General features: G+C 43.7%; 1 protein-coding gene across 3 annotated transcripts; it reads right to left on the bottom strand.

The window, feature by feature from the left end:
* Positions 1-18,341: 18,341 nt before the first annotated feature.
* Positions 18,342-36,697, bottom strand: COPS8 (COP9 signalosome subunit 8). 3 transcript variants are annotated; one of them, XM_005311497.4, is made up of 8 exons: positions 36,436-36,697; positions 33,987-34,057; positions 31,962-32,010; positions 29,639-29,771; positions 27,113-27,220; positions 25,464-25,526; positions 22,069-22,110; positions 18,342-20,009 (listed from the first exon to the last, which is right to left on the bottom strand). In XM_005311497.4, exons 1-8 carry the CDS (start codon positions 36,511-36,513, stop codon positions 19,930-19,932), a joined length of 624 nt encoding a protein of 207 aa, XP_005311554.1. In that variant the 5' UTR covers positions 36,514-36,697; the 3' UTR covers positions 18,342-19,929. The 3 variants fall into 3 exon arrangements, with proteins under 3 accessions (XP_005311554.1, XP_065418235.1, XP_042710458.1); XM_065562163.1 differs by having other exon boundaries at positions 33,987-35,087; positions 36,436-36,610; XM_042854524.2 differs by lacking the exon at positions 27,113-27,220 and having other exon boundaries at positions 36,436-36,634.
* Positions 36,698-72,089: the final 35,392 nt, after the last annotated feature.

Here is a 72,089-nt window from a genome sequence, read left to right as displayed (position 1 = left end):
CATTTAGGCAGTTTTAGGCAACTCAGCAGAACATCTGCTTGTACTTACTGTTTTCCATTCCTTCTGACACAGTCAGACCATGAAATATACTGAATTGTAACAAAAACAAATTATATGAATTTCTATTTTTACTTTCAAAAGCTATTCCCTGGAGAAAGCGTCTAAGTTGTTTACTGTAATAATATATGAAAAGGTTTCCAGTTCAGATACACTGTATTTAAATATTCAGGGTAACTCGGAATATGTCACTGTGGCACCCAAGCTGGACCTGAATGCTGGTTTGTAGAAAGCTCAAGAAGAGTATTATTGTGGACTGATGCAATGGCTAAAAGCTGTAGGTTTTGTGGGGCTGCCCCTACACAAGTGCGGGGTCCTCACTATTCTTCCCAGTAGGTTTTGGCAGTTAGTTGGGTAAGTTTGGGAGTGATCATTACTGACATGGGGTAACCTGTTGATGCCTTTCCTTATCAAGATTGGTGTGTCCTTTCTCCAACCATCTGCTGGCAGATCTTCTCACCAAAAATCACAATCCTTCCCCAGCTCCTCCCTACTTTACAGCATGTGGCTCCAACGTATCTTTACATAGGTAGTCTATCTTCCTGCTCATGGTCCCACAATGAGTTCATGGATTGTGGGCTATTTTCTGCTGACTGGCAAATCTTCATCTTCACCTTAGAGGAGGTCCCAGCGTACAAGTATTTTGTTTCTGAAGAAAGTTTCTTCTGTCCTGCTACTCACCTAGGCATGGGGTCTTGTCTCATCTTTGACACATTCAGCTGTGGTAAAGCTCACAGAGGAAGTTGAGGGTGGTTGAATGTGATTCCAAAAACACGAGGCCTCTTTTAGACTCACATAGCGCAGGGCCTGGGCCTGCTTTGTCATGGTTAGCAATCATTGGATGAAAGCTAAACTGTGATTTAGGGCTTCCTTTTAAATTGTATACGACATAGAAATTAGTCCAGATCATTTTAAAATTCCTCTACTCTAAAGGGAGCTTTTCCAATACTCACGAATGGAAGAGACCAATATTGCACTAGTGCTAGTGATATAATACGTGCTTCTGGTGAGCACTGCTGGGGAAACTTTTATTGGCAGGAATCATGGCATTCAGTTCTGAGCTGTGGTCCTTGCAGTTTCAGAATTAGACAAATATCTGCTAATCAGGTCAAGTTCTCCTCTATTATGTGTAGAGTTTAAGAGATGAACCTGACCAAACAAGTTTAGATCCAGATTTGTACATTAAAACTTCTCTCTCTCTTTTGTAGCTGAGATGATGTAAAACATCCCTTAATGGTGAGATTTATACCATTAGACACGTTGGGCCAAGTGAAGCCCTGGTGTAAGCAGAGCTCTACAGGAAGACCTTTCCTGTACCCACCCATCTTTTCTAGTCCCACAGATTGAAGACAAATAATAATTTTTAATATAAATAATTATAATTGGCATCCTTTCGTCTGTGAGAGATGGTGGGAATTGCAGCCTATGATGTAGATGTTTTGCAATGTCTCGTGACTGAATAGTCCAACCCGAGATTTGCATGATCTTTGGCAGTTGTTGCAAATGTCTGTATCTTGGTTGGGAGCTGCTTACTTCCTACTGGTTCTTTTCTCTTCACGCTGTAGGAGCCAGCTCCTGTCATGGACTTTTCCAGTCCCACAAATTGAAGACAACACTTTCACAAAGCAGGTTCGAGCTGCAGTTAAATGACCAGCATTAACCTATAGCTTGTAACATGCTCTGTACTATGCAGAAAAACTGTACGTTTAATTGCATGTGGGATGTGGAGAAAGAAATGGAAAACAACCTCCAATGGATTTTTTTTTTTTTCAAATCCTGCAAGTATCTTTCTGTTCCCAACCAAATTCTTAGTGGTTTCTTAATACAAAAAGCCTCCCACTTCAGAGTTCCAGCTCTGAGGTCTGCAGAGAAAATGCTTTGTTTGGAAGAACTCCAACCCCCACATTTCCTGCTTCAATTAAACAGTAAATAAAATTAGCAAATGTTGTTTTTCCTTTTCTCAGTGCAGAGCTGAAGGCACAGGGGTAAGCGCATCGAAAGCCTGTCTAGGGAGGCATTTAAGTGGCAGCAGATTCCACTTCAGGAAAGAATTAATCTGCCTACGTTTTTCACCAAGGCAGAGTTTTGTTTTGAAGAGGGAAACATAAAGCTGTGTCCGACTAACACGAGCACTGGAAACAAATGTTAAGTGCAGTATGTGAACAGAAACCAATCTGATGTTCATTTTAAGTGAATAATAGACTAGGGCTGCCATTCAACAGCAACTAGCTAAAAGTTTGTTTTCTCTTCATTATTCAGCCCTTAGGGATGGGCCTGTTACTCTGCCAAGCTTCTGACTTTTCTTGCCCAGAGTCTCCATCTTCCGAACCAAGGAGAGCTAATACATTACCCCACCAAAATCTCTTGAGGACAGAAGAATGAAATAGATAGCCGACAGAAAAAAACTTCAGTATATTGGATAGTTGATTCTGACTTTAGGAATAATGTTTGGGTAATTAAACTGTACTTTAATTAGATTTCACTATGAAACAATGTTTATACTCAAAAGCAAAATAAAATTACCCTCACATTCAAAGGAATTATTTAAATCCCACACTCATTAAAAAAGTCATCTAAAATATGGGATATACTTGAGTTTTGTTTCCTTTAGGCCAGCCTAGGTGATTATCTCATATCTTCAGAGATGGCTATCGAATCTACCCTGGAGATATTGGATAGTCTAGACATGACATCCACCCCAAAAAGATGAATGGCTTAGTTATAATGAAGTCAATACCGCCATAACACAAGAGGGACAGACTAGAGGAGCTACTGAAATTCCCCAATTAAACCCAAATGATTCTGTGAAAGGGAGCTTTTCCAATTTCTTATTAGCAATATTAATTCAGTGACAATATGTATGGATATTATTTCTCCCTGTAATATTGAATATGATTTGTCATGGCCAACCATCTGGACATCCGATAAAACACATTTAATAGATTATTGCCAGAAGATCTTAGTTGCTTACAACATACACACATCTGAAGAAGAGCTCTGTGGGGCTCAAAAACTTGTCTCTCTCACCAAAAGAAGATCGTCCGATAAAAGATACGACCCCTGTGACGGTGCCACCCATAAGGCTTTATGGAAATATGCTTATATATAACATAACTAGAATGTGTTTTATGCTACATATGCTATGGAACATATTTTTGTAAAGGTTATGATTTACTAAATTTATTAAAAAGAACAGGAGTACTTGTGGCACCTTAGAGTAACAAATTTATTTGAGCATAAGCTTTCGTGGGCTAAAACCCACTTCATCAGATGCATGCAGTGGAAAATACAGTAGGAAGATATATATAGATATAGATACACACACACACACACACACACACACACACACACACACACACACACACACAGAGAGAGAACATGAAACAATGGGTGTTACCATACACACTATAACAAGAGTGATCTGTTAAGGTGAGCTATTACCAGCAGGAGAGAGAAAAAACTTTTTGTAGTGGTAATCAAAATGGCCCATTTCCAGCAGTTGACAAGAAGCTGTGAGGAGCAGTAGGGGGGAAAAAAGCATGGGAAAATAGCTTTACTTTGTGTAATGACCCATCCACTCCCAGTCTTTATTCAAGCCTAATTTAATGGTGTCCAGTTTGCAAATTAATTCCAATTCAGCAGTCGCTCATTGGAGTCTGTTTTTGAAGTTTTTGTTGTTGTAATATTGCAACTTTTAGGTCTGTAATCGAATGACCAGGGAGACTGAAGTGTTTGCCACTCTTTGGCCACCCAGCTCTGAAGGCAGCAGCAGAGAAGTAAGGATGGCATGGTATGGTATTGCCACCCGTACTTCTGCACTGCTGCTGGCGGGGCGTTGACTTCAGAGCTGGGCGCCTGGCCAACCGCCGCTGCTCTCTGGCTGCCCAGGTCTGAAAACAGTGCAGATGTAAGGGTGGCAGTACCGTGACCCCCTTAAAATAACTCCGTGACCCCCCCCTGCAACTCCCTTTTGGGTCACAACCCCAAAATTGAGAAATGCTGGTCTCCCCTGTGAAATCTGTACAGTATAGGGTAAAAGCACACAAAAGCCCACATTTCATGGGGGGAGACCAGATTTCACGGGGTCTGTGATGCATTTTTCATGGCCATGAATTTGGTAGGGCCCGACCTATTGCCCTTTCTACCTAAGTATTTCAAAGCAGTACAAAAGAATGAAATTGTATTTGATACTTAAAAATATCACTACTCCAGTTTGAATTCATGTCAAAAGTGGCACTATTGTTCCCATGTGGCTTTGTATCATGCAGTTTCCCATGCATAGAAAAGAACATCCTAACATCAAGGACATTTTGATGGGATAGATGTAAATTTTTTCACAGATGGACAAGGGCAGATTCCAGTATTCCTGGCAGTGTGGCTTCAGACATATACCATGGCATAGTACATAAAGGGTTAAATCAGGAGTTACTCTTTAGTTAGTTATCTTTATCAGCAGATACACAAAGTCTGCATGAGATTTCTACACATTTTACAGATTTAGAATCACCTCATCCACTAATTATCTGCAGAACTTATGAAAAAAAAAATCTAGCCTCCCCGTTGAAGAGAACAATCTACATATGAGCGAATCCAGTTTTGACTGCAGAGACAATAGTTTACAGAAATGGTAATTATCTTCATCACTGATGTTAATTCAGAGTTCTAATGATAATTTATATGTGACCACTGATAGTTTAATCTTATTTATCAAATAGCTATTTCATTGCATTTAACTAAAAATAGTTTTGTGTGTAACTGCACAGACGTTTCTTTCCACATTTAGTGTAATGACACCACCAGCAATAGTTAAAGGACAAACTATAAGTTTATATATGGAGATATACCTATCTCATAGAACTGGAAGGGACCTTGAAAGGTCATCAAGTCCAGTCCCCTGCCTTCACTAGCAGGACCAAGTACTGATTTTGCCCCAGATCCCTAAATGGCCCCCTCAAGGATTGGGAACAAAACTTGCACCCACAGCTATTCAAATGAACAGCTTTCGCAATGGGCGGGTACAGTATCTGAAACTACTGAACTCATATTGAAATTGAAGAGATATCAAGAATAACCAATGAAACATCAATAGACCACAACAGTCAAGCGAGTTAGAATCACACCGATGGATGCCTACGTTCTTTCTTTCCTCAATGTAATACCACTTAAGAACTACAGATGGCTATTCCCAATCAAGTCTGATCTTCACTGTCCCAAGCAGCACCTGTTCAGTGTGCCACAAGAAAAAGATTTGCAGATCACATAACGATGTCTAATCACATATGCAACAAGAGGATTTTCCCACGCACACATCTTCAAACTTGGAAAAGAGGAGACTAAGGGGGGATATGATAGAGGTATATAAAATCATGAGTGATGTGGAGAAAGTGAATAAGGAAAAATTATTTGCTTGTTCCTATAATATAAGAACTAGGGGCCACCAAATGAAATTAATGGGCAGCAGGTTTAAAACAAATAAAAGGAAGTTCTTCTTCACACAGCGCACAGTCAAGCTGTGGAACTCCTTGCCTGAGGAGGTTGTGAAGGCTAGGACTATAACAGGGTTTAAAAAAGAACTGGATAAATTCATGGTGGTTAAGTCCATTAATGGCTATTAGCCAGGACGGGTAAGGAATGGTGTCCCTAGCCTCTGTCTGTCAGAGGATGGAGATGGATGGCAGGAGAGAGATCACTCGATCATTACCTGTTAGGTTCACTCCCTCTGGGGCACCTGGCATTGGCCACTGTCGGCAGACAGGATACTGGGCTGGATGGACCTTTGGTCTGACCCAGTACGGCCATTCTTATGTTATGTTCTTAAACTCATCATGTTCTTGGTGTGCCTTGTAAAATATTTACTAGAACTAGAAATGCTAGTGAACAGTCACAATTACAACATAATCGGCAGAGACCTGGTGGGATAATACACAACTGGAATATTGATATAGAAGGGTACAGCAGGTTCAGGAAGGATAGGCAGGGAAGAAAGGGTGGAAGTGTTGCCTTGTATATCAAAGATGCACACACTTGCACTAAGGTAGATATAGCAGTGAGAGGCAGACCTGTTGAAAGTCTCTGGGTAAGGATAAACGGGATAAAAAACAAGGGTGATGTCACGATAGAGGTCTACTGTAGACCAGTGGTTCTCAGCTGCTCCAGACTACTTTCAGGAGACTGATTTGTCTTGCATACCCCAAGATTCACCTCATTCAAAAACTACTTGCTTACAAAATCAAATGTAAAAATACAAAAATGTCACAGCACATTCTTACTGAAAAATTGCTGATTTTCTCATTTTTACAATATTTATAAATCAATTAGAATATAAATATTGTACTTACATTTCAGTGTATAGTATACAGAGCAGTATAAACAAGTCATTGTCTGTATGAAATTTTAGTCTGTACTGACTTCGCTGGTGCTTTTTACATAGCCTGTTGTAAAACTAGAAAACTCTCTAGATGAGTTGATGTACTCCCTGGAAGACTTCTATGTACCCCTGGTTGAGAACCACTGCTGTAGACCATCTAACTAGGGAGAGGAGGTGTATGAGGCTATTTTTAAACAACTAACAATCATGCAAAGCTCAGACTTGATGGTGACGGGGGACTTCAACTACCCAGACATCTTTTGGGAGTATAATACAGCAGGGCACAGATTACCCAGCAAGTTCTTGGAATGAATTGGAGACAACCTTTAATTACAGAAGGTGGAGAAAGCGACTGGGGAGAGGCTATTCTAGATTTGATTCTGACAAACAGGGTGGAATTGGTTGAGAATTTGAAGGTGGAAGGCAGCTTGGGTGAAAGTGATCATGAAATAGTAAGAGCTCATGATTCTAAGGAAGTTTAGGAGGGAAAACGGAAGAATAAAGACAATTCAAGAAGGCAGGCTTTAACTAACTCAGAATTGGTAGGTAAGATCAGGGCTGGCTCCAGGCACCAGCTTACCAAGCAGATGCTTGGGGCAGCGCATCCAGCTATTTGGCAGCAATTTGGCGGACGGTCCCTCACTCCAGCTTGGAGCGAAGGACCTCCCACCGAATTGCCACTGCAGATCGCAATCACGGCTTTTTTCTTTTCTTTTGGTTTGGCTGCTTGGGGCGGCCAAAACCCTGGATCCGGCCCTGGGTAAGATCCCATGGGAAGCAAGTCTAAGAAGGCCATGTCTACACTACAAAATTATATTGATCTAGGTTACATCAGCATACAGCCGCTGCAGTTATTACATCACTTGTGCGGGTCTCCACTTTGCTCCTGGTGTCAGGGGTGGGCGTCCTCACCAGAAGCGCTTGTATCGATGCAGAGTGCAGTGTACCATGGGTAGGTATCCCACTATACAACTTGCTACCACCCAGTTAAGGGTATTTTGGGAAGTCTTTGCAATGCCTGACAGGACCAAAATGAGCTGTGCAGGGGTGACTGGGAGAATGAGCTCAACTTCCCATAATGCAGTATTCTCCATCCTATCATTTCATCTGCATCCCATAATATTTTGCACCTTCTTTTCAAAATCCACACAAACCCACGCATCCCTCATTGTCCGTCATCTCTGACAGAAGCCGGGAGCCTGCACAACTCTGCACTATTCTCAAGAGCATTGCCAATACAGGGCACATGATCCTCCCGTATTTGTGGAGGCGCAGGGAGCATGACGATTCCTAGGAGGCTAGACTGCTGTGGGACATAGAAAGAAACAATTCAAGGTTGTTGGCAATATTCACGGAGCAGCTGGAGGTGGTGGAGTGCTGGTTCTGGGCCCGAGAAGTAAGCACTGATTGGTGGGTCTGCATCGTCATGCAGGTTTGGGATGATGAGCAGTGGCTGCAGAACTGTCAAATACACAAGGTCCCATTTCTGGATTTGTCTGTGCCGCACTCACACCAGTCCTCCAGTGCAAAGACACCAAAATGAGAGCTGCACTGATAGTCGAGAAGTGAGTGGCAACCACACTGTGGAAACTTGCAATGCCAGATTGCTACCCGTCAGTCAGAATCGCTTTGAAACCAGGAAGTCCACTGCAGGGCCTGTTGTCATATAAGTGTGCAGGGCCACTAGTCACGCAGGACTGTGACTCTGGGCAATGTGTAGGACACAGTGGATGGCTTTGCAGCAACGGGCTTCCTGAAATGTGGTGGGGCAATAGCTGGCACACACAGCCCTGTTTTAGCACCAGACCACCTTGCCACATCACAGAAAGGGCTACTTTTCTATGGCAACACAAGCATTGGTGGATCACAAGGGATACTTTACCAACATCAGAGCTGGTCAGGGAAGGTGCATGATGGGCATATCTTTAAGAACACAGGACTGTTCAGAAAGCTTCAAGTAGGGACTTTCTTTCCCAACTGGTGGATTATCATTGGGAATGTTGAATGCCAATAGCGATCCTGGGAGATTCAGCCTCCTCTTTAATCCCATGGCTCATGAAGCTGTACACCGGCCATCTCGAAAGCACCAAAAAGCGCTTCAACTGCAGGTTCAGCAGGTGCAGAATGACAGTTGAATGCGTCTTTGGGCATTTGAAGGGTCACTGGCATTGTTTACTTACAAGATTAAACCTCAGTGAGAAAAATATCCCAATGATTATAGCTGCCTGCTGTGTCCTGCATAATATCTGTGACACAAAGGGGGGAAAGTTTCTGCCAGGGTGGACGTGTAGTGGCTATCTGTTGAATTTGAACAGTCAGATACAAGGGCTAGTAGTAGAGCTCAACACGGAGCTATACAGCTCAGAGAGGTTTTGAAAGACCATTTTAATAGTGAGCCACAGTAGTGTGTGTTGCTGTAGTGTGCTCCACCTGGCATTGCTCTTTTGCAGCTTGGTATGAATCTTGTAGTGATTACCCCGTATGCAGGAAGTTAACACTGTCAATGCACCTGTTAATATTGTCTATGAATGATGTTATGGGTTCTGTGACACAGTGAAGTAACAGGAAATTGGTGGTCAGACCTGCTCAGCAATGGACAGCATATGCTGCGAACTAATAAAGACTAATTTTGTTCCAAAAAATATAATTTTATTCTGTAACATAAACCAGGCAATTAAAAAAACATTTAAAACTTAATAAGTTAAGGAAACAGAACTTACAAAAGGGGAAAGAACATTCCATTCCAGGAACACATATACCAACCGTGTATGTGAAGCTGTGATTGTCTTTAACGTCCCCCCAGATGGAGTGGTACAGTGTATTGCACCCATCCTTGAGGACATCTGGAATTTTTCTGGGGGGGAGGGAGGATAGGGAGGTCCTGATTCGGAGTTCTTTATGAAGGTGAATGAAGGCACATCCACATCTAAGTCAATGTAAGCTGCCTTGCATCGACCTAACTGTGTAGTGCAGACCAGGCCTAGGGAAAAAAAGAGTTCAGGAGAGTTTGCAGTTTTTTAAAGACCCATTATTAAGGGCACAAGATCAAAACTATCCCAAATGTGTATGAAAGATAGGAAGTATGGTAAGAGACCAGCCTGGCTTAACCAGGAGATTTTCAGTGACCCGAAACTCTAAAAAGAATCATGCAAGAAGTGGAAACTAGGTCAATTATGAATGATGAATATTTAAAAAATCTACACAAACATGTAGGGGCAAAACTAGACAGGCCAAGGAACAAAATGAGATTAAATTAGTTAGGGACATAAAGGGTAACATTTTACAAATACATTAGAAGTAAGAGGAAGACCAAAGACAGAGGAGAGTCAATGAGGAGACCAAAAATAACAGAAAACACAACAATGGCACAAATGTTTCAGTTTTTACCAAAAAGGTTAGCAGTGCTCAGATGACTAACATAGCAAACATCAATGTAAATTGGGTAGGATCTGAAACTCATATGGGGAAAGAACAAGTAAAGAATTTTTTTGACAAGTTAGATGTCTTCAAGGGCCTGATGAAATACATCTTAGAATACTTAAGGAATTGGCTGAAGAGATCTCTGAACCATTAGTGATTATCTTTGAGAACCCATGGAGGAAGAAAGAGGGAAGAAAGAACACGATAAATGGGAGACATTTGCCATGCTCTTCCTCTGTCTTCTACCTCCATCTACAGACATCACCACCAAGGGACTGAAGTGCTGATCAAAGGGGAGAGCCTGCCTGAAGGGCAACCAGCCAGCCTGCGGTGAGAAGCATCCAAGTTTGTAAGGGCACTAAAAGTGTTAAGGTTAGCTTAGAATGCAATTTGCTTTTATTTCATTTGACCAAATCTGATTTATGTTTTGACTTATAATCACGTAAAATCTATCTTTGTCGTTAATAAATCCATTTAATTCTACCTGAAGCAGTGTGTTTGGTTTGAAGCATGTCAGAGACTCCCCTTGGGATAACAAGCCTGGTTCATATCAATTTATTTGTTAAACTGACAAACTCATATAAGCTTCCAGTGTCCAGCGGGCATAACTGGACACTGCAAGTCGGAGGTTCATAGGGTTGTGTCTGGGACCAGAGATAGTGGCTAGTGTCATTCGGTTGCACAATGCAAGGAGCAGCTTACATGCTAGATGCTGTGCATAAACAGCCCAGGAGTGGGTGTTCTCACAGCAGAGCAGGGTAAGGTTGGCTCCCAGAATCAAGGATTAGAGTGACCTAGCAGCTCACTGGTCCAGACAACACCAAGGGAACGCCACACAGGGAATTAAGCACTGGAACAAATTGCCTAGGAAGGTTATAGAATCTCTGTCACTGGAGGTTTCTAAAAGCAGGTTAGACAAACACTTGTCAAGGATTCTCTAGATCAGGGGTCCTCAATGCGGTGCCCGCGGGCGCCATGGTGCCCACTAGGGCATCTAAGTGCAGCCGCATACTGGCCAACGGTGGCATTTCGGTGGATGCTCAGCTGAGAAGCAGCGTCATCCAGAGGCGCTTCATGACGGCATTTCGGCGGCAACACCTATTGACGTTGCCGCTTGTCGGCGGCATTTCGGCAGATGCTCATCTGCCGCCACGGTCCTCCGTGGATCATCGTCTGGTGCATCGTATGGTGATGAAAAAGGTTGGGAACCACTGCTCTAGATGATACCTAGTCCTTCCTCAGTGCAGGGGACTGGACCAGATGTCCTATTGAGGTCCCTTTCAATCCCACATTTCTATGATTTAAAGGGTAGGTCTACACTTACCGCCGGACCCGGAAGTAAGCAATCGATCCCAGAAGTGCTCGCCGTCGACACCGGTACTCCAGCTCGGCGAGAGGAGTACGCGGCATCGACAGGGGAGCCTGCCTGCCGCGTCTGGACCCACGGTAAGTTCGAACTAAGTTGCGTACCTTAGTTCGAAGTGGGGGGTTAGTGTGGAGCAGGCCAAAGACTCAAACTGTCTCTATATGAAAAAAAAAAAAGGTTACTTACCTGTAACCAAGGTTCTTCAACATACGCTCTGCATATTCACACTCATGGGATGCTCTGATCTTGAACGCTGCAGCCTTAAGGGTAGAATTCTAGCGAGCAGTCACTGCTGGAGTGCTCACATGCCTTCCTCACCACTTCCGTCAGTGACCCTTGAGCATTCCAGGACAAGGGTATAAAACGGGTGTGGCGCTCCATTTGCCTCAGCCCCTTCCTCCTCGACGTTAAGCACTTTTGGTAAGTACGACTCTGAGGTAGTGGAGAATCTTGGAGAGGCCATCTCAGAGAACCTTGTTTACTGGTAAGTAATATTAATTTAGCCTTCAAATGTCCTCTGCATATTCCCACTCATGGCATAGATTAATAAGCAGTAGACTCACCCTGGATAGTCAGACCATAGAGCTCTAATTCAATAAGGACTGCAGAATTGCTTTGCCAAATCTTGCATCAGATCTAGATTCTAAATCTAAGGAGTAGTCTTTACTAATGCATGAACAGAATTCCTTGTTGCAGCTCTACTTTTTTCTACTAGAGGACTGTGTTTAGAAAAAGAAAAAAGCCACAGAAGCTGCTTTCCACCTAGTAGAATGTGTTCTAACTCCCTGGGGAAGGAACAATCCTTCCAATTCATAAACTATTTGAATATACAATTGTACAGAAATAGCTTTTCCATGGTTCTTTCTTTCATAAGCAATAAACAATTTGTCTAAATTGTTTAGTCCTGTCTAAACATCCAGGGTATGTTACATAGCTTTGCCCTCACGAGTATGGGCCTGAGGGGAAAAGCCCGGTAAAATTATAGATTAGTTTATATGAGGTTTTGTAAAATCTTTGGGTGTGTATGGGGAACTATCCTGTCTTTATGAAAAACAGTAAATGACAGATCAGTCATTAACAAATGTAGTTAACTTACATATCTTGCAGAGATAATGGCTATTAAAAGTGTTTTTAATAGACAAATTAAATAAATTACAGTTTCCTGAAGGCTCAAAGGGACGTCTTATCAATTGTGAGAGCACTATGTTTAAATCCCAAGATGGCATATTGTATCTTATTGGAGAGTATAAATTATTTTGACCTTTAACGAACCTTGTAACTGCATCATTAGTGAACAATGATTCCCCCCCCCCCCCCCCCCCCACAGGTACATGATATGCTGACATAACAGAGATGAACCTTTACTGAAGATAGTGAAAGATCTACTTTTTCAGGTACATGACTAATTGGTGCTGTGTATTTCATAGAATCGTAGAATATCAGGGTTGGAAGGGACCCTCAGGAGGTCATCTAGTCCAACCCCCTGCTCAAAGCAGGACCAATTCCCAACTAAATCATCCCAGCCAGGGCTTTGTCAAGCCGGGCCTTAAAAACCTCCAAGGAAGGAGATTCCACCACATCCCTAGGTAACCCATTCTAGTGCTTCACCGCCCTCCTAGTGAAACAGTGTTTCCTAATATCCAACCTAGACCTCCCCCACTGCAACTTGAGACCATTGCTCCTTGTTCTGTCATCTACCACCACTGAGAACAGCCGAGCTCCATCCTCTTTGGAACCCCCTTTCAGGTAGTTAAAAGCAGCTATCAAATCCCCACTCATTCTTCTCTTCTGGAGACTAAACAATCCCAGTTCCCTCAGCCTCTCCTCATAAGTCATGTGCTTCAGACCCTTAATCATTTTTGTTGCCCTCCGCTGGACTCTTTCCAATTTTTCCATATCCTTCTTGTAGTGTGCGGCCCAAAACTGGACACAGTACTCCAGATATCATATCATACATGGAAATTCACAATAATTTTTTTTCCACATATGGCTATAACCATCCCGTAGACTCTTTCCTGCAATACAATACATTCTGCACCTCCAATGCCCAACTTTTTTGTAACATCCTCAGACATGCCGCTAGATGGAGAGACTGATGATCCAGGTGATAAACTATCTCGTGTTGTAACAACATTTCTAGGGGGGAGGGATAGCTCAGTGGTTTGAGCATTGGCCTGCTAAACCCAGGGTTGTGAGCTCAATCCTTGAGGGGGCCACTTGGGGATCTGGGGCAAAATCAGTACTTGGTCCTGCTAGTGAAGGCAGGGGGCTGGACTCGATGACCTTTCAAGGTCCCTTCCAGTTCTAGGAGATGGGATATCTCCATAAATTTCTAAATACGTCCAGTGGCAGGAGCTCCAATTAGCTCTCTTGGCAGGTGAATTAAGCCTGGATACCCTCATTGTCTGGGACATGCTGGCACAATTACAATGTCTTTGGCTTTGTCATGTCTTATCGTGTTTATCCCTTTCTGAGAGGAAATGGAGAGAAATCAGACATTAAGCTGTGAGCCCAATGTGCTAGAAAGGCATCCAATATTGATTCCTTGTCTCTGCCTGCTCTCAAGCAAAATTCCTAACACTTCCTCTTGCTGCTGGGTACAAAAAGATCTATTGTCAGAGTCCCCCCATAAAGTGAAGAGGTATTTTTACTATTTTATCCTTCAAAGGCCACTTGTGCATCTGACTTGCTCCAATAGTCTGCAAGCATGTTTCACTCCCCATTACACTGATTGGTATTAGATGAACATCTTGATCTATTCATCAGTTCCAAAGGTCTTTGCCTCCACACATAATTGTAAGGAATAAGCCCCCCTTGTTTGTTCAGATAATATAACATTGTCCTAGTGTCTGTAACCACCTGATCTACTTGTGTTTGACCAGAGGTAGAAATGACTTTAAAGCTAAAGTGATTGGTCTCTGCTCTAACACTTTGATGTGAAAATCCTTTTCTTTTAGTGACCAATGAGCTCTAACAGCCTATTGTACAAATGGACCCCCACACCAGCGTAGATGCATCGGAGGTAAGTATTACCGATGGAGAATGCGAATGGAAAGGCATACCCTTCATTACATTTTGAACATTTGCCCAACATATTAGTGATGCTAACATCTGCTGTGGAATTACTAGTTTGATATACATGTTTTCTAAACCTGGTCCTAATTTATTGCTAACCAGAGCTGAAGGTTTCTAATTTGAAGATGAAGATATAGCATCAGTAGTATGGCTGACACCAAGAGACTCGGGAACTGTAGAAAAACAAAAATCAGTTATTGTGGGGAGTGAAAAGGGATAATTATAGACATTATCTTTATAAATCTCTCCATGTGAAGGAAAGCTTTTGCCACAGATGAATCTAGCATTGCCCCAGTAAAGAAGACTTCTTGTAATCCCAGACTGGCAAAGAGGAAACATTTGTTTTCCGTGAAGACAGACATTTTCCCTGGATGATGCTTTTATTAGCCAATCATTGAAATTGGATACACAAACATCCCCTGCCTTCTGAGGAACACTGCCACTACAGATTGACTTTTTAAAAACACCTTGGGTGCTGCAGACAAGCCAAAAGGGAGAACCTTACAATGAAAATGATCCTCTGCTACCATAAACTTCAGGTATTTCTAGTGACAAGGTCTAAATATATGGAAATATTAATCTTTTAAATCCAGAGCTACAAAACAATCCTGGGGGGGGGGGGGGGGGGGGGGGGAGAACGAACGGATTATAGAAGTTGGAAATCTCTGCATGTTCTCTTTCTAGAGGTGCTTAATTTCCTTAAATCTAAAATAGGGCAAAGGCCTCCCCATCCTTTTTTTGAAATTAGAAAAGGACTAAAAACCTTTTCCTCTCTGATCTAATGATACCACCTTTACCAAACCTAACTCCACTACAGACTGAATCTCTACGCTTCATAAATATCTGTCAGGCCTGTTACCTCTGTTCCCCTAAAAACCAGCCCAGGGTCACACTTGTATTCGTTTTATTACGATGCCGCTGTTGGGTCAGATAGAAAAGAGATGGAGCTTATTCATACACGCACACATTCACTGCATTCAGACCCTCATGCACCCACACACTTACACAGGCGGTGAGTTACCGGAGACAGCATGGGGACGGAGAAGCCGAAGCGTGGGAGATCTGGTGTGTCCGCCTGCGGTCACGCATCCAGGCTGCTGAGCAGGTCAAGGAGCAGCAGCTGCTTGGCTGCTCCCTTTCTCTGGAACTGGCCGGCTCCTGTCACGTACACTGAGTTTTCCTTCCGTGTCCGTCACCGAGAAGCATTCCCAGTCCAGTTCCTTTCATACATACCAGGTTCTTCTTCTCTTTACAGCACTTCGTGATGGCCTTCTCAGGGCAGATGATATCAGACGCACCCGTCTCCTGTCTCTGGGCTCCTTTCTCCTTACAGCACCTCTCCGCCCAGTCCCACATACACTCCCTTGTTCACACTCTCTCTGAGGGATGGGATATTACAAAGCTTGGAAGTTCAGACAAGTGGTCACTTGAAAAGGTTACAGAGCGTGCAAAGGTTACAAAACTAAAAAGGCTGTGCTAACAATAACTGAAGTTACAAAAATCTGCAAAAAGGTTGCAGAACTTAATGATACAAGTTACAGATCTTACAATTGCATTTGAGCGGAGGTTTTACATAACAAGGCCAACCCCTGGCCAGGGATGAAAGAGGTGGATATGTGTTGGGGTGGGGAGAAAGGGAAAGTCTTGAACTGAATTGCCTAGCCACATGCAATAACATCAGACAGGTGGATCCTACATGTTAACTGCCATTTCTGGCAAACTGGGACAAACAGTACCCAAACTGTGGGTGAACCATGTCCAACTGGGCTGGTTTATAACTCCAAATCCTTATGTCAAATCTGAGACCTTGTAGGAATCACATATGACAAAAGTGATTATTTCCATTATTATGAGGCTTATAAGACTACTTTTTCTGATGTTAATATTGAGAGACTTGATACTTGAGGCTGAGAATAATTCCTTCCTTGGCATTATTAAGGAATCAATGTAGAAGACTACATACTGTCTTTGATATCTAAAATTTGGAGTTGTGAACGATCTTATTCATAAAGATGACCAGAGAACTAGCTGTAGAGCTCATATTTTTCATCTTTTTAGTGCTCCCTCCATCCGTAGACTGAATGGACCTTCCCCTTCAAAAGGAAGGTCTTCAATCCTCATCTTCGTAGAGGTAGGCCTGCTGATCTGATCCATGCATGCCTTCTTAAAGCGATGGCTGAAGCATCTGAAGAGTCAAATGCTACTCAATTGATATTTAGCAATGTGCTGCCCTTCCAAGAGCAGAGCACTTAAATCTCTTATTCTCAGATATTGATGAATAATATCCCCCCCCACTGACGACACTGTTGCCTTGCTGTGACCTCAATTTGAAACACGCATGGCTAAAGTGGTAGAAGAAAAGATTTTCCTACCAATGACATCGTCTTTTCCCTTCTACATCAGAGGGAGTGGAGTGCAATTGAGCACCTCTATCTTTAAAGCTGCTTCTACAACCAATGAATTGGGACGTGATTGCGTGTGAAACATGGCCATGTCTTTCCAAGAAAACTGGTACAATTTGTCAGCCTTCTTTGATTGTTCCAGACTGCCTTCACTGGTTGGAACAGCCCTTCCAATAAGGGAAGAGTAACCCTTGGTTGCTCCCAGTATATAAAAATGCACTAACTCATGAATGCCACTGTATCTTCTGAAGGTGACGAGGCTGACTTGCCCCTTACGTTCTCATCTGGAGATGTCATTCTTCCAGAGTCCAGATCTGACTCTCACCACTCCATTAATTCCTCCTTTTCTGTTAATTCTCTCCCTGATATAGGAGACATAGCAAAGCTTGTAAGTTTTATTGGATCAGTACCCTTCAGGTCCGGTAATTATACCTCCTCTTTGAACCTAACTGGAGAAATAGTCCCATACATGCAAATTCTTAGTAAGGTGCTGGAGAAAGCCATTGTTATCATCAAATCCAAGGTGGTATTTGCTAGTCAGGCCAGAAACCCAGTCAGATCTGATGGTATACATCTTTGTCCAGATCCAAGATATATAGGTATCTTTGTCCTTAATACACCCTTTACAGACCCTTTCTGCGATCCATACTCTTCCTCCACTCTCAGGTTATTCTTAGTTCAGATATAACTGGAGACAGTAATACCCTGGGCTGAAGAAGGGAAATTGGAGAAAAAAAAGTTCTCTGAAGAACCAAAAAGCATTTCAGGTGACGGCAAAAGAGGAGAAATTCTAAATTCCTCTATGTGATCTCTGCTTTCTGGAGAAATACATATCTGAGTCTGTTGTAGTACATCCTCTCTTGCTCCTTTACTGTAATTGATCCTCTCTGGCTGAACAGAGGCTGGGATCCAATCTATGAGCCTGTGCCTCGGCTACTATCTGCTGCAGTGCCACACTGCTACCAGCCTCTGGTGCCACAGTACCTTCTTCTTTCACTGGTGCCTCAAGCCTCATTTTTGGAATTGGCTCATCTGGACCCAAGCGCATCGGAAACATCTTTTGAAACCGTGTTTCTTCTTCAGTTCCACCCAAGTAACTATATTACTACCACTAATAAAACTAACACTTAACACCTAAGATCTAAATTAGCCAGCTAATCACGGACCTGGAAGGATTCCCGAGCTCCACACAAATCTATTTAGCTGGTCGTGGTTAGAAGTAACTGAGATAGCTGGAGAACCACACCCCTTATGCATCTGAAGAAGTGGGCTGTAGCCCACGAAAACTTATGCTCTAATAAATTTGTTAGTCTCTAAGGTGCCACAAGTACTCCTGTTCTTTTTTCCTGAAACACTCGATGTTCACTGAAGGGTGGGGCAAAGGAGATGAGCGAGTGCTCCAACAGCTACTGCCATCTAGAATTCTACCATTCAAGGCTGCACCAGTCAGAGCATCCCATGAGTGGGAATATGCAGAGGGCACTTTATGCTGTGTATAAATCTTCATTAAATAACTGTGTAAGCATAATGTACTATATTAACCTTCGTACAGCTTTACCATTCAAACTGACCAGTTAGACTATACCAAACCTCCACAGCCATCAGATTTGAACATCTACTCTTTGAAGAAGGGAATGAAGTCAGGTACACAAGCTTAGTGTAAACATGTTTTAATATCACTGAAATTATATTTGCATCAATATTTATAGAGATCCAAGACTTGGATGGGCTTCAAATAAATAATCTTTTGAAAGTAAATGGTTACATGTAAAAGGGGGTCTAAAAGCAACAGCGCACTGTTTAGAACCCCTTCCTCTCGGACCCCAGACGAAAGAATGTACAGTAGGTAGCACACACTGGGAGAATGTCACTACAAATAACAAGAACCTGCCATCTTCAAGTGACAAACCACTGAATATGTTGACGACAACCAAATGAAAGGAGAGAGGAAGGTAAAGGCATGCACTGCCCCTTAAAGCACCACTATGCGCCCTGGCTCCATTTTTTAAACATTAGGATCAGGCAAGGGAAAGTAAGTTGTTTCCTTTCCGATTCTGAATTCAAGGATTAATACAGCAGTGCTCTGGTACAGGATGTACACTACTTGAACTGACAGTGCAGCATACTCTAGCTCATCCTCCATAGATTTATTTTATTCAAAGGCATCTAATTTTTAAATTCTTTTCCAATGACAAGAATAGTCCAGAAAGCTACAAAGGCAGGCAAAAACTCCTTCTGGTGAAGCCATCACCAGCCTATGACACAAGTAGATTCAGGTTTTATAGTAGTATTGAGAATCATGGCATAACTTTCTAACAAGTTACAGGGTAAAATATTGGTCTGAGTGCCCCAAGAGTGGCTGCTCTTAGAAGTTAAACCTTCCAAAACCAAATGCTTTTTCAGAGCAAGTGAAGTGAACATTTGCCTCGCCCCACCCCCAAAACAACTTTCTGAAATGTATTCTCTAGGTGCCCCAGGTATATTAAAAATATCAGTCTGCAGTAAAAAAAAAAAAAAAAAGTACACCAGCCCACAAACAGTTTTCACAGAACACTCAAAACTAACCCTAGGGGAAATAAGACAACTCAGAAATAGATAAGCAATGGGATATAAGAGTAACCAGTTATAAAATCTCACCATAAATGGAAGGAATCTTGCAGGAAAGTACAGTAATAGTTACTGTAACTTGCTGTTACTTATGGTTCACAACTAAATATTTATTGTACTTTGCAAGGCTTCTCCTTTACAGATGCAGGTAGAATACCTTTCCCCTGTTTATACTTAATCCATTTGTGACCGATTTTCCTGGTAAGTATTCCACACTGCCAGCAATGGAAGCATCGAAGTCATGAGTACAAAGGACCTAACAATTACATTCATCTCCTTCGCTGATGGAAACTCTTCTCTTTCCTTCTGTTTGCTGCTTTGCAATAGTCTATATCAGTACAGTTGGAGAGATATGCCCTTTCCCGCTACGAGTCATAAGAGAATAAAACTTAACATGTAATACTGCTGTGTACCTAATGGATAAATATTATTGGAGTTAAGGACTATTTCAACTACTAACTTTGCTTTGGCAAAACACATATAGGAACAAAATATACTCTCTATATATTTTATCAACATATTCCAGTAGGAGGAGGCTGCAACATTTAACAAACAGCATAAAAGTAAGTTTTAGATAGTAGAACTGCCAGTACACAGAATTTCCAGGTTCTGTCTTGAACGCAGGAATGGGGTAATTAATTTTCAAGAAAAGCCACATAGTCAGTTAATCTGGCCAACTGTTGTTCATTAGGAATTGGTGGAACGGTAGCGGGTTCTATAAAGAACACAAAAACACACAGCATTAATAAAATTAAAGAGGCAAAACAGAGCCCAACGTCACCCATCCCAGCTCCCTTGACATTAAAGAAAAATGTGAACTAAATTTCTCAGACTGTTTCCTCATCAGCCCTAGAGTGACTGACACTCCTACTTGCAATCTCTTCATATATTCTTATGTTGTGTTGTGGAGGAGTTACTTATTTGGCCCATTACACACCACGGCTGCAACAAAAGTTACAAATAGCTAGGATACGTCTATCACTATTTCTAGACCTCTTCACTCTTCAAGAGTTATTTGCATATATTGAAGGTCTGCTAAGTTTCCAGCATGTCATCTCTGTTTGCTAACTCTGGAAAGGACTCCTGCAGCATCTTCAACGACAGTAAAGTTCCTGTAGGTTTGCTTGCATTCTGCCTTCCTCTAGAACAGGGGTGGCCAAACTTACTGACCCTCTGAGACACATACAATAATCTTCAGAAGTTCGAGAGCTAGGCTAGGGCCTCAGCCCTCCAGGGTGCACCAGCTGGGGCTTCAGCTGAAGGCCTGAGACCCCTCCCCACAGGGCAGAAGCCCCTGGGCCCCACCACCCTGATGCAGGGCAGAAGCCCTGAGCAACCCCCAATCCCAGTCTGGTAGGTAGAGAATGCGGTAAGGGAGGCGGGTCTCCGTGAGCTGCACTTTAACTGTGAAGAGCTGCCTGCGGCTCGTGAGCTGCGGTTTGGCCATCCCTGCTCTAGAAGCAGCAATAACGAGCATGTCTGCTGAGCCATGTCTCTAAGGTAAAGCGAGACATACCTAATCAAGACATGGTGGAAAAAGCACTGGATGGCTGGCAAGAGAAGGCAGCCATAGTACATGTACAAACTCTACAGGAATGCAGAGTTAACCGGTGGTAAGGGTGAAGTGCAGGTTAGAGAGGAGGATAACTGAAAATGGAAGGGAAAATTAGAGAAACAGAGAATGAAATGTAGGGGTAAGAGAAAAGGAGAGTAGAGTGAGAAGAAAGGACCGTCAAGAATAGAGGCAAGAGATAATTAGGAGGAGAAATGAAAAACAGTGCAGGGAGAAGAAAGGAAAACAGAACACAAGGAGTCAAAACTGAGGAGAGGGAAGGCAGAGAAACAATGTGTTATATAGAAGCGATTCCTCCTGTAAAGTCTTCTCTGATGTAAAAGTACACTGGGGAGATATTCACCTAGCCTACGTAAAAAAAAAATGAATCCTCAACCCCAAGTATGTGAAGCACCCTACTTCCAGGTGGGGGAAAACAGAAGGCTATCATTTAAAAAAAAAAAAAAAACATGCTTTCAGAAAGCGAGAGACTTCACACTGGCTTGGAAAGACAAACCTCCAGCAAATTTAAGTTCACTTGGAATCTATAATGCATGTGTCAAACCATCAAATCAGATTTATTCTGAACATACTTGGTTGTACCATGTGGAGAACAGAATTTTAGGTGCCAGCATCACCAATGAAAATTGTACAGCTTAATCTATAACGAAGCCTTCAGTTAAATTTAAAACATAAAATGAGAGATGGAAGCAGAAAGATCTACTTCAAATTTTTCGTCTAAAGGAAAATTTAAGATAATACATTCTTTGTATCACACAGAGGCTATAAAGCCATTTAACCACTTGGGACTTGCCTACTTGAGAGGCAACTCTCCTTATGACAATCACAGTGAGATGCTTGAGCTGGCTCCATCTCAGTTTAGGAGAGGGAACTGACAGTTCTCCAAGGGTGTTTCTATTCTGGAACCAGCTCTCTACTTGGTAGAAACTAGCCTGGGTTTTACTGGTTCCTGGGCATGCCACAATGCTCTCCCTCACTCAGATGTCTGTGGGAAGGAGGGGTTGAGGAGGTGGTTAATATTGTCTGGTCAATGAGTAAATTGCTGGAGGTTGTGTGTTTCATTTGACATTGCTGGGAAGGTGGTGTTGAGTTAGCTCTTTGTTTTGTTTACATATGTAAAGGGTACATAAGAGTTTCAGAAAGGCAAATTGTATATTTATCTATATTACACCTTTTAAAATAAATCAAAATGAGCAAATACCTGGTAAAGGAATAAATCTGTTAAAGGAAGCTTCCAGTGCCCCTAAAGGAAAAATGCAATGGAAATGTTAATCAATTAAGGGACCCATTTTGCTAACAATACAATTCTTATTTACCAAGCCAAAATTTTTTAAAACCCTATAAATTCATAGGGCTGGTCTTCACTACAGGGAGATTGATGCTGCTGCAATTGATGTAGTAGGAATCGGGACCCGCTAAATCGATGACAGAGCGCTCTTGGTACTCCAGCTCTCCGAGAAGAGTAAGGGAAGTTGACTGGAGAGTGTCTCCTATCGACACAGCACAGTGAAGACACCGGGATAAATCAACCTAAGCTACATCGACTCCAGCTAGGCTATTCATGTAGCTGGAACAGCGTAACTTAAGTCAACTTACCCCCGTAGTGAAGACAAACCCTTAGAAACAAACCTGTTACTAATTTTCTTTCATGGAAATTTTTATTGTATAGTATAATATCTGTACATTTAAACTCCTAGGCATAGTGAATGAGAGACTGAAAAGGACGACTGGCCTCCTGATGATTTCATTTGTCTTACAATGGTAGTTCAGCCCCACACAACACTTTGAGTTACATGCACTAGTAAGCGCAGTGTGGGTTGCAAATAGTTTTGCTGTAAACATCACCACATCGCAGGGGGGGGGAAATGGAGGATGTGTCTGTTCAGCTGAGTCAGATGGTTCAAGCCTCAGATCAGTCAATACACACAGGATTATAAGTGAATTTCATCACCTTGTCTGGAACACATTAAATCATCATTTTTTGTTTGGGTGAGCAGGGTTTTAGTTGTTCAGGAGCCCAAGACAGCATGATTTTTTCCTAGCAACAGTACATTTTAGGAACAAGATATATTCTGGCAGATCTAATCACCCCTCTTCCTTTTTTTTTTTTTTTTTTTCATTTTTTTTTTAATTATTAAGAAGTTTAGAACAGCAGTCTCTGCCCTTCACAAAATTTTGCTCGAATTTTTACATCAATAGAAATTAATTAGCATTACTTTTGTTAAAAAGACAAGCATTTCCCAGTGTGCTGTTTGCAAAAACTTGCTTTATCTTTTCAATACCATACCACAATTACAGTTAAAAAAAGCTGGAGTGGCGCGTGTAATCTAGTCTGAAAACACAGACATGTAAATACGTGATCATGCTGAACTACACCGTACTACTGACTGCCTCCTTACACATTTGAAGGATCTGCACAAAATGTTTGCTTTCTTTTTTACACCCAGCACTGGGCACACTGAACATACTTCATTTTACACACAGTAGATTCTGCTTAACAGCAACCCAGGTATTAACTTCTGGTTAACAGCAATGTTTTGCCAGGAACCAATCCCGTTCCATTGACTTTAATGTTAATGGGATTTGGATACTGGCAATGGCATGCCATTTATTCACAACATATTTTGGAAGACAGACCCCAGTTGCAGGCAGGTTTGCTAGGCTGCAGCCAGGAAGGGAGATGCTGGGATGCGTCTTCGCTGGCTGTAGCCCTGCAAACTTTCCTGCAGCCTGTGCTCAGCACATCCCAGTGCTTCCTTCTGGGGCTGCAGCCCTGCAAACCTGCCTGTGCACCTGGATCGCACAGGAGGGGAGAGGCTGCAGGCTGGGTGGGGAGGCTATGGGCAGAGCAGTAGCTAAAACTTGGATACTGGAGCTGCACAGTACCTCGCACTGTGCTATCAACACTGTGTCCTACAGGCGGGCTGCACTCAAGGAAGGAAGGACTGGGACATGATGAGCCCTGATGCCCAGAGAGCGCAGGAAGAAGTATTGTGCAGTTCCATGGGCTCCCAGCACCCGGGCTCCAGTGGCCCTCCCTGTTGCTGCTCTACTCGCAGGCAAGTTTGCAGGCTACGGCCAAGGAAGGCACGTCCCAGAGCTTCCTTCCCTAGCTGCAGCCTCACAAAGCCTAGCTGCCTTCTGCTTATTGGCAACTGCCGAATAATGGCAACTTTTAGGTGGCAACCGAGTAGTCGCCAATAAGTGGAAATCTACTTTAATTAAGCCTTGTTCATATCAGGGAATCCTCCTTGTGTTGGGAAATAGTAAACAGCAGGTTCAGACAATTCTTACATCAGCTGCTTGCTCTAGATGTTTTCAGCTGGCTCGACTCCACGAGTTCCAGCAATTTAACCACAAGGCACAGGAAGACAGATCCTCTAAGTCCCACGAGTAAGGAACTTTAGTTTGAAACACTGCGTGTTTCAAAATAGTAAATTTTAACTAAGCTTTATTGGATTAAGAAATGTCAGTTGAGGTCATGTAACATGTTCCACTGAGTTATCGGAACCAATAGTAAGCAGAAGGGGAGTAGGAGAAATTAAAGCATATTCTGTTTCCTTTTGTTTAAAAAGGTTTGGGTCCTTTTAGTTTAACTGATACTGATTGTGCCAAAGTTAAAGCCACTGATTCATGTTTCTTACATTTTGAGCATCTCATGTTGTGCTCCTGCATTAGCTCGTTATACAATCTTCTCCACCATTGCCTTGTCAGTCGGGGTCAGCGGCTCTTGTTCTTCATCTCCAAGGGTTCTTGTCAAGGGCATATTCCAAGCCGACATCAACTTTCACCTCGTGCTTCAGCATCTCGAACCACCTTTTTCCAGGTCTTCCTCATCATCTTTGTCCCACGATTACTAGCTCTTGCACTCCCTGGCCAATGTAACCCATATCATCCCACAGGACCCAGCCATCTCAGTCAATACTCCCTCAGCTTTTCCATAATGGAGAATTTCTGCCTCATGGCTTGTACCATTTCATTACGTAGCATACCAGCTCTCGTCTTACCCAAGTGTTCCCCTGAGCATTCTCATGTCAGCAGCGTGAAGCAGAAGTAGTTTTCTCGTCCTTATTGGCCAGCATTCTGACCCATATATTGTGGCTGGCCTAATCGTGATCTTACACACTTTGCTCTGTAGTTTACTTAGCATTGTCTTATCACAGAGAATTCCCACCAACTCCCTTCATTTATACCAAGCACTATTCAAGCCACATTCTCCGAATGGCTCAACACTGAACCGAGGTACTTCAACTGTTGCACACACTAATTTTACTGGCTTCTTATTGTCCCTCTCAATGAAGCATTGCACATGTTCCATCTTTTGTCGGCTGATTTGTATGCCATTTTCTTCTAATGCAGCCCTCCAAAGTTCTAGGTCTCTTTCCAGTTAGTATTTATCTTTACAGAACAGCATAATGTCATTGGCAAAAAGTATGCTCTATGGAGCCGCTCCCCTAATCTCCTGTGTCAAGATGTCCTTGTTATACAAAACAAACTAAAATTATATTAGGCATCATTTTAATGACACTAAAGGATACAATACTAGAAATACCAAGCCAGATCCAAAATGCATCATGGAATAACAGCTCCACCTACCTGGCTTTTTAGGCATTACCATACGAGTTGTTGAGTCTGCTTGCCATCCTTGTTCTAACACCCCTGAAAATACATTTTAAAAATTCATAAGAACAAAATGATTATGATTACAATTTATTATATGTATTACCATAGCACCTATGAGTCTCAGCCATGGACCAGGACCCCATTTGCTATGCGCTGTATAAACACGACCAAGACATGGTCCCTCCCCTGAAGAGCTTACAATCTAAATAGACAATACAGACACAGTGTAAGGGAAAGGGTAGGAACACAGATGCAAAGTGAACAATGTGATGACAGCAAGTGTCATGTTAGATCCACAATTTGGGAGGGGGGGAGGAAGGGGGTCTAGGTTTATTTAGGAGGCGATCAGCTAAAGGGAAACAGGTTGGCACGTTGAAGGAAAAGGGGTGAGGGAGAAATGATACCCTATGTGTTTGACTCCAGTATCAAATAACCCAAAGTTCCCACTCACTGGAAAAATGTCTCAATACACTTTAAAAGTTGGATTGCACAGTAAAAGTTATTTCTCATATGAGCTCATGACAAGAGGCGCTGCTGGAGACATTTAGTTGTACAAATGCATGATCTTTGTAGAAGTGATAGTATCCTGAGACTTATTCAGTCAGGCCTGATGCAAAGCTTTACTTTTATTTTTTGTCCTGGAGCCTGGGCTTCTCACACTCAAGAAAAATGGAATTCCTCTGCTATTTCAAAGGAGGAAGGCTTTTTGTGGCTCCTAATCTAGTAAGTGGTGATAACTGGAGAACTCAAATACATTTTCCATCCTAAAAATGAAGCAATTTGCTTTTACTGTTTCCCTTTTCAGTCATCATCTCCTTTCACAATAATCTCAAGCTTATGTTTATTTTTGGATCCTCCTCCCCACTTCGTTTTGAAGTACCCCTCTACGCCCCATCCCTTTCCCGCAAAATAAGTTACGGGAGCAGCAGTGGAAGTGGGACCTCACTGGGCAGAGAGCCGAGCAAGGTGAAACCTTCTCAGCAAGATGTACCTCACATGTTACAAATACCAGTTTTAATAATCTAGGGATTTTTTTTAAATGTTATTTAATGTATACATTTATACTTTCATTTTACTTTATTTGAATCCAACAAGATGAGAGAAATATAGAGTAGGAAATGTCACTATGGTTTCTAACCAGGATCACTTTCCGATTCTCAGGTACAAGCAATTGTTGGCAATATTCACATTGTAACACTGCTTGGAAATCTTTAAATTCCAAGACAGATTTACATTAATGGAAACCCTATTAATTAGGTTTTGTAAAAATTTTCTTTTTCGGACAAGACTTCAGACCCAAGCGGACGAACACTGGTCTATTAAAAATCAGGACCATGCATAAATCCATTAGTAACATTTCATAAAGGTCAACTTTATCTCCAGTTTTCCTTTCATTTATTTGAAACATTTTCACCAAAATCTGTTAGGCCTACAATGAAGAATTTTCTAAATACAGAGGGCCCTCTGGCTTTTTTTTTGGACCTGGTGTAAGGAAGGAAAAGTGTTCTTAAACCACTTTTATTTTATAATGGGATTCTTTAGTTAGTCCATTTAATTCTGGTCTCAGCCTCAAAACAAAATTGTCCGTGAAAGACAATCCAAAAAGTAAAAGAATAAGCTACCTTTCACAGCTTCTTCTACAGGAAGTCCAACAAAGGCTGCAAAATCATCTGCAATTATTGAGGTATATGCCTGAGAAACCAGTCCAAAAGCTCGCCTCCTAGTTGCATCTATTAAGGGGAACACATTTTTAAACGATATAATTGTAAGTCTTCAAAACACGCAGCAAGTCCGAAAATGCGTTGTGTGGCCTCACATAACAATGGAGAACCACATTTCTGAAAATCTGGTGCTTAATACTAATAGTTCATATTTACACAGTATGTTCCATTGAGTGCAAGCCTAAAAGAGGCTTTGTAAATATTAACTGAGCTTCGACACCCCTATGAGGCAAGCAGTAAGTATCATGACTTACAGATAGAGAAACTGAGGCAGGGAGGTTAAAACAACTTGCCCAAGTCTGTGGTAGATCTAGGAACAGAACCTAGATCATTTATCTCCCAAATCTGTGCCTTAACAGTTAAGTACAAAGGGTATGAGGTACAGTCTAGTCACTTTGATCTTGAGCCCAGGCTTATTCAGAATGACAGGATCTGGATAACATGTTCTGAAAATCATAGAAAATTCATCTTAGTATTTTAAAACATTTTTGGTGTAAGCCCAGAAAGTGCTAAAATGCTTCCAATTTTATTGTAAGTAAAACTGAAATGTTCATAGCTAATTAGCTATACAATTTATTTCTGCAAAGTTATAAAAATTCAATTACTAATTAAAGTTTAAATATAATTATTCAATAAGGGATTGTTTAAATAAATGACATTCATGTCTTAAATTTCTATAATGCTTGATGCTTTAATCCCAATATGGCTCCAAAGTAACACTACATCAAACTGTTTCCTTATTAGCACAAAGAATGAACTGGAATTCATGTTTTGGGATGGGAGAGTGAAATAGCCTGCAAAAAATTTTTTTCCACAGACTCTAGTGCCCCCTTGCAGTGAAAAGCTATTAGCACATTAGTGTTAAGCAGAATGTTACTACTCAGAAACATCTGCACTAAGTGTCTTTAATTAAAAAAAAAAAAAAAAAAGTAGAATCTTTGTCTAATGTAAGCAGTTATGGGCAAACTCCAAATAAGATTCCTTAGAATCCTGCTAGCTGCAGGACTAATTTTAAAGGGACGTTGTCAAGCTTGTGGAATCCAATAAGAGGGACTTATTTTGAAAGTTGAGTCATATCTGAAGCTTGATCATCCGTATTCCAGATATGTAATTAAAATTTGATTATAATGTGAGAGCAAAAGATGACGATCATTCTATTTATGGTACATCAAAGTTTGTAAGAAGAAATCATTTAAATCTAATTTTGAAACTGATGTTTCATATCATGATAAGTTTCATATCTGAAATCCGTCAGGTAAGACCTCTGAAGGCTATGGGATAATCTTCAAGGTTGATTTTTATTCTTAAGTTGGAAATAGCCCTTCAACACAATGTGGTGTTACTGGCGATACACTCTGTATAAATTTCAATTATTCAGTTAGAGGGATATTCAACAAGTTTTTTTTTTTTACCTTGGATTAGCAATATCTTAAAGTTTTAGATGTTTAGTAAATATTAGATGTTCAGTAAAATATTGCTCTAGCCCATTTGTTCCACATATTATTAAACACACACATTGTGATAGCATCTAAGCGTCACAACCAACCAGGCTGGCCACCACTGTGGCAGGTGCTGAAATACTGTTATTCTAAACTGGACTGTATCTACTTAGTTTCTGAATGTGGAAAATAAACTTACTCCCACCAGCCCCAAATGGTTAATATACTTTTTCCCTTTAGATACTGTAATGTTAAACCAAGGTAATAGTATATTCCCAAAACAAGGAAGCCCACAGACTTATTGAATCTTGAACATTTTGAATACATTTCTTTACACGTTATTTATGAAACCAATAGACTATTTTGAGTGAACAAAACCTATCAATCTGTTTACAGTACTAATTAATATTTCATTTGAAAAACAAAAGTAGGCCTAGCCCTGCAATGAGTTCTACATGAGCAGGGGTTTTACTTGCACAGCACAGATTGCAGGATCAGGGTCTAATTTTGTTTTCAAACGAAATAGTAATCAGTAGTATAAACAGATTTGCACACTCAAAATATTCTATCAAAGCTACTGGTTTCATAAATAACTTATATGAGTAAAGAAATTTATTCAAAATGTTCAAGATTCAGATTTTTCAAGATTCACCGCTCTACTTACAACACAAAAACCAAAACACCTGGATATTTGCTCAGTTACTGCAGAAAGCCCAAGTCTGTTACCAAAACCTATTTCTATTTATCAAGAACTGTCAAAGTGCCTGGCTGAATGTCCTTGCCCCAAGGAATTCACAATCTAAGCAAAACTGTTCTGACAAATTAGCATACACTAAAAATCCAAGCCAAAATACAACCTCCTAGAACTCAGAGTGAGTCTTGAGCAAGGGTTAATGGTAGCATGTAGTCCTATATGGCCATCAAAAATTCAAATTAACACAGACTAGGGGCAGAGAAGTTTAAGTTTTCAAACAAATATTTTTTGTACCTCTAAGTGCTTCCATGATTGGTTGAATAGTCTCAGACCACTGATGTGCACCGATTGTTGTGTAGATTCCTGGAAAGTCTCGCTGCCAAATTCTTTGTCCTACTGACCAAATTCCACCAAGTTCAGAATTTGCCTACAGTGATAAAGCAAGCAAGCAATCAAAACAGAACATATGTATTATTCCCTGCCATGACCACTCCACTACTAATTGCATTTTGCTGAAAGTATATTTTTCCCCTCTCTGAACAAGTAGGAATCAGAACAATTAGAATGAAATACTACAGTAATCTTGATATTAAGATTCAGATAGTACAGTACCACATCACTGATAATGGTGTAAGAGTGATGATCCAGTTCAAACAATTCTAATTTTTTTACACAGACAAAGCAGCTAAGAGACACAGAGTAAAACATGTAATTTGCCTATTACATCTTTCTACACCTGCTTCACCACCCAAAAAATGTAGTGCAGAAAGAAGCAAGAAACATACATATACAATTATACCACACTTTTTTTTTTTTTTTTTAAGCGAACTAATCTTGGGATGATTAAGTTTACAAACTAACTGATATAAACAGAAAGCAATCAGGTGGAAAAGTTAGAAACCAGTTGTATAAATATAGGAAGAAATTAATAGAGATTCTTCTATGTAGCCAACAAAGTGGATCTTGCTAACTAGTCTCCAGAGCAACATGCCACTAATAATTACATATTAGAATAGAAATGGGCAGCAGTCTGGGTGAGAAGAGGAGGAATGACCTCCATCATGAAAGGAGACTGATTCTCAGTCCTGTTGGACATGTCAATTCTGTTTCGACCCACAAAATGGCATGAAGATCATGGAAATTACCTCCCATGAGTTTTGTCAGAGGAAGATGCAAAGGCTGCTGTGACAATTACTAGTAATTCGTCATTAACAAGTGTGGCAAGATGTGTTGCAAGTGTGATACAAAAAAGGTTTGACCCAGCAATATTACTGAGACCACTAGTTGACTTTTATCATCAAATGGCTGAGCCCGATTGACCTTTCCGTCACTGCTAGGAAAGTGGTATTCAGAAGTATCTCAGGAGATATTATCCAGTCTCAGACCTGGCAGAGGACTGCAGAGCCACTTCCTCCCTATTTCTTTATGTAAAAGCTTTCTGACCCCAATTGTATCTTTAGACACCCAAATTCTAAAGAAAAATCCTACAAACAGGCAAGCACTTTTGCTATTAGAGACCTGACATCTCAAAAGGTGGTTCTAATTCAAGCAGGGCATTACAGTAAACCTACACTGTTGATTCAGTAGTTCAATACAGCGCTTTCGGTATTCACTTATAATTTGGAAACCCAGACACTGGAATTCACTAAATCATACTTTGGAATGATGCATCAGTCTGGCTTGTGGCCATATATCTCGGATATATGAGAGAGTGCCTCATATGGAAGTGCTCTATCGTTTCTGGTACTTACACATCACTGTAGCCATGAAACGCAAAACGTGCAGTTAGGTTCCTGCTATACCTGTTGGCTGTTTTATTTTCAGTCCTCTATCCATTATACCAAGAGGTGCGAGGAGGAAGAAGAAAAAAAAAAACTTTTTTCTGAGATTTGTCTTTTAGGATTCTACTGCACTCCAGTGTATCCTAGGGAGAATAGTAATTTACACTGAACGTTGTAATGTCTCCTAAATCCCGGGTAGTAAGTCAGACAGAACCTTCTGAAATGTATGCCAATAAGAGGAAACATTCATATGAAAATATAATTATAAATAAGATCCAGTGATGTTATCAGCCTCCTCTTTCCAACAGAGGCAGAAGTGCTCCCAGACACCATTTTGACCTTTTGAAAAGTTGGCTGAGGTTGTGAATCAACTACAGGATGTATCTGCCTGACTTTTGGTCTCTGGTAATACTCAGAATAGGACCTTTGCCTTCTTTCTGCTGGTGGCCATTTTTGTCGTGAGGAACTAGGTTTCCAACAACAACTATTGCTGATTTGCTGAACTCCAATATATTTTGAGGAGGTGGCCTGAAAGGCTAATTATTTTGGGTAGCAAAAGAGATAGAATAAGAGAGCACTTTGCAGGAGCAGACAGATGCAGATGATCTCTGTCAGTAGAGGGAACAGGTTGACATGCCTTGGCAGTGCCATCTGCTGGCAAAGTGGTTGAAGAGCTCAAACCTTTGAACCTGGCCATTCATCAACCATGTAGCTCAGACCAAAAGTGAAGATTTATTTTAAATGCCACATTTTGGAAAAAAACCTTTTTCTTCAAACATGTAGAATGGAGCACAGTACCATCTCCAGTCTTAAACTGCACTGAAGGGAGTACTTACAGATTTAATAGCAGGAGGAATTCTTTTCCAAAGATATCGTGCATTATTCCTAGTAAACAAAATAGAGCCCAGTTAGACTATGTTTAACAATTATATTCATCAGATGTTTACTGCTAGAACCCTATGAAAAGACAGTGATATTAAAGATGTCTTCAGATGTAAGTGCTACACTTAATGGGGTGAACAAATCAAGCATTTAGTAGCATAACACACAGACTTATGCCATATACAATGTCATCTTAATGCTTAAAAATCTGTGGTATAATGGCTTTATATCAAGCGAGATATAAAAATTCAACTATGAAAGTAATTTTGAAATAGATGCAGTAAGAGGACATATTGCAAGCCAGTGTTCAGAATGTCATGACACTGAAGTTTAATGAAAACATTCCCCTGCAATATTATGAACACAAACAGCAGCACCTGATAACACCAAAGAGAAACTGAAGTCTATGTTCATTATCCAGCCTAGTGAAATGCAAGAAGCAAGTAGTAAATAAGAGGTCAAATGTTCAGCCTAGATGATCTAAGATGCTATTTAGTAATATAGGTAAAGATTTTTTCCTTATCTTCAGAGTGCCCACTAAAACTGACAAGCCTGTTAACTGGAAAGTTTGTGCCAATCCCTCCTCTCCTATGCGCAGCCAGAATACCGATATCACCATTTATCCACACAGTAAACACAACGGTTGGATATTTCTGACCTTCCATTGTAAGTAAAGGGAAATATTGCGATTTCTGATATCACTCGGTGGTATCCATGGGTAGATGCTGACTTCTTAAAATGCTAAAAACTGCATATGTGACCCATGCTTTCAGAAGCCTGAAAGCAGAATTATTCCTGATTGCACATCAATGTAGTGACACAGCATATGCACATACTGTAAGGCTGAGAAGCAAAGACTTCTCGATTTTATCTATATTGTTGCTCACCTGAAAAAGCTTACAGGATTTTCCAGCACCAGTAAGAAAGTATTAAATATCATTGAAATGTAACCTATAAATCCAATCTCAATACTGTCTTTTAAATTTCGGACTATGATTAAGCAATTTATCCTGTGTTTACCAGATTGAGACTTGAATTGTGGTTAGCTGGTTGGCATTACAGACAAGATTAAAAGTAACTGTTTAATGATTGCTTTGATGCCCAATCAGAAGAACTAGTTGGCGGTTTTCAGTTTCTATGATTGTCTACAAGTTGCAATACAGCTTTGCAGTCTGTGGGGGAATCTCATTTGCTTCAATTGCCTCTAATATTTAGGTAGCCAATAGTGGCCAAAAAATGTTTTTTCATCTATGGTTGTCTAGAAGGTTGAGACATTTTCTTCATTACGTGGACCTTGCCAGTTTTCCACTGTCATCTCCAGAACAGATCACAGTATTCACACTACACTGGGCTATGCTGGAAGACTATTTGGAAGCTTCAGCTAGTGCCGAATACACACTCTCCCAGGTGGTGGTAAATTACAAGCTGTGCTTCCTGATCCCCACCAGCTGCCAAAGTAACTGGATTGGGTAAGGTCTGCTTGAGAAACTGACACTTTTCTTGCATGAAACCATGGCTATGGTGCTTGAGAAGATAAGCCCCCTGGTTTAATTGCAAAGAATATGAAGACAGGACTTTTCAGCAGAGACGTGGCCATTGACTCTGGAAAGCTACCAGCCATGAGCCACCAGAGCTGAGTAAGCTGAACACTGTAAGACCCAGCTGTTTTCTTAGGCTTTCAAGAAGGGGTAGGTGAGAGAAGAAAAAGAATTTACAGGGAAAATAGCATTTATTATTCTTGACAAGTTGAAAAGGAAGAAGAGAATCATGAGATCTATAACATGTCATTAGTTTGTCTGTAAATTTGCTGTTGTTTTCACATACTTGTGCCCAGTGCACTGGATAAATGCATTTTTATAAACCAAATTATTAACAACAGTTTTTAAACAGTTCTGACAAGTATAGATCAAATTCTAATTAGGATACTGAATTGCTCTACATATTTTTAAATTTTTAGGGTAACAGTAACAGCTACTTACATGTCATTGTGCAGCAGGTATAGCGCTAGAAGCTGACCATAAACTGGGGGTGTTGCAATTCCTCCAGGGGCCTTAAAAAACAAATCCAACTCACTTAATTGGATTATACATCTTAAACAGTAAAGAAGGGAAACGGAATCAGAGGTATTTAATTTAAAAAATACTTCAAATTGGAGAGAACCCATAATTCTAACATTACACATAAAATTAGCTGTTTTCCACATCAGAGAATGGCTGTGAACAGATGCTCTGTTTGGCTATGTGATAATTATATAAAAAACTACATCAATATTAAGGTCAAGATTTTAATTCCAACAAGTCAGGAAATTACTAACTAAGGTTTCTGCGGAAACCTTAATTCTGCTCCCCAGCATGGGTAGATTACAATAAGGTCTTTCGTTACATGAGCAACAATGAGAACATTGACCTTAGCAGCAGCCACTATACTTCAGGATCCAGACAGTTCCCACTCAAGCCCCATTTCTAGGCAGAACTTTACTATACTTGGTCTCTGCATGGAAGTGTTGTTTGTTTTTGAAACAAAGGCTAAGCAAAATTCCTTTGGCCATTTTGGAGATGAATGTAAATTCCCCCCTTGATTACCAACTGAGAACAAGAACATAAGAACAGCCATACTGGGTCAGACCAAAGGTCCATCTAGCCCAGTATCCTGTCTTCCAACAATGGCCAATGCCAGGTGCCCCAGAGGGAACGAACAGAACAGGTAATCATCAAGTGATCCATCGCCTGTCGCCCATTCCAAGCTTCTGGCAAACAGAGGCTAGGGACACCATGCCTGCCCATCCTGGCTAATAGCCATTGATGGACCTATCCTCCATGAACTTATCTAGTTCTTTTTTGAACCATTATAGTCTCGGCCTTCACAACATCCTTCGGCAAGGAATTCCACAGGTTGACTGTGAGTTGTGTGAAAAATACTTCCTTTTGTTTGTTTTAAACCTGCTGCCTATTAATTTCGTTTGGTGACCCCACTTCTTGTGTTATGAGGAGAAAATAACACTTCCTTATTTACTTTCTCCACACCCGTCAAGCTTCGCAACTTCAAACTTGACACGTACAATATAAGCAGCACACGCTCTGCTGAGTTTGAAAACAAAAAATGGTTTTAAAACAAAGTTACAAATTTGAAAACACAGTACTCATTACACATGAAAATTCTGTTAGACTTTCAGTTGTGTTGCGCCTATAAGGACAATGCAGCAAACATATGTACGTAGATACTTGCACAGCTACTTGATTTGGTTAAAGGGCTTTAACAAGCTCATCTACTGAAACACACAGACTGAGAACTAGTTGCAGTGTTCTGCTCAATGTGCAGGAGGAAAGCGCAGTATGTTCCTAGACCTGATGCTAGGATAACTTACAGCTGCCTTGAGGTTCCTCTAAAATTTATGCTGGCTTGTAACAGCTCCCAAGAGCCCACTGAGCTCCAGCAACTCCATGCTCCCAACATCAAGGAGCTAGGAGGAGATAATAGCACAGAACTTTCTCAAGCGGCAGTAGAACGAAGTTGGCCAGCCTTCTCCAGCTTCCACTGCTGCTATTCAGAACATTACTATGCAGAAGTGAGATTGACAAGACGCTCACATGGTTGCAGACAGGCACAAAACACATACTGAGTAGGACTCAAAAAACAAGCAGGGAGGGGTATATTAGTGGAGACCACTTTGCTGTAGCCAGTGGGCTCTGGGATGTGAGGAAAAAGAAAAGAGAATATTCCTTCTTCTAAGCAGCCAGTTTATGTAACAACTTCAAGTTTATTAGACACTTTCTAGCAGAAAGCTAGAAAAGATTTCTCCAAAAAGGGACCAGGAATTAAACCCTGGGAGGAACTATTATTAATTATCACCATCATCGGCAGTATTATGGTAATGGAGAGAAGGCCCAACTGCGATTGGTGCCCAATCATACTAGGCACTATATATATATATATACACACACACACACACATACACACACACACGGCACTATACACACAGAGAGAGAGAGTGTGTAAGGGATAGTCTGTGCTCTGAGGAATTGCACACTAAAGAGACCAGACCGAGGGCACGAGGACACACACACACACACACACACACACACACGGTACAGAGGCGGCGAGCCGTACAAGGTCCCGCATCAGGCCGGCGGCAGCCCCAGGTCTCCCGAGTCCCAGCCCAGTGTCCGACCCGCCCGGCCACGCGGCCTCAGTCCCAGAGCTCCCCGGCGGGGAGAAGCGGCTCCCCGGGAGGCGGTGGCCCCGGGCTTAGCCCGCACCTTAGGGAGAGCAGCGCCCTCCGCGGAGGGGCTCAGCAGCCGCCCGCCAAGCTCGTCAGGCGGCCGCTGATCACCAGCACCCGGCCGCGCCTGTTCCCGCCCCTGAGCCCCCCGGGGTCTAACGGCTCCGGGTCCGGTCCGTGCCCGCGAGCCCCAGCGCCCGCCCCGCTACCTCCAGCTCCTGCGTCTCGCACTGCTCCAGGAGCTTCTTGAAGCTGAAGGAGGTTTCCGCCATCACCGCCACTGGCATCTTCCTGCCCGGCCCCGGCCTCAGAGCCGCCCCGCTCGGTGCCCACCGCGGTCCCTCACAGGCGCCGCCACACGCGCCACCCACCACTTCCGGGCCCGGCTCAGCGGCCTACGCACTTCCGCCCGCAGCCTAGGGCCGGAGCTGTAGCCGCTCTGTCCCGCCCCTCTCGTATGCACTGGAGGACTCCAGGGACTGCTGGGCGGGGCTCGGGGGGAGGTGTTTGGGGCGTTGCTGGGTGGGGAGAGGTATATTATTGGGGGGTGCTGGGCAGGGGCTATTGGGGGTTGCTGTGGCGGGGGGAGGGAGATATTGGGGGTTGCTCTGGGGGAGGGGATATTGGGAGTTGCTGTTGGGGTAGGAGGATATTGCAGGGGAGATATTGGGAGTTGCTGTGGGGGAGGGGGATATTGGGGGTTGTTGTGGGATATGGGGGTTGCTGTGGGGGAGGGGGATATTGAGGGGATTGGGGGAGGCAGGATGGGGGGTGCTGTGGGGGAGGGGCAGGAGGGATGTTTTGGTGGAAGGATACAATGCTATACTTAAACAATCCCCGCATTTCACAAACATATGTAGCACTAAAGTGTCTAGCACACAGATCTCCATTTTTCTATACTGAAAAACTCAATCTGCAAAGTTGAGAGCCTCTCACTAACTGCCTCCCACTCCACCTGAGAGTCCCTATCACCCCATAGCTATATAGGAAAGGTTTCAGAGTAGCAGCCATGTTAGTCTGTATCCGCAAAAAGAAGAACAGGAGGACTTGTGGCACCTTAGAGACTAACAAATTTATTAGAGCATAAGCTTTCGTGGACTACAGCCCACTTCTTCGGATGCATATAGAATGGAACATATATTGAGGAGATATATATATACACACATACAGAGAGCATAAACAGGTGGGAGTTGTCTTACCACCTCTGAGAGGCCAATTAATTAAGAGAAAAAAAACTTTTGAAGTGATAATCAAGCTAGCCTAGTACAGACAGACAGTTAGATAACAAGTGTGAGAATACTTACAAGGGGAGACAGATTCAATGTCTGTAATGGCTCAGCCATTCCCAGTCCTTATTCAAACCGGAGTTGATTGTGTCTAGTTTGCATATCAATTCTAGCTCAGCAGTTTCTCGTTGGAGTCTGTTTTTGAAGTTTTTCTGTTGTAATATAGCCACCCGCAGGTCTGTCACTGAATGACCAGACAGGTTAAAGTGTTCTCCCACTGGTTTTTGAGTATTTTGATTCCTGATGTCAGATTTGTGTCCATTAATTCTTTTGCGTAGAGACTGTCCGGTTTGGCCAATGTACATGGCAGAGGGGCATTGCTGGCACATGATGGCATATATCACATTGGTAGATGTGCAGGTGAACGAGCCCCTGATGGTATGGCTGATGTGATTAGGTCCTATGATGATGTCACTGGAATAGATATGTGGACAGAGTTGACATCGGGGTTTGTTACAAGGATAGGTTCCTGGGTTAGTGGTTTTGTTCAGTGATGTGTGGTTGCTGGTGAGTATTTGCTAATTCCACCACAGCATGTATATTTTTATTCTGGTTTGTTCTTTTATGATTTATAAAGAAGGCCTGCATTTTGTTAAGGGTTCCTCCCACTCTCCGTCTTATTTCTAATCACATTGGTAATTCATGTCTTGTCTACCCAGGGACTCTTTCAACAACAAGAATAAGTGACATGACGACATCTCAAGAGACTGAATGCCTTTTCTTTATGCTCCCTTGTCTCAAGGGTTTGCGCTAACTCTACAGTTTGCCCCACACAGACAGACCTTACACCGTACAGAGTCCCAATGAAGTCACTGGGGTTCCATCCAGCACACGTACCTGCCTGCCTGGATCAGATTTCTGGATAGGAGAAGATGGATCATAAGATGCTAGGAGCCATATTCCACTGTGTTTCATACTGCCACCCTCTGCTGGTTGTGCCAGGCTTCCTTGCTCACCTCCTTCATGTCATTCCTAATGTCTTGCTTCTTTCAACTACTAATTCACTTCTCTCCTGCTCCATTGCCAAGGAAACAAATATAAAATACAATGCACCCAAGTTACTAACTTTGGGCCTGATACTGAGAGTCCTGAATTCTCATCAGTTTCCACATGGCATAGCTCTGGGTCCTTGGATCCTGATCCTACCAAGATTTAAGCATGTTTCCAACTATTTGCGGATTGGAGCCTATGACTGTAACTTTTGCAGGGGCTACACCTGTGTCAAAGCACCATACAGCACTGTAGTGCTGTATAAAGAACGGAAATAGAATATAAAACACTGGAGAGAGGTGAATTCTGGCTGCTGCTTTGTCCATGTCTTTAATATATTATGCGTGATACTTTTACATCAGTAGTCTATATGCAATATTAGGAATGAAGAACAGTTGAGGGGCAATTTCCATTCGGAGAGTTGTCTGCACTGGAGGGATATTTGAATTTCTACCCATCAGTTGCTGCATTTGCTTAGTGAGAAAATTAGAACCCACACTGGGATTTCTGCTTAGAATTTTAATTGGCTGGCTTCTCCTTCTCATCTTTCCCTCAGGTGATGGCGCTGCTGCACTGTCTATTACCATCTGTCCCGGCTTGTGTACCACTCCACAGTATTCTTAAATAAATGCTAATCTTGCCTTCATGCTCTGCATCCCCAGCATCTATATTGATCTGGCTTTCTCTTTGTTTTCTTCAGCTCAGTGCACTTGGTGCCACCCCTACAGAAGCTGCTTGGAAATTCAAATGTATGGATACAAGTTCTTCTAGTATCTCTTGTTAGAATTTCCAGTAATGCACCAGTTTGTCAGGTCAGCTCATTCAGAGCCCAATCCCATTTCCATTTAAGTCAGTGGGAATCTTTCCGGTAAAGTCAGTGCAATGTGGATCAGAGGCTCACCTAAACTCTTCCTTCTTGCCCTGATTCTGGAAAGCATATAAGCATGTGCTTGGATCCCATTGATTTCATATGCTTAAATGCTTTCCTGAATTTACTGAATCAGGGCCTCTGACAATATGCTATTACTTCACCAGGATAGATATGAATTCTCTGTTGGCGTAAATCAACGCAACGCCTATGATTTCAGTGCAGCTTAGATGAGATCTATGTGTCTGGACGAGATAGGCAGGGGGTGGTCCAACAGAGGAATAAATAGGCCAGATGCAGCTATAGACTGTATTACATCTCTGTAGCTGCCCTCCTCATGGGGATTCTGTCTTAAGGTGGTCCCCAGGGTATCCGCTTGCTGCAGGAGCCCTACCACCATGGCTTTGTTGGAGCCTCATCACCAGTGTGGTGCTTGGAGTCTTAGAACCAGCATAGATGCCTGATGTCCTCACACGGAAAAGCTTGGTCTAACTGATGTCCAGCTGGCCAAACCCCTGCCATCCCTCCAGCAGAATGATCAGGGCTAAATCTCAGCAATGAACACCTCATGGCAACTTCTTCCTCTTTACCCCCTGCCCTCCCCAAGTGGGAAGGTGTGGTCTGACCGACCAAGTATTATTAAAGAGCAGCTAGTGTGGCCATATGAGGCAGTTTGTCAGTAACTGTGTTAGAATAGACTGACTCTCCACAATGCACTAGGGGTAGCGTTTTTGAATGTCAGGGTGGTTGATACACTAGTCAATATGAGACAGTTGACCCGTAACGCTATATGACCAGGCCCCTTGATTGCTGTCATATGGTTTGAATGGATCAAATTGCTCGGGGATGGCCACAGACTATGGTGGAATTATGCACAGTATTATTGGGTGATAATATTTTTGCTCATCTGTGAAATCCTCTTTCTAGATACAGAATTGAAATATATGAGTCTATTGCATACAAGAGTTTCTCATTTACCCAAGTGCATGTCACTGTATGAGGACATCTACTGTACAACAGCTATTTCTGCTTATTTAAACTCACCACTTGTCATACACATCTCTAAACCCACTGTAATTGTGGCAGTCAGAGAAATGCAGAACCTGATCACTCTTCACCATAAATGTTGCTTCATGTATTATATTATGGAGCAATAACGTTTGCTAGAGAGTTTGCTGGGTCAAGTGATGGAGAGACTTTGGGGAATTATGAGCAGCACACGTTGGGGAGTCGTCACGTTGCCAGTCTTTAAAATTCTCACGGCATAAAATGAGTGGAGGTAACGAGACCCACATTTTCAAACTGTCCACTGATTTGGCGTGCCCAGCTTCAGATACCTTGGAGCTTGGTTTTCAAAGGTACTGCAGCACCCCCCACTCCAGTTGCAGTCAATAGGAGCAGCAGGTGTTCAGCTCTTGGGCTGAGGATGTCTGATGGAGGACACCCAAAATGGATGGGCACTTTTATCAATTTTGGTGCAAAGCATTTGCCTTGGGCTCTGCATGATTCATTCGTCCATGGGCTGCTCTTTCCCAGATTGGGAAGGATTCACTCAACACACTGGTTGCTCAAGTGGTCTTCCATTACGGCCCTGAGTTTTGGAGGGGCTGAGCTTCAGCTCCCATACTGCTCACTGACTTCAAGTGGACTTTGGTGTTAGTTGACTATTTGCCAAATCCGGACAGTGTGCTCTGCTCTGTACACAATGTTACTATAGGCAGGGAGGCTTACCAGGTGCTACTGTCGAATCTCCAAAATCAGTCAGCAGAGATGTCCACAAGATTTCTCATAGCACGCTTTGCACATGTAGCTAACAGTCCTCCAGTGTATTCACATCCACAGGGTTTCCTTACAGGGCCGTATTAACTCTGCTGACTAGTGTGTTTCCCTAGAGCTAGTTCTTTGGGGAGACATATCAAACCACCATGCCTTATGAGCCTGACCCAAAGCCCACTGAAGTCAAAGGGAGTCTTTTCATTGACTTCTGTGTGGGGGGGGTTTCAGGCCCTGGGTTCTGAACAATACGTATCATGGGACAAACTCACCAAATGGGGTAAGAATTGTGCCTTCTTATGCCAGCTGTGAATGAGGTCATTGAGGTTAGGGGGAATACCTTCTCATACTGGGCACCTGTTCATACAAAGAGAAAGGGACCATATATTCTTTTTAAAAATAAATAATTCTTTTCTGAATTGGAACAATAAAGGTCAGAACAAGTTCCTGAGTGTCTGTACCATGCATTTATGCTATATTTATCTCTGTTATTCACTTTAAAATAAGAAAATGAAAAAAATTAACTTGGAGCAGTGATGAAAACTCACCACAAGAGGGTAGTGGTTGCAAGAGAATTTTACAAAGATAAAAAAAAAATAAGGGGTCTGATTCTCCTCTGATGTGTACCAGTTTTACACCAGCGTAACTCGCTTGAGTTGGTCCTCCTCTACATTATTGTGAAAGGAGAATCAAGCCCAAAGACTACTTTGTGTCCTTATTGGAGCCTAATCTTAAATTTATATTGCCCCTTCAATGCTTGAAGAAAGAGATTCTCTCTCTCTCTCTTTCTCGCTCTTGTGCACTGTCCTTTTTTCAGAGTAACCTGGGAAGTAGGGATCTGACTTTGGATGGGCTCATATCCAAGGCATTGGCTGAACACTGGCTCTGGTCATTCAAAATATAGAGAATAAGGCCCTAACTATCTAACTCAGGGGAAAGCTACCCATCCTCTCTGTTACAAATGATCCTGAGCTGCCTAGTTTGGGTCTAGATCTGAACCTCCCCAGAGTTCACAGGTGTTTGGGTCTAGGAATTTGGTTCTGCTTATTTTACAGATAGAAGAGGCCAACTGGTAACTCTGGATCTAAACTTCAAAGATTAGGAGTCTTTGGGCCTAAGGTTTAGGTCCGGGCCCATCTCCCACCTATATGGAATTAGATGAAATTGATCATATTGGTAATGAAATGTCCACCTGATCATGTCAGTCGTGGAGTCCAGCTTTAAAACAGACCTTAGAAACTGATTCTGGAACAAAGTGTGTAATAATATTAACAAATCAGCAACGCAATAGCTCAGAAGGCCAGTGATGCTGGCTCTGCGACAGAACCATCTACCCAGGGGAAAGATCAGCAAACCTCATAAACCAAAACTAAACAAGCAGACTGCAGTTCCACAGCAGGGAGTTCCCAAATGGAACTAGTCAGGGGAAGGGAGTTTAAGCAAATGATCTCACTGCTTCCCTGCCTTTCCGCAGCTCCTGGTTGTTGGATTGCATGTCTCTTCACTCATGACTCGCAGCCCCGGGGGGGGAATAGCAAACTTAGGGCAGTGGGAACACCCTGTGTTACACCCAGTGAGGAGATGGATGAACTGCTGCCCAACTCTTCCCTGGCAATGATCATGGTTTTTTTGAGAGGGTTGACAGTTCCTCACCACTCATTTCTGAGGAAGATTTTTCCATAATGGTGGCACTCTTGCAATACTGTTTGCATCAAGGGCTAAGGAAGTAATCACAGCACCAGAATGGAACTCTCAGCCAAAGAGAGCCTGCTTTGGGCGATACCGCCTTCAAATTTCTTTCCTGGCTGACAATCAGTCAGTCAGCTGGAGAGAAACCTGCACCCATGTAGGACATCGAGGACTGATATGACATCTCAGTCTCACAAATGTCATTCCTATATGGTACCTGAGCTAGGTACTCTGCCACCAGCAAAAGGGTGTCAGCCAATGAGTGTCTAATGTGGCACTTCCCCCATGGAACCTAAACTAGCTTCTGCCATCCCACAGCTCATGAAGGTGTGCTACTGTCCTACTAGACAGAGCCAGAAAATACAGGAATAAAAAAAGGATATAAAATGTTGGAACTATGGAAAAGCGAATCGAAGTTGGTAGTGCATATGATTTGGAGTAGTCTCATTGTACATCTTGATTGTAGTAAGACTTTTCACATAATCCCACATGACTGTCTCATAAAAAAACTAGGGAAATGTGGTCTAAATGAAACTACTATAAGGTGGGTGCACAATTGGTTGAAAGACAGAATTCAAAGAGTAGTTAGCAATGGTGTGCTGTCAGACTGGGAGGGTGTATCTAGTGGAGTCCCACAGGGGTAGGTACTATTCAATATTTTCATTAATGACTTAGATAATGGAATGGACAGTACGCTTATCAAATTTGCAGATGACACCAAACTGGGAGGGGTCACTAGCTTGGAGGACAGGATTAGAATTCAAAGTGACCTGGACAAATTGGAGAATTGGTCTGAAATCAACAAGATGAAATTCAATAAAGACAAGTCCAAATTACTATGCTTCAGAAGGAAAAATCAACTGCACAACTACAAATTGGGAAATAGCTGGCTAGGTGGTCGCACTGCTGAAAAGGATCTGGGGGTTATAGTGGGTCACAAATTGAAAATAAATCAACAATGGGATGCAGTTGCAGAAAAGGCTGTATTAACAGGAATGTCATATGTAAGACACAGGAGGTCATTGTCCTGTTCTATTTGGCACTGGCAGGGCCTCAGCTGGAGTGCTGTGTCCAGTTCTGGGTGCCACACTTTAGAGAATATGTGGACAAACTGAAGAGAGTCCAAAGCACAGCAACACAAATGAGAAAAGGTTTAGAAAACCTGACCTATGAGGAAAGGTATTAAAAACTGGGCATGTTTGGTCTTGAGAAAAGAAGACTGAAGGGTGACGTGATAAAGACCTTTAAATGTGTGAAGGGCTGTTATAAAGAGGACAGGGATTAATTGTGCTCCATGTCCACTGAAGGTAGGACTAAAAGTAATGGGCTTAATCCACAGCAAGGGAAATTTTAGGTAAGATATTAGGAAAAACTTACTAACTATAAAGGTGGTTACAGAATCCCTATGATTGGAGGCTTTTAAGGACTGATTGGCCAGACACCTGCCAGGGACGGTCTAGGCTAGGTCCTATCTCTGCACAGGAGGCTGGACTTGATCACTTCTTGAGGTCTCTTCTAGCCCTACATTTCTATGATTCTATATTCCTTTAGGATGGAAATTTGCAGATTTCATTGCAATCTGCACTAAAGGCCATTGCTACCTCCCTGTCTTAATCAACAACTATTTCCACACTGTTTCCAGTATGATTTTATTCAGCCTTTGGGTAGGGACTGGGGCTCTTGGTGGTAGATAAAACCATGTGTGATGTTGCACTCTATATGATTTTATGAAACTATGCTAATGTAACTGGAATATGCTTCATGCAAAAGGTCTCTTGTAAGGTATCATTACAAAACTTATAATCTACTGAGTGTGGTCATCCTATTTGTATAAAGGTATCACTCTTGTATCTGAAACTAGAAATATGAAATATAACTCTGAGGGCCTATTGTAATTATGCAAAGTGTGGGCCATTAATGGTGGTTTGGAATCTTGATGACTCCCATTAACCAGGACAATTGTCTGCAGATGGCTCTGTTTTACTTGTAAGTCTCCCTGTATACGTGTGTGCTGGCAAGTGGGTAATGAAGTCTTACAGTGACATGTGATCATGTCACCTGAACTGGAATCCATCTTTAAACTGGTGCTTTTCCATTTAGAAGGAGGGGATGGGAACCCAGAGAGGGACAAAGGATTCCCGCCTTATGCAAAAGATATATAAATGGGTGGAATGGAACAAAGGGGAGAGCCATCAAGACGAATCCCCTAGCTACCACCTGAGCTGGAACAAAGGCTGTACCGGGGAAAAGATTGTGCGCAGACTAGGAAGGCGTCCAGTCTGTGAAAGAAATGTATTGAAACATCTTTCAGGGTGAGATATTATCTGTACTCAGTTGTATTACTGTATTAGGCATAGATTTGCATGTTTTATTTTATTTTGCTTGGTAATTCACTTTGTTCTGTCTGTTACTACTTGGAACCACTTAAATCCTACTTTCTGTATTTAATAAAACCACTTTTTACTTATTAATTAACCCAGAGTATGTGTTAATACTGGGGGGGGGTGTGGGGGGGGAAACAGCTGTGCATATTTCTCTAGCAGTGTCATAGACGGCGAACAAGTTATGAGTTTACCCTGTATAACCTTTATACAGGTTAAAACGGATTTATTTGGGTTTTAGACCCCATTGGGAGTTGGGCATCTGAGTGTTAAAGACAAGAACACTTCTGTAAGCTGCTTTCAGTCAAGTCTGAAACTTCGGGGCAAGTAATTCAGACCCTGGATTTGTGTTGGAGCAGCCGGGCGTGTCTGGCTCAACAAGGCAAGGTGCTGGGGTCCCGAGCTTGGCAGGGAAAGCAGGGGCAGAAGTAGTCTTGGCACATCAGGTGGCAGCTCCCAAGGGGGTTTCTGTGATCCAACCTGTCACACCATGTTCTGTTAGAATGAGATCTGTTAAAATAATGATATTATAAAGGTTCCAAAATATTTAGTTTGGGGGAATGTGACAGTGCTGGGACTTGGCAGGTGAACCAGCTTTCTGGTCACTTAGGGTACATCTGACTAGCAATTAAACACCCACAGTTGGCCCAGGTCAGCTGCCTTGGTCTCATGGGCTCAGGCTTGACTCCAAGTGCTGGGACCCTGTGAGGGGGCGGGTCTCAGATCCCAGGTTCCAGCCGGTGCCTGAACGTCTGCACAACAATTTTTAGCTCTGCAGCCCCAGCTCCCAGCTGTGCGACGGGTCTTTCGTTCCAGGGCAGATGCACCCTTAGGAATCAATCAGCTCTCCTGGAGAAGGCTGAGTGGGGATGTTCAAATTAATTGGGTGGTCAGGCTGGGAGGTTGGATGAGCCAATTGGTCCATCAGCTGAAGGGTATAAGGAGGACAGAAAGGAAGTACCAATGGGGAAATGCAAGCTATGGCTAGGGACAAAACAGAGTTGAGCCCAGTTTGTGCTTATCTCTGTTTGTCCCTAGCCCTGTGGGAAAGGGCTAAAGGAAGAGAAGCACTGTATATAATATTGCTGCATGGGACTGTGTTGGTGCTGGTGATGGGAATGTAGATAAATCACACAACGTTGCCACTCATAAGAACAGCCATACTGGGTAAGACCAATGGTCCATCTAACCCCATATCCTGTTTGCCGACAGTGGCCAGTACCAGATGCTTCAGAGGGAATGAACAGAACAGGGCAATTTTTGAGGGATCCATCCCCTGTCATCCAGTCCCAGCTTCTGGAAGTCAGAGGTTTAGGGACACCCAGAGCATGGGGTTATGTCCCTGACCATCTTGGCTAATAGCCATTGATGAACCTATCCTCCATCAATTTATCTAATTCTTTTTTGAACCCAGTTACACTTCTGGCCTTCACAACATCCCCTGGCAACAAGTTCCCCTGGCAACATCCCCTGCCAACAACTGTGCGTTGTATGAAGATGTAGTACCTTATGTTTGTTTTAAACCTGTTGCCTTTAGTTTCATTGAGTGACCCCTGGTTCTTGTCTTATATGAAGTGGTAAATAACACTTCCCTGTTCTCTTTCACCATATCATTCATGATTTTATAGACCTAGATCAGTGGTTTTCAAACTGGGGGTTGCAGTACTGGGTCGCGGAATGGAAGGCACTGGGTCGCGGCGGCTCAGGTCAGCACCGCCGACCGGGCCGTTAAAAATCCCATCGGCGGTGCTGCCCGGCTAAGGCAGGCTAGTCCCTACCTGTTCTGACACCACGCTGTGCCCCGGAAGTGGCCAGCAACAGGTCCGGTTCCTAGGCGGGGGACCACGGGACTCCGCGCGCTGCCCCCATCCTGAGCACCGGCGCCACACTCCCATTGGCCGGTTCCTGGCCAATGGGAGCTGTGGCTGGGGCAGTGCTGCTTGCATGCCTCTGCCTAGGAACTGGACCTGCTGCTGGCCGCTTCCGGGGCGCAACGCGATCTGCGGTACCAGGACAGGCAGGAAGCCTGCCTTAGCACCCCTGCTGGACTGCTGTCCAGGAGCCACCTGAGGTAAACTCATGCCCCAATCCCCTGCCCCAGCCCCAGCCCTGAGCCCCCTCCAAACCCAGAGCCCCCTCCTGCACCCCAAACCTCTCATCCCCGGCCCCACCCTAGAGCCTGCCCCCCCAGCCCAGAGCCCTGCCCCATTCCCGCACCCCACTCCAACCCCCTGCCCCAGCCCAGAGCCCCCTCCCACAACCTGAACCCTTCATTCCTGGCCCCACCCCACAGCCCTCACCCCCACACCCCAACCCTCTGCCCCAGCCCTAAGCCCCTCCCACACCCCAAACCCCTCACCCCCAGCTCTGTTGGGTCGTGGGCATCAACAATTTTCTTCAACTGGGTCGCCAAGAAAAAAGTCTGAAAACCACTGATCATATGCCCTTTAGCAGTCTCTTTTCTAAGCTGAACACTCCCCGGCTTTTTAATCTCTTCTTATATGTAACTGTTCCATACCCCTAATCATTTTGGTTGTCCTTCTCTGTACTTTTTCAAGTTCTAATATATCTATTTTGAGATGGGGCGACAAGAATGGAACACAGTGTTAAGTTGTGGGCATATCGTGGATTTATATAGTTGCATTATGATATTTTCTGTCTTATTATCTAACCCTTTCCTAATGGTTCCTGATATTCTGTTAGCTTTTTTCACTGCCACTGCACAGTAAGTGGATATTTTCAGAGAACTATCCATGATGACGCCAAGATTTTTTCCCTGAGTCATAAGAGCTAATTTAGATCCCATCATTTTGTATGTCTAGTTGGCATTTTGTTTTCCAATGTGCATTACTTTATCAACATTGAATTTCCTCTGCCATTTTGTTGCCCAGAAACCCAGTTTGGTGAGAGCCCTTTGTAACTCTCTGCCATCAGCTTTGGTCGTATCTATCCTGAATAATTTTGTATTATCTGCAAGCTTTGCCACGTCACTATTTACCCCTTTTCCAAATCGTTTATGAAGATCTTGAACAGCACAGGTCCCAGTACTGATACTTGGGGACCTTGCTATATATTTCTCTCCACTGTGAAAACTGACCATTTATTCCTACCCTTTGTATCCTGTCTTTTAACCAGTTACTGATCCATGACAGGACCTTCTCTCTTATCCCAGGACTGTTTATTTTGCTTAAGAGCCTTTGGCATGGGACCTTGTCAAAGGCTTTCTGAAAGTCCAGCTATATCAACTGGATCACCCTTGTCCATATGCTCATTGACACCCTCAAAGAATACTAATATATTGGTGGGGCATGATTTCCATTTACATAAACCGTGTTGATTCTTTTCCAATATATCATGTTCATCTATATGTCTGATAATTCTGTTCTTTACTGTATTTCAACCAATTTTCCTGATAGTGAAGTTAGGCTTACCAGCCTGTAATTGCCCGGATTGCCTGTTTAATTTATCAATGTGTTCTGTCGACACCTCATTCTGGGACAGATCCTCAGATTTGTCCCCTAAAAAGATTGGCTCAGGTGTGGGAATGTCCCTCACATCCTCTGCAGTACAGACCAATGCAAAGAATTCATTTATCTTCTCTGCAATGTCCTTTTCTTCCTTGAGTGCTCCCTTAGCACGTCAATCATGCAGTGGCCTCACTGATTGTTTGTTGAAGTGAGTCTGTGAGGTTTCTATGGCACATAAGGATTGGGGTGGAGAGTGTCCCATTATAGGGAGCTAAGCATGGCTAATAGAATGACAATGGGCTAGATCCTCATCTGGTGTAATTTGGCATAACTCCACTGATGTTAATAGAGTTACAGGGGTTTGGCCCAATAAGCCCCAGTCTGTCTTTTGTTGCCAAAGGCTAACTTCAGTGAACAGACAAATGATGCTGCACAAATGGAAACCAGAAACTAGAGATCCTAATCTTGCAGGCCTTTTTCATTCTGAAATACAACTGGTTGGAAGTATTTTTTTAAAGGGCAATTTTTTGGTGAAAAGTTACTGACATTGTCAAAAAATCTTTTCCTTAAAGTTGTTCAGCCTTTTTGTCAATGTTTCTTTCTGAAACTTTTGAAAACCTCATGGACATTTTGATAATACACCCAGAGAAGAAAATGGAGAAAATGCAAAATATGTCTCTCCCCCGAAACTGGATCTATTTTGAACACTTCAAAAAATCAGTTTCTTTCAGAAAAATGACCTTTGATTTCCCCCCCCCCAGCTCTGTTATGATCTAAGCAGTGAATGAGGCGTTTTGCCCACATAGGGACTGCAGGATTGGATTGGTCTGAATGTTGTGGAACGAAGAGCTGATAAATGAAGGAAAATTGCATTCTAACCAAATGAAAATGCAAAAAAGTTTCAGGAAATGTGCATTCTATAAAGCAACACCATAGATCATACAGGCCAGATGTTCCACTTCTGTAGCCAAGGCAACGCCATTGACTTCAGTGGAGTTTTACTGAGTCACGCCAGCTGAGCGTCTGGGCCTGTTTGTGAAAGTGCTTTTGGGAGCTTGTACTGTGGGTGTCGATACAAGGCCAGAGCGTCAGCTGGTGCAATTCATTGAAGTCACCAGCTGAGGATTTGGCCCATAATTTACGATCGTATTAAATGTTGGTGTGATTATTTTTGTCAACTTGGAAAAAACTCGGGGAGGAAGCGACCGTCGTTTGTTTTACAAACAATTTCAATGTATCCAGCATCCAGCTGTATTCCAGAAAGGACAGTACATCCGGGAAGTTTGGATGGTATTCCTGGCCCTGGTTAGGAATACGTAGTTGAGCAGTTACTTTGCCGGAGTCTCAACGTCATTCAGTTTAATGAGTCCAATGGCCTTTCCTTTTTGTCCTTATGTGTCATGCATCACTTCTGAGGGCAGGTCTACACTACCCGCCTGAATCGGTGGGTAGAAATCGATCTCTCGGGGATCGAATTATCGCATCTCGTCGGGACGCAACAATCGATCCCCGAATCGACGCTTCTACTCCACCAGCGGAGGTAGGAGTAAGCGCCGTCGACGGGGGAGCCGCGGAGGTCGATTTGCCACCGTCCTCACAGCGGGGTAAGTCGGCTCCGATACGTCGAATTCAGCTATGCTATTCACGTAGCTGAATTTGCGTATCTTAAATCGACACCTCCCCACCCTGTAGTGAGGACGCCTGAGTCATATTCGTTTGCTAGCTTTTGGCGTGAGCCAATGATTCTAGAAGTCTATGGATGTCTTTCCATTGACGTCTATATGTTTTGCATCAGGCTCTTTTTCAGTTTTAGCCCAAGGTGCAAAGTTTAAGGGGTGATCAGATCAGTTTATTTTGGGTTTTCCCCCAGCCGATGTTTGGAGCAACATCCAGAGGCAAATTTCCCCCAAGTCTGGGGTGCTTGTTTAGAGATCCTTCCCCAGTTTTAACGATTGACTTTTATGTAGGATGAAGATGAGAATGTGTCCTGTCTTTATCAACTGTACATGCTGAGTGTAAGGTTATATTGGCCCCCTATGACCAGCGGGGGAAGTCAGGGAGACCAGGTTGCTCCATTCCAGGGATTGTAGAGCAGATGAGGGCTTAAGGAATGGCAGAGGCAGTGCTGTGTAGCAGGAATGGTCCCAGGATGCTAGTGAGTGGCTGGGAAAACGCAGGCTACTGTTTCTTTAAGGACCTGGGATCAGGAACCTTGTATTGTAGGATGAGACTAGGGTCCCTTCTCTCTTAGCCAATCAGGATAAGTTCTGGGGAAGAGCAGCATATAAGCTGCCTCTTCCCTCATGATGGGAGGGATGGTAGCATGGGAAGGATGGTTGACCTATGCCTGCCTAAGGGGGAAAGGGCTGAGGTGGTATGACCTGGCCTCCAAGTCATGGACAAAGGCTTCAGGGATGCCTGAAAGGAAAGGACTTTGTCATGAAGGTTTTGGGTTGTGTTGAGAGTGTTTTTTGAAAGACTGTGTTGTTAGCCTAGGTGGAAGTGGCTGTGAGCAATTTAAAGGGACCAGCTGTGAGAAGCTGCCTTCAGGGCTGCAGCCTGCTACAGTGGGTATAAAGCAGTTTAAACAACATACCCCAGACTGCAGCAGCGCCTGCCTTGTTAAGACATCTGATTGACTCCTCGATCACGCCTGTTTGCTGCAGCTCAGAATAGCAAATGTCTTCTGTTCCCATGCTGTGTCCTACAAAGCCAGATCATTGTTGGCCTTCAGACTCCCCTTCCCTGAGAGCCATTGGGTTCTCTAAGCCTTTTCAGAAGCATTTCATCCCTGCTTGGCTTGGGGGTGGGGGAGTTGCGGGCATTGTCTGTCCCCAACAAATAAATGAGAACCTTGTAGTGGGGGCTGTGTGTGTGTGTGTGTGTTGGGGAGGGGGATGAACACACGAGCCAAGGAGTTGCTGATGAGATGCTTTTATTGAGTGAGTTACATTTAGACTAGGGGTCTCAGTCCAGAGCTATTCTGGAATGGATGATTTCTCGTCATTTGGTCTAAGTATTAGGCCTTGATCCTTCAATGAAATATGCCTGCGTGGAGCCCCATTGCAGGATCAGGGCACAGCTGATAGCTGGCAGCCTAAGGGTACATCAACACAGCCGGTGGCAGGTTTAAGTCCCAGCTCAGGTACGCATACACATGCTAGTTCTTCTCAAGCGAGCACTGAAAAATAACTGTGTGGCTGGGCCAGCAACGAGGGCTGATCACCTGAGTACAATCCCCTCCACCCCCCGGGTATGTATTCAGGTGGCTAGTTCATGCCTCTGCAGCCCCACTGCTATGTTTCAGGAGGATGACCAGACGTCCTGTTTTTAAAGGGACAGTCCCGTATTTAAGCCCTCCTGCAGGTGTTCCGACTTTTTTCTTAAAAACGGACAAATTGTCCTGTATTTTCTGTCTCCTCCCCATCAGTACTTGCGGGTCCTGCTGCTGGCCAGATCCCTTCTTGCCAGCTGCCTGCCCACCAGCAGTGAGTGGGGGGAGTCCAGTTGCCAACGGTGGGGACAGGTGTGCAAGGCTGGTGGCGGGGCAAAGCTGCAGCACACAGGGCCGGCCGTGTCCCATGCTGGTCCCGTCAGCGCAGCCCCTGCTGCATTCTGGGTTTTGGCCAGCAGGGCCCCGTCCCCTGTCCTGTTTCTGGCCAGCACTGGTTGTGCACTGCAAGGTGCAGTGGCTGGTGAGTGTGGGCAGGCACTAGGCAGGGGCTGGTTACATGTCACCTCTGCTGCCCACCCATCGACTCTTTATGTGCCCCCATCTCGCTGTCCTCTCCCTGCTTTGCCCCTTCACAGCCCAAGCCCCGCTGCTCCTCCATATCCCCCCCAGAGGGACGTGTCCTGCTCCAAGCGTTGTGCAGAGAACCAGCCCCTGGTCGGAGCGCTCAGCTCGCCAACAGCTTGGCTTGCAGGCTCCTTCCTTTCCCCACTACCTCTGGCTGGGCCGGAGCCCCGGGAAAGCCCAAGACCCTCTGGCCAGGAGGAGCCGAGCCCTGCGTGTGCCAAATCCCCGCACAGCGCTGGCACGGGGAAGCCTCTCTGCCCCTCGGCTCACCTCTGGAGTGGCAGAGGGGTGGTGGTGGTGGTGGCGAAAGCGATTTCCAGCCTGTTCGCACCCCAACCCTGCAGACTCCACAGCAGCCCCCCAGGCCGTGGCTTAGCATCCTCTTCCCCCTCCCCTCCCTGCCCTGGGTCCTGCCCCCAGGGAGCGCAGGGCTGCTCCATCCCCTAGGCACCCTCTGCTGCTGAACCACCTTTCTGGCCAGTTCACTGAAGCCCCTGCAATCAGGTTCCCTGGGCCCCGGTGCACAATGCATCCTTCGGGCTTAACCCCTTCCTGCCTGCGCTGTAGCTGGGGGACAGGAGGTGGCAGGGTTATGTCGGTGGCCAACAGCAGCCTGGAGGTGTTGGCTGCCTTTTGGCATTGTGCAGGCAGGAAGGGACAAGCTGCTTCCAGGCACAGGAGAGGGGTGGGGAGAGAAGAGATGACCTCTGCAAAAAACACAGGCCAGGTCATCCCTCCCCCCAACCCTCTGCTCTGTGGCTGGAAGCAGCTCCCATCCCTTCTCTCCTGCACCGTGCTGAAAGGCTGCTGCTGGCCACTTTCTGGTATGAACCCTGGCAGAAATCTGGGCGGGGGAGAGGCGCGTGTTGCCTCGGGAAGACGCGGCATCAGGTTCTAGGAGAGGCAGGTCCATCCCGGGGGCCAAGCCAGGCATGGAGGGCAGAGAGCGCTGGGCAGGGAGGGCCTGGTTGGTCGGTCAGCCCCCCCATGTGAGAGAGGTGTACGGGGAGTGTGTGGGTGTCACCCCTCCCTATGTGAACCCTAAAGCCTTAAAGGTAAATAAAAAGAATCCAACTATGCAATATTTCTTTTTAATTAATTTGAACGTTTGTACTGCATAGTTCTTTCCATTGAACTCGCTTGAATAGGAGTAATTTTACCAGGTGTCCTGTATTCAGCCCAGGGAAATATGGTCAGCCTATGTTTAGGTGCTAGCTCAAATGGAACCAGTGCATGTATGTCTACCCCAGCTGGGATTTGGAGGGATAGCTCAGTGGTTTGAGCATTGGTCTACAGGGTTATGAGTTCAATCCTTAAGGGGGCTATTTATGGATCTGGGGCAAAAAATCTGTCTGGGGATTGGGCCTGCTTTGAGCAGGGGGTTGGACTAGATACCTCCTGAGGTCCTTTCCAACCCTGATATTCTATTCTATGATTTACACCTCCCAGCTACTGTGTGGACAGCCTCTGGTGGGCCCTGGCTGGAAAAAAAAAAGTTTCTGGACATAAGACTGATCTAGCAGGATTTTGAGGTCTGGTACAAAACTCTATGAAATATCCAACTTATTTTTTATGGTGGCAAAATAAGTCAGTTTCTAGCTGATCCTCATCAGTTACCCCTTAATGCCACTGAGACTGAAGGCTAGTATGGCTGGGAAGGGTTACACATTCCACTCGACACAGGGCCAGATTTGACAAAATGTGACATAACTGTAGGCCATATCGCAGCCCCTCCCCCCCTTATTGGAAAAAGCATGGGAAAGGGCTCAAGGGAGGGATTTATTTGTGAAGCTCTCTTTCCAACAGTCCCATCAGAAGGGTGGGATTTGCTTCCCTGCAGAACAGGCCATGGGATTGGCTTACAAAACATTTGGCTGGCCTGAGATGCCTCTGAGGGACACCAGGGCACGTGTGCCAAGGTCCTGTGCCTTTATGGCCTTTTCTAGCAGGCTTTCCACAGCTGGTGTCTGTCTGGTTCCCCAACCACATACAGAGAGCTGCAAAAAGATGATGTCACCTGGAGGGGCTGTGTTTAGGTAGAAATTTAGCAGGCCTCTCTTCCCGGGCCAAACAACTGCCCAGTGTGGATTCCTGGACCTACAAGAAGCCTTCCATGAGGCATCCCCTCCTGATATGAACCTTGAGGAAACAGTCTCAGGTAACACTGTGATAGCTGTTGGCAAATGTAGATTCTTTAATACCAACGGGTTTAGTGGCTCCCTGCAACTTTTAGGGATAGATTCTCAAAAAAGCTCAGTTCCCATTTAGGCACCAAGATTAGTAGCCAGACTTTCAAAAGAACCGAACACGTTCTCTGCTGAGCACTTTGGAGAATCCAGTGCTCTCTATTGGTGCTAAGCTCATGAAGATAGGCCCCAAAGTCAACAGCAAAACTCCCATTGACTTAAATGGACCTTTGGTCCGTAATGCTGGTGAAACACTTGCAGAGGAGATGTAGAACTATTTTATGTGGTATTTATTCTATTCATATTAAGTGCTGACTTCTTTTAGGGCAGTCAGCCTATGAGAATCTTGCCAACGCAGTTATACCACGTGTGTATTATATTTTAGTATAACAATAGAAATGGAATCTACCACTGCAATAGTGAACAAATAAGACATCCAGCTCTTTGTTTTCAAAGTCATATCAAATCATTGTTCTTGGGAAAGATTGCCAAGGGGGGCATGTTCTGTTTTAGAACACTGTCCAGGATTTGCATTTATTTTCTGGAAAGTTGATTACAAGACGTTTCTCATTTTCATCTCTTTCTAAAGGGAACTAAAATCAATACTGTGGAAAAAATGATTTAGTTCAATGATAATAATGGAGAAGTTAACTTAACATAAAAATTAAACAGACTGTTGATTTTAAGCCAAAGTTAAGGCTCCCCACACCCTGCCCTATCTCCTGTGTATCCTGTTTTATATTAGTTGTGTCTGTCCTGCATCAAAGGTATAAAATAAATGATTTCCTTCCACTGCATCAAAGCTTGTCTCACATAAGCCACTGCAATCAAAGTGGACAAAGGCTTATTTTTTTTTATTGGTTTTATACAACAGAAAAAGAAGCGATGAGATTCTAACATGAATGCAGTACAAGCAAAACAACTGTCTTCCTGGCTAGTCTTTCCTGAGGGTTTGAAGTGAGCTGTGGAACGTAATGAATTTCCTTTGCCAGCGCTATTGTGATATTATACAAAAAGCTGAAGTTCCTCAGACCCTCAATATCCAAATCAACAAGAGTTAGGCCCCGGGTACAGCAACGTACTTAACTATGAGCCTAATATTAAGCATATAAATTGTCCAATTGACTACAATGAGGTGACTCGTGGGCTTAAAGTTAGGCATGTGCTCAGGTATCTTGTCTGCCATTATGTAGCTGCACTATAGAAATGCAGCCTTAGAAATTAGAGGTGGTTGGGAGGTTGTTTTTGTGTGAAAAATGAACATTTTTTCATGGAATTATTTCTTTGAAAAAAATCATTTAAAAAAAAACAAAATTCACAAATCAGAACTTTGGTTTGATTATTGTTTTTCAATAAAAACCCAAACATTTTAAGCAAGTAGAACTTTTCACCAGGAAACCCCACCCTCAGTTTTGTCAAAGCTTGTTTTAATTAAAAAATGCTTGACTGAACACTTTTGAACAGCTATATTACAAATGCATTTGAAATACAGTGGATCATATTATGGTAAGAGTATTCTGCATTCACATAGCGCCTTTCACCAAGGAGCTAAAAGCCATGTACAGACATGACTAGATACCTAAAGATATCATGCATATGCACAAGGGGGCCAACCTAAGATTGCATAGGCAGCTTTAATTCTGGCATTTCCTAACTAGTCATAGAATATCAGGGTTGGAAGGGACGTCAGGAGGTCATCTAGTCCAACCCCCTGCTCAAAGCAGGGCCAATCCCCAACTAAATCATCCCAGCCAGGGCTTTGTCAAGCCTGACCTTAAAAACCTCTAAGGAAGGAGATTCCACCACCTCCCTAGGTAACCCATTCCAGGGCTTCACCACCCTCCTAATGAAAAAGGATTTTCCTAATATCCAACCTAAACCTCCCCCACTGCAACATGAGACCATTACTCCTTGTTCTGGCATCTGCTACCACTGAGAACAGTCTAGATCCATTTTCTTTGGAAACCCCTTTCAGGTAGTTGAAAGCAGCTATCAGATCCCCCCCCTCATTATTCTCTTTTGCAGACTGAACAATCCCAGTTCCCTCAGCCTCTCCTCATAAGTCATGTGCTCCATCCTCCTAGGCATTTTTGTTGCCCTCTGCTGGACTCTTTCCAATTTTTCCACATCTTTCTTGTAATGTGGGGCCCAAAACTGGACACAGTACTCCAGATGAGGCCTCACCAATGTCGAATAGAGGGGAATGATCACATCCCTCGATCTGCTGGCAATGCCCCTACTTATACAGCCCAAATTGCCATTAGCCTTCTTGGCAACAAGGGCACACTGTTGACTCATATCCAGCTTCTCGTCCACTGTGACCCCTAGGTCCTTTTCTGCAGAACTGCTGCCTAGCCACTTCGTCCCTAGTCTGTAGCAGGGCATGGGATTCTTCCGTCCCAAGTGCAGGACTCTGTACTTGTCCTTGTTGAACCTCATCAGATTTCTTTTGGCCCAATCCTCTAATTTGTCTAGGTCCCTCTGTATCCTATCCCTACCCTCCAGCATATTTACCACTCCTCCCAGGTTAGTGTCACCTCCAAACTTGCTGAGGGTGCAGTCCACGCCATCCTCCAGATCATTAATGAAGATATTGAACAAAACCGGCCCCAGGACCGACCCTTGGGGCACTCCGTTTGAAACCAGCTGCCAACTAGTCATGGAGCCATTGATCATTACCCGTTGAGCCTGACGATCTAGCCAGTTTTCTATCCACCTTATAGTCCATTCATCCAGCCCATACTTCTTTAACCTGCCAGCAAGAATACTTTGCTAAAGTCAAGGAATAACACATCCACTGCTTTCCCCTCATCCACAGAACCAGTTATCTCCTCATAGAAGGCAATTAGGTTAGTCAGGCATGACTTGCCCTTGGTGAATCCGTGCTGACTGTTCCTGATCACTTTCCTCTCCTCTAAGTGCTTCAGAATTGATTCCTTCAGGACCTGCTCCATGATTTTTCCAGGGATTGAGGTGAGGCTGACTGGCCTGTAGTTTAAAGATGGGCACTACATTAGCCTTTTTCCAGTCATCCGGGAGCTCCCCCGATCGCCATGAGTTTTCAAAGATAATGGCCAATGACTCTGCAATCACATCCGCCAACTCCTTTAGCACCCTTGGATGCAGGGCATCCGGCCCCATGGACTTGTGCTCATCCAGCTTTTCTAAATAGTCCTGAACCACTTCTCTCTCCACAGAGGGCTGGTCCCCTCCTCCCCATGCTGTGGTGCCCAGTGCAGTATTTTGGGAGCTGACCTTGTTCGTGAAGACAGAGACATTAAGTACATTAGCTTTTTCCACATCCTCTGTCACTACGTTGCCTCCCTCATTCAGTAAGGGGCCCACACTTTCCTTGACTTTCTTCTTGTTGTTAACATACCTCAAGAAACCCTTCTTGTTACTGTTAACATCTCTTGCTAGCTGCAACTCCAAGTGTGATTTGGCCTTCCTGATTTCACTCCTGCATGCCTGAGCAATATTTTTATACTCCTTCCTGGTCATTTGTCCAATCTTCCACTTCTTGTAAGCTTCTTTTTTGCGTTTAAGATCACCAAGGATTTCACTGTTAAGCCAAGCTGGTCGCCTGCCATATTTACTATTCTTTCTTCACATTGGGATGGTTTGTTCCTGCAACCTCAATAAGGATTCTTTAAAATACAGCCAGCTCTCCTGGACTCCTTTCCCCCTCATGTTATTCTCCCAGGGGATCCTGCCCATCAGTTCCCTGAGGGAGTCAAAGTCTGCTTTTCTGAAGTCCAGGGTCCGTATTCTGCTGCTCTCCTTTCTTCCTTGTGTCAGGATCCTGAACTCGACCATCTCATGGTCACTGCCTCCCAGGTTCCCATCCACTTTTGCTTCCCCTACTAATTATTTCCTGTTTGTGAGCAGCAGGTCAAGAAGAGCTCTGCCCCTAGTTGGTTCCTCCAGCACTTGCACCAGGAAATTGTCCCCTACACTTCCCAAAAACTTCCTGGATTGTCTGTGCACCACTGTATTTCTCTTCCAGGAGATATCAGGGTAATTGAAGTCTCCCATGAGAACCAGGGCCTGTGATTTAGTAACTTCTGTTAGTTGCTGGAAGAAAGCCTCGTCCACCTCATCCCCCTGGTCTGGTGGTCTATAGCAGACTCCCACCATGACATCACCCTTGTTGCTCACACTTCTAAACTTAATCCAGAGACTCTCAGGTTTTTCTGTAGTTTCATACCGGAGCTCTGAGCAGTCATACTGCTCTCTTACATACAATGCAACTCCCCAACCTTTTCTGCCCTGCCTGATCAATTTATATCCATCCATGACAGTGCTCCAGTCATGTGAGTTATCCCACCAAGTCTCTGTTATTCCAATCACATCATAATTCCTTGACTGTGCCAGGACTTGCAGTTCTTCCTGCTTATTTCCCAGGCTTCTTGCATTTGTGTATAGGCAGTTAAGATAACTCAGTGATCATCCTGCTTTCTCAGTATGAGGCAGGAATTCTCTCCTCTTGTGCTCTCCTGCTCATGCTTCCTCCCAGCATCCCACTTACCTCAGGGCTTTGGTCTCCTTCCCCCAGTGAACCTAGTTTAAAGCCCTCCTCACTAGGTTAGCCAGCCTGCTTGTGAAGATGCTCTTCCCTCTCTATTGAAGGTTTGTCTTTGCAACCTTAATATTTCCTCAGGAAGGAGCCTGGGGCAGGAGCCAAGCATTGAAAGCCTGCTCTCCTCCCTAGGCCACCATTAACTGAACTGGGGATCTCCTTCTTAAATTCCTCACACTTCTCACAGGTCTGATGGGGCAGAGCCACCTGAGCCCACATTAGCTCATGTTGCCTAGTGTGGAGTTTGTATATCTGATCACACACCCTTATCAGGCATTCCTGTACAGATGTTAGTGCCTCCTCAGAGGCCACCTTGAATAGAAGAGATCAGAACTGCTAGCTAGTTTAGTCTAAATGTGCCCTTTGTTTATCTGAAATCTGCTGCCAGGCCTGGGTTTGGGAGAGTGCTGGGCATAGAACATTATTTCCATCCAGAATTCTTGATAACCATGTGAAAGACAAAGCACAGTAGTGGCTTCTAGGCGCCAAGGAGACAAGTGAATCTCTGTGAAGGGGTCCACCACTGTGATAATCCACCAAGGCAGGTTGCAGTTAACTGGCTTGGTTTTAGTCAATAGGAGGAGAGTGAGGAATAAAAGGAGCAGGAGTGCTGAAGTGGAAGTTGTAGCATAGAAGACCTTTGACCAGACTCAGACCTGGGTGAGAAGGTAATTCCACAGAGTAAGAGCCACTGACACCAGATTTGATTCTGACCTCTCTTTGCCAGTCAGGAGGGGCAGTGTGGTCCAGTGGATGGGTCCTGTGGGGAGAGTCAGAAGACCTGGGATACTTCTGAGCTTGCCTGAGTTACCTCTGAGCCTGAGCCTGCTTATACCTGATGAGCTATCACGGAGTCAGAGAGTGATGAGGCATCAGAGGCAATTAATTACCTGCAGGTCTTGTGATAGGCTCCGTGCCATTCAACTAGGATTCAGCCAATCCACAGGTGAGGACCCACCCAGGTGATCCCAAGGCAGGTATATAGGCTCCTGAGTGAGCGGACTGGTGAGACTGCTTCCGTGACAGTACCTGGCTGGGAGTATTCCCGTTGCCAGTTGTTTCAACAGACTGCATCCCTGAGTAGCCCTTGCTTCTGCTCCAGCCCGTGTCGGTTTCCATGCTAGCTAGCCCCTACTCCAGCCCACATCTGCTCCGGCCTCAGTGGCTGCCAGTGTTGGGATCTCTAGCTGCTACCATGAAATCTGTCTCTCCCTTGAAATCTGTATAGTATAGTATAGGGTAAAAGCTACTCTATTCCTAGACATGTGACCTTAGATGAGTCACTTCACCTCCACTGGCCTGTGTTCTTCCAACCCGCCTTTTGTGTCCTAAATTGTAAGCTCTTTGGGGCAGGGACTTCTCACTACATATCTGTACATCACACAGCACAATGGGGTTCCAATTGCAGTTGGGATCTGTAGGTGCTACCATCCTATAGATAAAAGTAATAGGACCATCTGCCCAAGCAACAGGAAGAAGAAGGAGCAGCCTATTCGTCCCAGACTGGAAGGTCCTCATGCAAAAGCTTCCTTTTCAGGTAGAAACATACCACTTCCTAACAGGAGTATAACCCACCTTTTAAAATCTGTTAATCTCCTGTAATTGCATGCATGTTATAAACACCTGTCCATCCAACAGAGCCGCAAGGATATTATGTGCATGTTTGAGTGAGTGGAACAATAGATGGAATTAGAAAGTCAGGCTTTGATCCATAGATGGTAGGAAGTTCAGACAGCTGCGCATAAACCTCTCGTATGCTATTTTTTTTTACTTAGGCAACATCAAAACAGTGAAGATTTTATATTTGTATCATCTTGTTACGGAATTCTCTGCCAATGATCTACCACCTGTCTGTCCACATAGCTAACTCAGTTTTGAGTTAATGGTAGATGTCACATTACTACTACCAGAGGTGGGAGAATCAAATTTCATGCTGCTGCTTTATTCTCAATAACTTGAATTCTTTGGAGCAATGGCTTCTTTGTCCTTACACCTTTTCCTGCAAACAGCTGGCTTTTCCATTCAGCTTTGTTTTGGAAAAGCCATTCTTTGCTTTCTCATGTACAGAAGAGACTGTAATTCCTTCTAGAGACTGGAGATAATCCAGAGCCCATGATACAGAAGAATCTTTTCAAAACAACATGCGCCAGATCCTCACCCGGTATACACGGGTGCATGCCTATTTATTACTTCTATCATGGTAGCAGCTAGGGATCCCAGCAGAGATCATGGATCCATTGTGCTAGGAGCTGTACAAAAAGAACAGTCCATATCCTTATAGGGCTCTACCAAATTCACGGTCCATTTTGGTCAATTTCATGGTCACACAAAAGACCAGATTTCATGGGGGGAGACCATTTTGCATGGCCATGAATTTGGTAGGGCCCCCCTGCTTATGAATGTACAGTCTAAAAACATTTACACCAGCTGAGGATCTGATCCATGGAAGTTCTAACGTTTAGGCCTTGTTATATCAAGTTGAGTTGTGTGTTCTATTTACAAATGTGATGGAAACATTTTCAATGTGACTAAAGCCCAGTGGATATTTTTTAAGTTACACTGGTTTTCCAGGCCCAGAAAGTTTTCGGGTTCATTCTGCTCTATTCTAAAGCCCACTAGCTGAACCAAAACATCATAACATGTGCACCAGAGGCCTGCTCTAGCCATAAGTCCAGATTCTGCCGGTGCAGCTGGGTCAAACCTGAGTGGTACTGTGACCCTATGTACCAGGATGCAATGCTATTCACTCAGATTTGGCCTGGCCGTCCCCATCATGATGGAGGGGCGGCCAGATCAAACCTGAATGAGTGGTGCTGTAACCTGGCACTTGGCCTTCTGACTTCTACATAACCATTGAACCGAAGACTCGCCACACTTCTCAGAAGGTTTGACACTGCCCCCAGGAGATGCATCTCTCCTTCCCTGCTGGAGAACCTCTGTTCTAAGGGAGGCTGGAGCAGTGCCGGCACATTGAAGTTGTGCCTAGGGCAGCAGATTGTCTTAAGCGGCCTCATTGCAGGCTAATGAAAGCAGTTGCTGAGCTGTAAACGGGGTCTGACCCAATGTTCACTGAAGTCAATGAGAGTCCTTTCATTGACTTCTGTAGGCATGGATCAAGCCCTGGTGATTGTAATGAGGGCAAGAATGAGCCCATGGCTGTTTGGCTTAATAAGCAGTTGATGCCTCTGTCCACATTAAGCTGTTGTGTTTTTTCCCTTCCTGTAATCCCTTTCCCCCATGTTCATTAGAGCACCCCTGAAGGGGAGAAGTGACTAAGGAGTGCAGGATTGTACCCAACGTTTGCAAGCGCTTTTGGACTGCGCTGGCTATCAGTGCAAGTGAAATACTTTAGATTGCATCCTTTCCAGTGCAGGGCCAGAGTGCTCAGCCCCTGGCATGGGGAGCAGTGCCTCCCATGGCTCTGGAACGCCCCTCCGGTCAATCGAAGAATCCAGCTGGGGGACTCTGGGGGCAGCCGCATCTTTGTAATGCAGGGTTTCAAGTAGGCTCAATGATAGCGAGATGTAGCAGCCGGGGAGTGGGGGAGGGAGTGGGGAGAGGAAGGATACCAGAGGTGCCTCCCCTCCCTTTCTCCTTCGGATGTCTATCGTAATAGAATTACCCAACTTTTCGCTAGTTCAAAGTACAATATTTACAAGGCGCCTGTTTTTGCTGAGTTACAAAACTAGCCAAGTCATAACTTCAGTGGTGGCTGCCAGGCTTTTTCATGTCAGTTCAGTGTTGTGTGCGGAGTCGGGTGACACATGAGGTAAATATTTGGAGTAAATGCTGGGCCCAGATCCCGTGTTTCCCTCCTTGGTCATCTACAAGAGGCTGTGAGGTCAGCTGAGAACACACTGGCAGTGGAAACAAACTGAGCACGCATGGAGCTGAAACAAAGAAGAAGAGAAATGTGAAGAAAACCCTGAGCTCTGATAATGGACAAAGGGGAGATCCTGCTTACAGTTGTGGCAGATGGAGCCATGACAACTTACTTGGCGTTGACTTCAATGGAGCTCTGACAATTCACACTAGCTGAAGATCTGCTCATGTGACTGGCGACCAGCCACGGAAGTTCCTCCATAGTTACTTATTTATAATTATTTGTATGGCCTACAGGCCCCAGTCAGGGATCAGGGCCCCACTAGATTAGCTGCTGCATGCACACATAACACTAAGCTATTGCCTGCCTAAAAGAGCTTACGTCCTCATCGGTTAATTAACTGTAAGGGATTACTGAACCAACTCAGGTCTAAAGCGAACCTGAGTCTCCATCTAGAACTTGAACTAAGTTAGACCAGGACCTAGCTGAAGGCTCAAATGTTCAACTAACATTAAAATATTCACACCCCTTTGCACTTCCTGGTATTTAACTAGCAGTGGAACCACCAAAGGAATGATTCCCCTGATATTTCTAGGTTTGTATCAAGGAAGCCTTGCAGTTTTCCCCTGTAAAAGCTCTTCTGCTTGGGGCATGTGTCTATGGATGTCCACAGATCCCAATTAGAATTGTGATCAATGTTCTTAGTGGGCTTTGAAGTCTCTGGGCCAGAGCCTCAGCTGGTGTAAATTAGCAGAGCTCTATTGACTGCTGATCTACACAAGCTGAGGACTTGGTCTGCTGTGTTTTGTGGACCTGGTAGAAGGAGGTTCACACAGCACCAATTAGCTGGTTGGCCAACCTCTCTACCCACTGATGGCCATCCTTTGAGTTCCCCTTCTGTTGCCTCCTAGCGGTTCCCTCCAGGGTGCTCAACGGTCACCATCTCTGCATTACATCCCTCCTCTCCCACTGCAGCCAGCTCTGCTCTGAGCCTGAGGGACAGGGAGCATGTCAAAAGGCTTAGCACAGTCACCATGCAACCTTCCCTAAGAGCTGGTTCCTCCAGATTGTGGGGCTTTGCTTACTAATGCATGCTGGTAGTGTAGGGGAACCATTGCGAGCTCTGCATTGGTCTAGTCGCTTTTATTCCATGGCTAATAATGGTTTGTTTGTTTATTTATCACCTGATAATTTAGCTGTGTAGTGGGAAAAGTTGGACCCATTTGCACTGGCCCTCACACAGGGTACATGGCCGATCAAAGATGCCTCTGCTTCCATTGAGAAAGGGGTCCCAGCTACACCAGTGTAAATCCACAGTTAGTCCATTACTATTATTGTTCATTTGTACTGTAGGCTCAGCATGCCTCACCATTGCCAAGTGTTCTATCAGATCTGAGTCTTAAAAGGGATTGAGCAGGACAATGCTGTGATTTTATGGATATTTATGGGCCACTCCTGCCTTGCAAAGTCAATGATGTTACTCTGGATTTACACCAGTGTAAAGGAAAGGAGAATTTAGCCCTATATGAGGGTCCTGGGCTTTTTACCCACACGTTTTCAGCCCCATTATGGCCCTTTTGTGATGCTCTGGTTCGAGGGGACCTGTGTATTCAGATAAAAGGCTATGCATAGCCCCACGTAGAACACAGATTGCTCTGTTTGTGACACTGCTGCTCCCTGCTAACTAAAGGTGTGATGGTCCAAAATCATTTCTGAAGCCAGATTTCCGATTAGGTCCGGAAGGAACATGTGTCTCAAAAGTTGCTTCTATAACTCCATGTGAACAGCGTCACTTTTCACTCTTGATGATCTGGTTCCATAAAACTGAAAGTGCTTGTCTGGAACAGCAGTGTACTGGGGGCACTTAAAACTGAAATAGCCAAAGCTCTTGAGATTACATTGTAGGGGAAAATCTTGCTTTAGTCAGGGCATGGAAAAATAACCAAACAGGTCCTTTCAGTCTCTCATTTCCATGGGCCTCAGTAGACAGGACTGTGAAAGGAAGTACAGTTTTAAAAAAAATAGCTTCTGATCTGCTGCTTCATAGTTTCCATATAAGGTGGGTCTGAAAAGGAAGTGAGATGGACATAAGACAAGAGAAACTTGGGGAAAGAAATTTAACTTAGCCAAGAATATCACATGGAATAAATATTCCAGAGAGAAGTCAAGCACAGCCCGTAGTGTTCTATTAACAGTCCTTGTTATAACTTAGAGACTAACAAATTTATTAGAGCATAAGCTTTCGTGGACTACAGCCCACTTCTTCGGATGCATATGCATATGCATCTGAAGAAGTGGGCTGTAGTCCACGAAAGCTTATGCTCTAATAAATTTGTTAGTCTCTAAGGTGCCACAAGTACTCCTGTTCTTCTTTTTGCGGATACAGACTAACACGGCTGCTACTCTGAAACTTGTTATAACTGTTCAGCCTTCACCTCCTATCTCTTGATCACTTCCTGTGTTAGGACATAAAGATGTCCCATGCACACCCTTCCCATCATAATCAGGACATGACCCTGGCAACCAGGACTTCATAGACTGCCCTTCAGTGAAATATTGACTCCGCCAACGGGGAAGGATTCAAAGTTCCTGAGGAAACACCTTACGGCAGCTGGCTCTGGGTCAATTTTCCACTGAGAAACAGGATTTCAAAAGCATGAAATTGCCATATCCCTTGGGATCCCCAACTCTTAGAACAGGGTTAAAACAACAGACGACCTGATTCTCCATTGCCCTGCTCAATTTCACCACTGGAAAATAGATGCAAAACTCTATCAATATTAGAGTCTTATGTTCTCTGTGCCCAGCTGTCAGTGATTGCAGAAAGTGCAGGGCAATGCAGAATCAAGCCCATAATATTTAGAACAGCTAGTGGTTGATGCGACCTGAAGATTTGATAACCTCGCTGAACTTTTATAATGGTAAATATAAACAAACCCGCAGGAAGCCAATACAGAGTTTTATTATTGTTAATACAATTAAAATGATTTCCCTTAAGTACAGTTCATTTTCCCCCCCTCAGGGCTGTCCTCTGTACATCTCTGCAAAAGCTTTCCAAGCCACTGTGTACAATTTCTTTTATTAGTTTGTTTGCAATAATGTGCTTCCCACTGGAATGCCCCAGATCCCACTTACAGTATGAAATAAACCATTGTTGAGCGTCAGACTTCATCCACAACTAGAAAAATGTGCAAGGTCTCTGAAGCTCCCACGCTTCTGGTGAGAGAAGAATAACGCATCTGCTGGCCTCAGTTACAGTAAGGAACTGCTGAGCACATGGTAGGAGTGCTTGGTTCTCTTCCTGCCTTACCTTGACCGCGAGCAAGTCACAAACCCTCATTTCCTCTCGTTTGTCGTGGAGCAGGGTCAAACTCTTTGGTCAAAAAGAACTTTCTATTAGATTGTTTTTTGGTCAACATTTTCTGTTTATTATTTATTTATTGTTTTAATTGAAAAAAAAAAAGTGAGGAAATCCCAATAATAGATTGGTTATAGTCTGCTCCTGTGACAGCGGACGGCGCTCCTTAGAGGAGTTTAGGTGTGAATCTCTTTGTTTAAAATGAGTCTGTAAAAGGCCCAAGGCTGGAAAAGTGGCACTACTTCCATGATGCTGTCGTGAGCAGAGTTAGTTGGAAATGTAGGTGAAAGCAAAAACAGTTCCTTTTCATTGACACTTGGTGGAAAATTTTGACTTTTCATTGAAAAATTGAAAAAGTTGGTAGGGTTGGGGCTTTTTTTGACAAAAAATTGAATTTTTTTTCAAGGAAAGCAGACACTTTCTGCAACATTCATTTAGGTGGCAATCCAGTTTTCCATCAAAAACAAGTTTCAGTGGAAAACTTTTGACCAGTTGTATTAGTGATGTTTGGAGCTGGGGATGCACCAGAAGGTCATGGGCAAGGAGCACAGACACTCCAAGTTATCTGTTCTCCTCCCTCCATCCTCTTTCTGTGAGATTGAGTTTCCCTTCACTGCCTCCTTCATTCTTTGAATCTGTGTATTGTTGTTAAACTTTTACGTGGACCAGTGAGAAATTAATAAGGGCTAGATCTACAGCCCACTGAAGTCAGTGGAAGTCTTTCCATTGGTATGAATGAGCTTTGGATCAGACGTTTAGCACAGGGCTCAGCTCCTACTGAACAAAGATACCAGACAGAGCTCAGTTTCGCCTCTGAACACTGCTCCTAACTCTTGCTAAAACCCTCCAAGAGTTTAATGAAATGTCCCTTTTATTCCTTTAGCATATACTTTGCCTTATTCTCATGCTAGTCTCCCATGCCAGCAGTGGATGTAGACCCTTAACTGACAAGACTATTGACTTGTACGGGAACTCCTTAACTGCAACACAATCTTCTTTTACTCTTGGTTAATTTCTCCTGGGAGGAATAGCCAGCCAGCTGCTCCTTTTCAGGGTGCTGGATAAGATCTTGACTCTGTGTAAAGTGAAATTCTGTGGAGCAGATTCTTCAGATCATTGGATCCCATCCCGCATTGTGCTGAATGCCCTCGACTCCCACTGAAATCTGGCATTTCAAAAACATTGTCATAATTGACGTGAGAAGATTAAGTCCAACACAGCTTCCTGCTCAAGTCAGGAACATGGTACAGGGACTCGCACTCGGAAAGTATCTTTGGCTGCTTAAACTATTTCACCTCAAATTTGTGAGTCTTAACTCCTAGACTTGTCACCTGATGTGGCCTTGCGCTTTAGAGCCCCAGTGAGTAGGGCTGGTCAAATCAGTGTTGAGTCTGAAGACATTGAGGAGAAGTGCTGGAGGGCCTCAGCTGAGACCTGAGTTCATGTCTCTTGTAACCTATGCAGGGTCTGGAGTCAAGACCTGCAGAGGTGAGAGGAGGCCTGCTAAACGAATCCACTGTGACAATTAGCCAGCACAGACTATATTATATTATGGAGTTTAAATACCAAGATAATTGACCTCTTAGAAAGACCAGAGATAGAGAGGTAAATATGCCAGATTTGGGTGCCTAAAATTAAATGCCTAATTCCATATTTAGACAAAGGCCTGGCTTTTCCACAAGTCCCGAGCACCTACAGTTCCCACTGAAACCTGTCTATTCATTCCAGCTTTACACTGGTGTATATGGGAACAGAATCTGGTCAAGTGTGTGCTAAATATCTGCAAATATGTTATTCAATTTAATTGATGTAAAAGATTCTAAAGTTTGACCTTAAAAGGACCAGGCATTTTCAAGTTCTTCATTTAAGTATGACCATTGAATGGATGAAGCTGAGCAAAAGAAAAAATAGACTGGATAGTAGACAAACTACCGTCCCTATAAGGTTTACGAGACTGCAGGATAGTTTCCCAGTTAGGCCATTTGAAGTCCCATTTTAAAGTCATTTTAAATGACAGTGCACAAAGCAATAGTGCATATGTAGTAGGGAACAGTTCTGCATTGGCAAGGCTTGGACAGATGACCTAATCTGTAATATGATATAGCAGGTCACTTAAATAACTCACAGCACAAGAGCCACCCAAAAATAGGTCTGACTCCTGTAAACACATAGGCAGCTATTCCTGTGCTTAAGTATTTGTAGAACTGGGGCCATATTAAACATGTTTCATGTTAAAGGGTGAGGATTCTCAAAGGAAGCCAAGGAGCCCAAATCCTCTTGAGCTAACTCTTCAAATTTTGTATTGATTGTATAAACTTTGGATGGTATCTTGAGAGTCCAGTAGTCTGTGCCAACTTTTATTCCAGCGACAGCTGTTTGCTGAGTTAATTATTGTTTCCCTGAGATAATGCAATATTAGTATGGCACATTGCTGTAGCCAAAACAATTACTCACAAGAGTGTAACCCCTTGAGAAGATATTACTGCCTTGAACAGGGTGAAGCAAAGGACGAGCATGATGATAGCAGGTATCAGGAATCTAAGGCCTTGTCTACACTAGAAAGAATTTGCTGATATAGCTAAACCAGTGTAGCTATACTGACAAGCCCTCCTAGTAGATGTAGCTTATACCAGCAAGAGTTCCCTGAGAACAATAAGTTATATTGCCAGTATAACTGTGCCTACGCTAGGACTTTTGCCGGCCCAGCTATATAAGTTAGGGAGGTGATTTTTTTTCACATTCCTGACTGACACAGTTTGCTGGCAAAACATTTTGAAGTGTAGAGCAGCCACCACCAAAAAAGAGACAACTCTAAAGCGACAGTAACTGAAGTTATGGTTTGTGTAACTCAGAAGGGGAGTAAGAACATAGATTTTATTGCTGTTCTGTGGGTGGCAGTGTGGCCTAGTGACTAGAGAACTGATATATGAAACCTGGATTCTAGTCCCAGCTCTGTCATTGGTCTGCTGGGTGACCTTTGGCAAGTCTTGTCAGCAATCTGTGCCTCAGTTTCCCCATCTGTAAAATGATACTGACCTCCTTTGTAAAATCCTTTGAGATCTACAGATCTTCTGGCATGTGGCTTCTGATGGCACAAGCAATGTATTAGGAGGTAGGTAAGTGATATAGCCACTCTATCATGGTAACATCATCTGGAGATGTCAAGCTCGTCCATCCACCATCAAGACAATACAGAAGGCAGTCCATAATCAGATGGCAGGCTGCTTGTCTGTGAGCTCCACAAGGACAGGATGGGATGCTTAAGAAGCCACAGCAGTAAAGATGTAAGTTAAATTGCCCATGACCACAATGTATCCTGTTGTAATGGGGAAGAATTTTTTGGTTCATTTGTTTGTTCTGAAGGGCATGAGAGCTGATTTGGAGAGGCCAGGCAATGCAGATCTGAATTGTCTAACCACCTAGAAATGCGTCATTGGTCAATAATATAGTCCCGCACTGCCTGCTGCTGCTGTTCCTTAGAAAGGCCATGTCTGAGAGGATCCACTATGTCAGAGAAGGAGCATCTTGACTTGAGCCAGCATTTTCCACATGGCTTTGAGATGAAATTGTGAAGTAAGCCATCATGATAGGTGGCTGCATGTCGTAATGAGGCCAGGGCACTGCCTTCATGTCTAATCGCCCGGGAAGCAAGGTCAGCCAGGACAGGAAGGTTATGGATTGGAGTTGACTGAGTTGCACCTGTGACGATATGAAGGGCAGAGTGGATCACCAAGTCCCACTTCCCACAACAACTGGAGCCCCGTGCTCCCGCACAGGATTCAGCAGGCATTGGTAGATGTCCATAAAGCTGCAGCACCAGCGCCCCATGAATCGCTGGCCAGCCTGTGGAAAGGCTACAACTCAACTGGACTGTAACGAGTGTCTTCCCGATGTGTTGTCAAAAAGACAGAGCGGTCAAGCTTCTTCCCCACGTAAGGGGGTACAGTTCACAACCAATTGGCTAACTAGGTGGTGAGATGGAAACAAGATGATACTGTTTTTAGTCTGGTTAGTTTAAGTCACTACTTCAGAAAGTACTTGCCCAAGGTGTCAAGGTCAGATGATGGGGAGGACTCCAGCTCCTCAAAGCTTCTTCTGGCTATTGGCTGGCAAACGTCATCAGCATTCATGAACGTAGTTGCTGAGGTGGATGGCAGGTCAACTGTGGGCGTGGGCGATGGCGTGTGCAGGGTGTGTGTGTGTGTGTGGGGGCTTGAACTATCTCCTCACTGGACTATCACTGTTCTGTTAGCAATCATCTGCTTAATAAACTTATTATTTCTTGTCTGGAACCATCCATGAGTGGGAGGGAACCAATCCAGATAACTTGGCCACCGGCAGTCTAACAGTCCTATAGATCTAATTATAAGAGAGAGGTAGTATTATTGCTCATGCTGATGAAGGCGGGAAATATTATTTTAAAAAACCCATAGGTCTAAATACAAAATGTAGACAGCGCCATTAGAATTAATATTTAGAACAAGAAACCAGAGATGGCGGATGAGGCAAAAAGGGTTAAAGACAGTTCTATTTGTTTCTGGATAAACATATTTTTTAAAATAGTGTAAATCCTGGAAGGTGGGACTGAGATTATCACCAAACCATGCACATATTTTGGGCCAGGTGGCTTTTTCTGGAGTCTATGACTTTGTCAGGAGTGGCAAAATTGATATACCTAACAATAAATAAACTCTCCTATAGTTTTTTTTAAAGGCAAAATGATCAATATGGATCATAACACTTCACATTTATATAGCATCTTATGTGTTCCAAGTGCTGTCCAGACAGCCTACTTTATTATTCCCATTTTACAGATGGGTAAACTGAGGCACAGAAAAGTAAAGTGACTTGCCCACGGTCAGATAGTGAGTCGAGGCAGAGATGGATTAAACTGCAGGGATGCCTCATTTCTAACCCTTTGCTTATCCATTGAAAAGATGCCGCCGTCCATATCAATTTATTTTTACCAAGGAGAGCTCTGAACTTTTTAATAATTTTTCAACCAGCCTGATAGAAAGAAATGCCTAAAGGACTTTGGAAATACAGATAAGATTTCATAGGGTCAGATGCCATTTCAGCCTTTGATTGGATGCCATCAATTTTGAATTGGTAATATGACCTCATTGTGGCCATTTGGGGAGAAGGGCTTTTATCACAGGCTGTACTATAAACCTAAATGAAATAAAATACTTTAATCAATACAGAGAAGTTGGGGAACTGTTGGGAACTGTTAAGTGGCTCAGCTCAAGAAAGGTCCAGAGAGGGTGAAGAGTCTCCAGGGAGGAAGCCTTGGGGGCACAGCCCCATACTCTTTAAAGACTGAGCCCAGGGAGGGCTACAGAGATATTAATGGGAGTATTGGGCTAGGCCCCAGTTGGACTGTACACCCCGGAAGGGGTCTGTGTGTGTGACTCGGCCAGAGGGCTGTGTCATTGAAACCTGCTTGAGAAATCACCGACAAGGGTCCCTGCAGAGTAAGAGAGTGCAGGCACATGGACCTGGCCAGGGGGCACTTGAGAGAGGTGGGTGCCAACATGTTACATTAACGGATTAAAAATGATCCCCTCACTTTCTTTGAATTTGACTCACTAGCAAAAGTCCCCTTCATTCAGATTGTCTCTATCCCCCTCCTGTCTTGCTTCATGTCTACCACAGAAGACAGCA

This window comes from Chrysemys picta, chromosome 11, assembly GCF_011386835.1.
Source record: "Chrysemys picta bellii isolate R12L10 chromosome 11, ASM1138683v2, whole genome shotgun sequence".
Classification (NCBI taxonomy): Eukaryota; Metazoa; Chordata; order Testudines; family Emydidae; genus Chrysemys; species Chrysemys picta.
This window is presented reverse-complemented; position numbering and strand designations above follow the sequence as displayed.

What these genes read in the sequence shown, in the direction of transcription:
- COPS8 (XM_065562163.1), bottom strand. Translation starts at nt 34,210, where the DNA reads ATGTGGAAAACAGCTAATTTTATGTGTAATGTTAGAATTATGGGTTCT. An exon ending in TTCCTCCTGCTATTAAATCT is followed by an intron (nt 29,772 to 31,961) that starts GTAAGTACTCCC and finishes TTATCACTGTAG; the next exon opens with GCAAATTCTGAACTTGGTGG. An exon ending in TGTAGAAGAAGCTGTGAAAG is followed by an intron (nt 25,527 to 27,112) that starts GTAGCTTATTCT and finishes ATGTATTTTCAG; the next exon opens with GGGTGTTAGAACAAGGATGG.